The 60,948-nt window shown below is 40.9% G+C and overlaps 3 protein-coding genes and 1 long non-coding RNA gene across 6 annotated transcripts; 2 read left to right on the top strand and 2 right to left on the bottom strand.

Annotated features, from left to right (window-relative positions):
* Nucleotides 1–1,019: 1,019 nt before the first annotated feature.
* pou4f3 (POU class 4 homeobox 3) lies at nt 1,020–3,374 on the top strand. The gene is made up of 2 exons (XM_068600328.1): nt 1,020–1,139; nt 1,564–3,374. Exons 1-2 carry the CDS (start codon nt 1,020–1,022, stop codon nt 2,497–2,499), a joined length of 1,056 nt encoding a protein of 351 aa, XP_068456429.1. The 3' UTR covers nt 2,500–3,374.
* Nucleotides 3,375–12,555: 9,181 nt separating this feature from the next.
* Nucleotides 12,556–14,354, bottom strand: LOC137803001 (uncharacterized). Its single transcript, XR_011080012.1, has 3 exons — nt 13,819–14,354; nt 13,436–13,549; nt 12,556–13,273 (listed from the first exon to the last, which is right to left on the bottom strand). It is a non-coding gene; the product is annotated as an uncharacterized lncRNA (long non-coding RNA).
* A 131-nt stretch (nt 14,355–14,485) lies between these two features.
* Nucleotides 14,486–34,348, bottom strand: rad50 (RAD50 homolog, double strand break repair protein). 3 transcript variants are annotated; one of them, XM_068600967.1, is made up of 28 exons: nt 34,077–34,348; nt 33,019–33,156; nt 32,545–32,628; nt 31,851–32,002; nt 31,555–31,740; nt 31,182–31,386; nt 29,806–29,934; nt 28,557–28,722; nt 28,190–28,248; nt 27,725–27,859; nt 27,317–27,523; nt 26,892–27,074; nt 26,546–26,703; nt 26,276–26,451; nt 25,589–25,826; nt 24,197–24,386; nt 23,077–23,203; nt 22,752–22,945; nt 22,307–22,417; nt 21,749–21,841; nt 21,391–21,504; nt 21,102–21,229; nt 20,829–20,930; nt 20,496–20,618; nt 16,288–16,373; nt 16,054–16,196; nt 15,716–15,849; nt 14,486–15,333 (listed from the first exon to the last, which is right to left on the bottom strand). In XM_068600967.1, exons 2-28 carry the CDS (start codon nt 33,145–33,147, stop codon nt 15,147–15,149), a joined length of 3,939 nt encoding a protein of 1,312 aa, XP_068457068.1. In that variant the 5' UTR covers nt 33,148–33,156; nt 34,077–34,348; the 3' UTR covers nt 14,486–15,146. The 3 variants fall into 3 exon arrangements, with proteins under 3 accessions (XP_068457068.1, XP_068457070.1, XP_068457067.1); XM_068600969.1 differs by having other exon boundaries at nt 34,157–34,348; XM_068600966.1 differs by having other exon boundaries at nt 33,981–34,347.
* A 16,449-nt stretch (nt 34,349–50,797) lies between these two features.
* On the top strand, nt 50,798–57,153 carry drd1b (dopamine receptor D1b). The gene has a single exon (XM_068601341.1). The coding sequence runs from the start codon at nt 51,804–51,806 to the stop codon at nt 53,193–53,195; it is 1,392 nt and encodes a 463-aa protein (XP_068457442.1). The 5' UTR covers nt 50,798–51,803; the 3' UTR covers nt 53,196–57,153.
* The last annotated feature ends 3,795 nt before the right edge of the window (nt 57,154–60,948 follow it).

The raw sequence follows: 60,948 nt of genomic DNA, 5'->3' as shown, positions 1-60,948 counted from the left end.
TTAAATGCGTCTCCATCTGTAAAATGCTAGTTAAGTCTTTTCTCTCCTCGATCCGTATGCAATAGCTCAGACTACACGCCGCTCTTAAAGTTTGGCTCCCCAGACTGCAACAGGTCTGCGTGGTGAGAAAAGACCTCGGCTGTTTTAATCTGTGTAATGAATAAGAACATGCCAGCGTGGTAATGGATGCCTGCCACCGTGCAGCTAAATTATTCAGAGTCTGGGGAACCAGAGAGGCGGCGAGCAGGATCGGATGCACCCGCTGGTGTCATCGGTCTGCCTCTGCGCGCCTGGCTCCTCTTTCGGCCCGTCCACCTCGACTTAAAAGTTAAAGCCGCCACACGAGAAGGCTGTGAATGCGGCCTTGAGGATGGGCGTCCACATGCAGGAGAGCAGGCCGAGGCCCTCGCGGGGTCAACGTGTCAGCAATGCAGGGCTTGTTATTTAGATGCAATTTGTAAAATGTAATACCAAAACTATGGAAGAATTAGTGTGGACTCGTATGCGCATTTACATTTGATTTGACTATCTGTCTGTGATGTGGAACTATAAAGGGAACCCTGTCAGCACCACGGACAGCGCCACTGGAGCAGCCCGCACTTTTCTCAGCGGCGCTGCGCTGTCCATGGTGCTGAAACTATGAGCGCATAGAGCCGTGGTTTCCTTTGTGTCACGCTTAATCTCCTCATCAGTACAACTAATAAAACACAATGACGAAATCACCACCCCGAAAAAAAAATCAAGGTTTTATTCGAAATATCATGTTGTTTGGGTTCATTTGACGCTTGCGCATTTTTCAACATGTAAACCGAGCAGGTGGGAGGGAAGGACGGAGAGGGAGGCTGAAAGAGGAGGAGGGGGAGGAGGAGGGGAGGCAGAGGGAGCGAGGGATGCCGGGAGGCGCTGCCGATGTTAACAGCTCAGTCTGGTGAAGCAGAGCAGAGGAGCTCTGTAGCTGTCCGCTCCCCGGATTTCATGTCAGGGGCCACACTGCTCGCGAGGTGCTCGAAGGGAGGAGGATGATGACCATGAACGGGAAACAGCATTTCTCCATGCACCCGGCTCTGCACGAGCCCAAGTATCCCGGCCTGCACTCAGGCTCGGAGGGCATGCGCAGAGTCTGTCTGCCCGCCCCGCAGGTACGTTACGGGTCAGGGGGGAGAATGGCTGTGGAGTATACTGGTGGGGGGAGAGGAGGGAAAATACCACACTGGGAATGTCTGTAAAGTTGATTTGACAGGACTTTGTTCTATCCTCTCTCTCTCTCTCTCTCTCTCTCTCTCTCTCTCTCTCTCTCTCTCTCTCTCTCTCTCTCTCTCTCTCCTCTGTCCGTCTCCCCCGTCTCTCCATCCCAACCCCCCCCCCCCCCATCACCCCCTCCCTCTCATCCACATGTCTTTTCAAGCAATGCTCTTGCTTTCATATTAATTTTTATGACCTGCGCTTTGAGGAGGGTTCTTTGCTCTCTTCGGCGCTGCTTGCCTTTGGAAAATGTTTTTTAGATCCTGAGAGCTGCCTGACAGAATTCCCCACTGACTCCAGTATGCGCACTCTTGCTTGCAGCTGCAGGGCAATATATTCGGAGGCTTTGATGAGAGCCTGCTGGCACGGGCAGAGGCTCTGGCAGCTGCTGACAGCATTGTCTCTCACGGCAAGAGTCACCCGTTCAAACCAGACGTGACTTACCATACCATGAGCAGTGTCCCCTGCACCTCAGCATCCTCTTCTTCCTCCACCACCGTGCCCATCTCCCACGTCCCCTCCACCATCGCCTCCCACCACCATCACCACCACCTCGGACAGAGCCTGGAGGCCGGGGACCTCCTGGACCACCTCTCCACCAGCCTGTCCATGACCGGGATGGGCGCTCCGGAGCCTCCCGGGATGACCACGTCGGCGCACCACCACCAGCACCCTCACCACCACCTGCAGACCATGGGCCAGCTGCACCAGGCGATGGCCAACATGGCCCACCCTCACTCCCTGTCCGTGCACGGCGGCATGGCGTGCGTCAACGACGTGGAGTCGGATCCCCGGGAGCTGGAAGCCTTTGCCGAGCGGTTCAAGCAGAGGAGGATCAAGCTCGGGGTGACCCAGGCAGACGTCGGGTCGGCGCTGGCCAACCTCAAGATCCCCGGAGTGGGGTCCTTGAGCCAGAGCACCATCTGCAGGTTCGAGTCCCTCACCTTGTCCCACAACAACATGATCGCGCTCAAGCCGGTTCTCCAGGCCTGGCTGGAGGAAGCGGAGGCTGCGTACCGGGAGAAAAGCACCAAGCCGGACCTTTTCAACGGGAACGAGAGGAAAAGAAAGCGCACCTCCATCGCCGCGCCGGAGAAGCGCTCTTTGGAGGCGTACTTTGCCATCCAGCCCCGGCCTTCCTCGGAAAAAATTGCGGCCATCGCCGAAAAACTGGACCTGAAAAAGAATGTGGTCCGAGTGTGGTTTTGTAACCAGCGGCAGAAACAGAAACGAATGAAATACTCGGCGGTGCACTGAGTTTCACACATCATGAATAAAATAGCCTACTACATTTTTGATCGAGTGATTAATAATAGCCTAAGTAGCCTAACTAACAGGGATTCATCAACAGCTCTTCACGTCTCGTCTGGGATTATCTCCAAAAAATACTTTTTCCTTTTTTTCTTCTTCATTTCGTGTTACTCACTCTTCGTTATTGCACTTTTTTTTCGATTTATTTATTAATATGGGACTCATACATTATTGCGTTATAGATCTGTGAGGAGGGTGATTGTAATGTTGTTGATCATGTATCTTGCACACACTAAATATGAACTTTCAGCAAATCCACCCTGACAGTTTGTCACATTCAGGGATATAAACTCACTTTTATTTGTATTTTTTAATAATGAAATGGAGATTTAGAGGCTATCGATGTGTGGGCTGTGTATTTGTCAGTGGTGTAAAACTGATGCTGTGTGAAGATTTTAAAAGAGGAAGAGATGATGATAATGGATAATCTTTCGTATTGTTGGTCGAGTTGAACCTCCACATCACATCACTGGCTCACATCATATCTTGAACTGTGTTCTCACGTATTTTTGTATCTTAATTCAGACAAATGTGAGTTGAAGATGAGGAGTTAAAAGAAAATTCACATTTTTAAACCACGATTTTTTATTTTATTTGCAAACTAATCTGTTCTCCTCGTGAACTGTTTGATGGTACTTTACGCACAAATATGAATAATTACAGTCACGTAATTTCACGACACACTGAGTCTGTTTATCTTGAATTATTTAGAAATGACACCTTCATATGAGGCACATATATATGTGGCTTTGGCTGCTGCTATATTTTAGTATTTTGATGTGAACATGTTTTGGGGCATTAGCGGTGAGCTAGAGTTATTATGTTGCCCAGATATATACAGTATCACCTAATTTAAGTATTTATTTTCTCCTCACTCTTGATTTCACTTTTAAAAAAAATGTGTGAAGTTTAAACTTAATAAATTATTGGTTATTTCTTAAAAAGAAAAAAGAAAAAAAGAAAAAATCAATGGGGCAGCGACTTTTTGTGTGTGTTATTTAGTTGCATTAACGTAATATTGAGGGCTATAAATGCGCGTACAGAACTGTCGCGAGCCCCTGAGCCGCAGTAGAAGATACCATCTTTGTTTGTTTAATGTGAATTCGCCCGACTGCTTTATTTATGACTCCCCAAACCTCTGCTGGGATTAAAAATGTATCGCCGTACATGATACAAACGCCACAGAAAAGCAAAGGGCCTCGATGTTCAGCGTCATTTTCACGCCGCGGAGCGCTGAATGCGCTGAAGGCCCTTCTGATTAGTGCGCTGTTAATTATGGATGCCCTCGTGTCACCGGGTTATCTCCCGCACGGGGTTTGAAATTATTAAGTCATGACGATGCAATATTAATTATATATTGGTATAAAACAAAGTAATGTGGAGGCGTTGGGAGGAGAAGTCTGACTGGAAACCCTCGGGAGAGACGAGCTGGATACACAACAGGTTCACCGGGAAAAGGGACGATAAAGTTCTCTTTTTATTTATTTTTTTGTTTCGTCCTTTTTTTTTTTTTTGACGAAGTGAGTATTTCCCCTTTCATTATATACGTATATATACATTTAGATATTTGTATTTTATTCTTCAGAGGGTCGGGGGGGGGGGAAATTTCCCATTGCCATATTGCCATTATGATTAGCTGTTATTGCTATAATTATTATTATTATTATGGTCCAAAATATTCACAACTCTTACGCATAATTCCTGATATATTCTAGGTCTCTGTGTACGAGCTCATGGCCCCTTTCTCCTCATGTTAACCAAACACGCTTGTGTTAGATAATTAGAACAATAAAAAGCTTCCACCGGATCCCTCCGAGCCAACAGGACCAGCGGGTGTGTGCTTTTCCCAGTGAGACTGTTCCAGCCAGAGGATCCTCTCTGCATAGCGGAAACGTTTGTGGCTCTTATTAATATTCTCTTTGATGCCGAGATGTGATTAATCACAGTCTTTAATTAATGGCGTTAAAAATGTGTTGTTTTTTTTCCCTTCTTTTTTTTTGTTGAAATGGTGAGCAGGAAAAAACGTGCTAATGTTAATTGTTTTCATGATGATCCTCTTTCCAAACTCTGATCTATTTGGAACTATTTTGTTCACATGTTTCGCCGTTTTAAAGATCACCAAACCGTCTAAGAATGGTAACGATGAGGCGTCGCGTCTTTGTGTGTTTCTGACGTCATGCAAAGGTTAAGAAAGGAGCCTGGCCGTGTGAATAATTGATCTTCGTAATACCAGTATTGATATCATAACGTACTCGCTATGTGGTAAGTTGAGCTGAAGGCTTGTAAGCGTTAGCGGCATGTGGCGACTGAGGGCACTTGAATTATTCAGCAGCAGCTCAAAGGTGTATTGCACTTTCTCGTGCAATGATGGAGGTGTGTTGGGTCCAATTCATGCATTGTGTTGAAGAGGAAAACTCGTTTTGAATCCAGTCACATGCAAGTTGAACAGGTGAAGCAGAATGAGAGAGCTGAGAGAAAATTATGAAGAGAGATGGAGAAACCAACGAACTAAGAGAGAGAGAGAGCGAGAGAGAGAGAGGGAGAGAGAGAGAGAGAGAGAGAGAGAGAGAGAGAGAGAGAGAGAGAGAGAGAGAGAGAGAGAGAGAACATGCATCACCTGTTCAACATGCAAGTTGAACAGGTGAAGCAGAATTAGAGAGCTGAGAAAATTATGAAGAGAGATGTAGAAACCAACAAACTAAGAGAGAGAGAGAGAGAGAGAGAGAGAGAGAGAGAGAGAGAGAGAGAGAGAGAGAGAGAGAGAGAGAGAGAGAGAGAGAGAGAGGTTGCTTGAGATGTTTTCATGCAGGGAAGACCTTTTTTGACAGAATGAGGATGAAAGCTATGTTTAATTGCTGAAACACACACACACACACACACACACACACACACACACACACACACACACACACACACACACACACACACACACACACACACACACACACACACACACACACACACAGGGTGGCTGTCTTCTTCGGGAACAGAGTGAGGGAATGCACTGAGGGGAGGGGTCGGAGCCAAAGCCCAAACTCAATAATTTATTCATTGCCAGTAGCAACAAATGAGAATGTGACCGGAGCGACGGGAGACAGCTACCTCTGCGCTCTCCATTAGTCACCTTCTATTATCATCAGAAGACAAACCAGCTGGGGACCAAACTACTGCTGAAGTCTACACGCACACCTGTGTGCAGTACAAGTATGGACACACACATGTGCACACACACACACAGAGTGATATTGTGTTACTTTCGAGAAACTTGAGAACGGGGTGATGTCTTTTATACGGCAAGAAAGAAAGGTAAAAGATAAATGATGGAAAATAACTAATTCTATTCACTGAAGCATACAGATGTATTTGTATTTATTTTTCAGCTTTTTTTTTTACTTTGCACTTTGTAACTTTGCAGATTAAGATCTTAAAACCTTATCGTGAGCAAATGCAATAAACGTCATTGTATTGTATTTGCTTACGTCATTCTTGCATTGTATTTGCTTATGTCATTGCTGTTAGCAGCAAATAATCAACCTAAAGTATAACATCAGCTCTCGGCCATCTGCTACATTAAAATGTCAGTTAATGCATCAACAATGACATAACATAATAACCCTGAGTCTGAGGTCATTTTGCTTGCAAACGTCTGTACTTTTAGTTGTATAATTGTGTAGATTATGCTGATAATACCTTAGAAAAATGACGTTTAAGTACCTTTACTTTGACTTTAAAATACCGTTTTGAATGCAAACTTTTATCAATATCACTTTTGATGAGTACTGCTTTACTCTGTTATATGATACTAAATGAAATAGTTTGGATCACTTTGGCGATGAGCATGCTTCACTATACTTTCTGTGATTCCCCATCAGCCTACATCAAATGATTGAATACAAAATGAACTTTTAATGAAAATAGTGCCACAACAAAAATTTAATTGCTTACAGAGTGTAGGATTGATGTGCGTGTGTGTGTGTGTGTGTGTGTGTGTGTGTGTGTGTGTGTGTGTGTGAGACTTCTCCTCACTGCATGTTAAACTATGATAAAGTGGATATCGAAGCAAAAACTTCCCCCAATTAGTCAATATATTTGATCAAATAAACCGTATCAATGATTTAAGCGTTAATGGAACAATTGTCTGTGAAATGCAAGATCATCACTTCATCTTCACACGAGATTGTTACTCTTAAAATGCACGAAGCATCGGCTCTGCAGAGAGACGGAGAAACATAGTCGTATATGGTCTGTCTGTGTGTGTGTGTGTGTGAGGTCAAATTGTTTGCTAACTAACACACCATGCATAATTTAGAGACAACTAAGATGTACGCACGCGCACACACACACACACAGAGAGAGAGAGAGAGAGAGAGAGAGAAAGAGAGAAAGAGAGAGAGAGAGAGAGAAAGATCCTTCTTGATAGGGAATGTTAGAAACAATTGTGTGACGTGTGTTTCAGCAAACATTAATAACATTCTGTCATTTTTATCCTGTATTTTTATTTTTATTTTTGCTCTATATTTCCAAAAAAATACAACATAAGAACATGGAATTGAAAGCATAAAGGAGGACGCAGGGCACTATATTAGACACTCTCCGAAACTCTCGTATAGGTACTTGCTTAATTCATTCAGTGGGCCTGAAGAACAGTATTATATGCTACATTCATTATTTAAGTCCTCTCCATTATCAAAGTGCCCAGAGAAATAAGATTAACCCAGCCAGAAATAACTCACTGTGGCGTGATTTCTTCTTCTTCTACAAAGCACTTAGCTGGTCGGGTGCGGGCCTGCACACAAACTCAGATTAGACTAGATGAACATATAATCAGCATACAGTCTGCTGAGCATAATAATCCTCTCCAAGAAAATGTGTAAAGTAGATACGGGAGGAATGGGGTGAGACGGGAAGAGGAGAGTGAATAAAGGGTGGAAAGAATTGTTTGAGGGAGGGATAAGTTGAACAGAAAAGGGAGGGAGAAGTGATCACAGTCGGGAAGAGAATATGAAAGAAAAAGAGATAAGGAGCGACAGGAATGGCGTGAAGGGAAATCAAATAGGAAGATGGATGGACGGAGGAAAGGAAGGAAGCAGGAAGTTGAGTAAAAGAAGGAGTGAAAAGACATGTGAAGGGAAAGAGAGGAGAAAAGACAGAATAAGACTAAGTCCCTGGTTGACATATCTGTCATTCTGACTGTCTGGATTTGGTTCTTTTCATTTCAAAGTTGCTCGTGTCAAGGTGAGTGCGTCCCTGCCGGTCCGAGCAGTCCTGACACTAAACTTCTGTGACGGCAGGAGCACCCAGGGGACACGCAGCCGAGAGGAGACGGGATCCGAGGAGGCCGTTTCCACGGCTCGCTAATTAGCTCTTCACTCCTGTTTTATGTTGATTTGGAATTTGTGCGCAGGGGAAACTGAATATGAATGCAGAATATTGCAGTTTTATGCGAGGATGTAATCATGTGCCAAAAGGAGAGATGGAATCGCCCTTTGGAAATAAATGTGTTGAGAGATGAGTGGCTTCTTCTTTTTGTTTCATTTACAAATATGTAGATGAGGCCCTGGAAGCCAAGAAAAAAGAAGAAGAAAAAAGGTAGCAGTGGAAATAAATCATTTCGTATACCTCCCAATAAATACAATGTTAGGTTGAAAAATGGGATGGGCCGAGAGTTCCAAGTAAAATAAAGGTACTGTTGATTAAATAATCTTGCTGAAGTCCTCTTCAGAATATATAAAGTACAGCAGGTCGTGCAAACATACTGTACATTCTGTGTTTTGACTACTAATATACACATTTTTAGAAACACGAATAATAATCCGGCTGCTTATAACAAAATAATTTGTCAGAAGATTGGGACGCCTCCCCCCAAAAATCCCAACGTTGGATAGAAACACACCCTTTGATAGCACGGTGTACATTCTGTGCCTCTGAAAGCCTCCAGAGGGAAAATCATGTAAACAAGGAAGTGAAAAGCAGCTCAATGTTGACACGCTCCGCCACCTCGGACCCTCATACACACTGAGACTCCCTCTCTTCCTCTCTTTCTCCCTCCCCTTTTGAAGACCGACATGAAAACCAAGCTAGGCCACAATGGGGCTTCTGAAGGAGGTCCCCTAGCAGATTCAGCCACCCGCCTCAGCCCCTCCCCCTCCCAACAACTCCCACTGGCCCCAGGCCCCGAAGACAGCCCCGAGGCTAATAAGCCAGGAACACAATGAAGAAGCAGCAGAGTCAGCCGCTGCTGAGCTCATACATGTCTGATCAAGAGGAAGGGGGAAAAAAAAAAGAACGGAACATCACGGTACGTATGAAAATCTAAATACGAGTAATGAGCGTGATCAGCGTTTGCCTTTTGCAGACCGAAAGAGATTCATGTCGACGCGATGCAGGTCAGGGAGCGGCGATTTGAATCGGGACGTCGGGCGCAGTGATTATCGCTCGGTTGAGGGAATGAAACCCATCAGATCAGGTCGAAGAACAAAGATGGCGTGATACGGGGGAATAGCGGTTCAGGTTAGATTGCCTTGGGGTGATTAAAGCTCATTTGCATAGTTTCAAAGATTCCCACATGGGGTTGGGATCGGTAGCCACAATAACGGGGCAAAACCAATCTTATTTTATCCTTTAATGAGGCCACAGGGTACCACAGGGAACTCAGGTTGCTTTAAGGGACTTAAGTGCATGTCGGCAAATGTGGTCCTCGGCTTCAACAAGCAACACAAGTCTCTTTTCTTCTTCTTCTTCTGCAGCATCAAAGTATGTTCTTTCTCCTACGCATAGATTCAAGAAACGTTTATCAGCAGCGGTGGAACGCATCCAAGTCTATGGATGCACCTGCTACAGCGTTAAAATGCAACGAATACGTAGTCATAATGAAATTCTACAAAAATAATAACACAATACCGACAGGCGTCTAGTTGTACTATTCATGCTTAAACTATTTTCTACAGTAATATTTTTTTTTCTTAATACAATTGTGAATGCATAACTTTTACTTGTAACGATGTATCGCTCCTTCGTTGCTCTTCACTGGAGTAAAGCATGGCCAACAAGTAAAACGGCCACGCGGTGCGGTGGGCCCGTAAAGCTTTATCCTCTCTTTACACAACGCTAAACGGACCTGAGAGTTTATTTGTCCTTTGAAGACCTTCAAGAAAAGAAGAAGAAAAAAAAAAGCATCGGAGGAAGAGTATTTGGGAATATTCCAACCGTTCTATAAAAAGAACTGTTGAAAAGGAGAGTGATTCTCTTTACTTAGTAATGAGGGAGCCACGGTTCAGTGGCCCACAAACACACAGTGTGCCGAGCGCCACACAGCGACCCAACCACCACCGAGAGCAAGCCTCCCCATAGCTCTCACATTGCATCAAGTCACTGAGTGACGGGTACATTGTCCAAGGCAAGAGGGGGAGGGGGGGCGGGAGGGGAGGAGTGCTGGAGGATGTTTCTCCCAGAGAGCTCCTCCGTCCCGCCACAGAGCACCTACACAAAATGTATTTCTGGGACGCACCGATTGGTTGAGTGCACTCTACGAAAACAGGGTTCTTCAGAAGTTCTTCGGGGGCCGAATGGTTCACAGAGTCATTAATCTTTGAGCGATCGCTTGAACTTCTAAACGTTTCTTCCATTGCTATTTCTGCACGCACATAAATAAAATAATGCTGTTATCGTGTGTACTTCGTCCTGGTCCTATTGGAAAGTAAATAATCAAACGGTTACAACAAGTATCTTTTGACTTTTTCTATTTGTGTGTTGATTCTTTGTAATCAACTATGCAGAATCTATTTTGAGTTCAGTTTGACAGTATATTTTGTTTTGGGGTAAAAGGTGGAACATTTAATTAAATGACACACTCCATTTAAGTGCAATGCGATTTATTTTACTTTTAACCTCCAATTTTGTTGCAATGCTGTTATCTATATCCTGACAATACATGCTATTCAAAACTATCCAACAGGCATATCTTAATAATTCATGTTAAATACAGTTAAAAGGTAATAAACCAGCACATACATACATAGTGTATTGGATATAGCATTCAGACCAGACCACAGCAACTTCCATGTTGAATTTCTCTACTTGCTGTTGCTAATTTTGGATTATTGTTGTCATTTCTCTGCTGGACACAGTGCTTGAGATGTTTGGGGAAATTCAATTTTAAAACCTACTAAAAAAAAAAACTGTCGTGGCTTTTCACACTCCGTTATTATTATTATACATCTTCATAGTTCTCTCGAGGTCCTCCTTTTCTCTTCTTTTACAGAAGTCTTCCTGGTTCTGCAGGCTCTTATGCACGACGCAGAACAAATTTCCGTGTATGGAACACAATGAAGAGTATTGTGTGCAAATGTGTGTTAATCATTGTTACGACCAATAATACAATACAGAAACATATTTGATTGCCAATCAGAAAATATAGAGACTAACCCCAAAAGGGCCATAGCTTTTATTGAGGACAGTGTTTTCTGCAGTAATATTTCTGGGACATATTTTAAACTAAATATCTTATAATGCCATTGTTTTTAAGCCAAACAGCACAGACAAGGGTTTCTGCTTTAGGGGGATTTGGACTCATGACCTCAGTGGTTCTAATATCAGGGCCTGTGCATCCCAAGCACAACCACCTGGTGCTTCATAACTGTAAGTTACTCTTCCTTTACTGAACAGGCTCATGAACGACAACCAACAAAGTGTCAAAAACACAACAGCTGACATCTGCGGCTGCTTTTAGTCAGACGAGATGCGTCTTCCACAAATAGTTTCTACATCACACGATGAGTTCAATTATTACTTCACACAGCTGCTTTCTTTTTCACATAAAATGTATTTGAAAGATGACGCAGTAATAAATGGAGAAGTTCCCAAAACAAGAATACAGTTCTCACCTCGGTGATAGATGCTCGGCATTTCCCAGCCGGGCCCGATATCCTGTTTAGATTTTGCCACACGGCATCGGCCTCGAGGATGTGAAGAGGACTGGCAACAGCTCTGTTGACCAACCGCATCAATACCTTTATGATCCCAGCTCGGTGGTTGTTGACCTCCACAAGAAGCCTTTTCAAGAAGCCTTTCATGCGATTACTCAGCTTTTTTTTTCTGCAGGTCTCGGCCAAAAACACAAGGTGGATACTTGCTGTGCTCACACCTTTGCCATGTTTGTCCACTCATTCAAAAAAGATGTCACAGATGTCGTCATTCTACGGTGTAAGATAAGACGTGATTGGAAATTGCATGACTGATGAGCAACTTCACTACTCAATCAAACCATTCCAGCAACCACTTTCACAATTTGCGCTAAAGCAGTGGAGGTTCATGAGAAAGTTGATGCCCTCCGCCTCCCCCACGCCCCGATATATAGTCCTTTCTTCCGACTTCCGTCTACCGCAAGGCCAGTTAAGTGGAAAAACGGTCGCTGGATATCAGTTTCATTGCTTTTACAGTTAAATAGATATCAGGGTGTAATCACTACTCAGCAGAAAGCCACTTGCATGCATGCGGAAACGTCCTGTAAACTATTTATTTTGGTTTGCTGTCCAATGCAAGTGGTAAACGTAGTTTCCGTAGTCAATTCAGCAAAAAAAAAAAGAGGTAATATTGATCAAAGGAAATTATCAATCAGCTCAATTTATCGGAGTCGTTTGGCCGATATTTCAAATTCCGCAATGCTCGATGTAAATTGATTGCAAACATTGAGGTTTGATCCATCTTGAAATCAACAAACATCTAGTTAAATGTCACTTATATAAGGTCAATATGCTGCCTTCCTAAGTAGCTTTCAAAATGTGATTTCAAACATTTCAAGGCTTTTTTTTGTGTCAAAGGCGTGAAGCAAGTGAATTAAATAACTGAATGAGAAAAGATGACATACAGCATCCCCAAAAAACAATTCAATACATACATAATCGAGATGAAAAGAATTCTTCTGCAAGTGTTTATTAAAATATAGAACAAAGCATTTCCATACACACTCCACTCATGGGCAATAGGATTTATTTTTCTGTATACACTTATTTTAACACTATGGCATATCATAATAAATATAGAATTCATATATTTAGGAAGCTTAACTTATTAACTTAAGATTAAATACATTAAAGAATGAAATAAATATGCAGGTGTATTTGGAGATTCAGATCTGGGGAAAACCTTCATCAAGACGCTTCAGTGACCGCTGTGCTGAATAAAAACATCGCTGTGACTACATGTAACCTTGTGTAGTTTACTACAGTACGGTCTTGACCTGTCCTGGACGTGCATTGTGCCACGAAACTGTAAACGTAAATTTGCTTGAAAATAATAAATTAATCTTTGTCAATGTACTTTATATAGTTGCTCGAAAAACAAAAAAACTATCAATAATATAAAAAATGTATATAAAAAAATAAAAATCATTAACTTATTTTACCTGTTAAACTAACAAACATTATTCTATGTCTCTATAATCATATCACTGAATAATGTGCTCCTCATAAATATCAACTTCTTCTAAATTGAAAAATCACATTTTTTTTTAAATTAAGTATTTTTTAGGAAAATAATTCCAACACTCAAGGACTCAACATTGGCAGTTCGGTGGCAGGTGTGGACGGCGTTCAGGCGTTGCTTTTCATTGCATTTTGAAGTTTATATTCCGGATACATTTGACGAGAAAATTCAGAAGCTCGGTGACGTCCGTCTCGCGGCCTGAAGCCGGCAGGTCCTTCAGTAACGTGTCACAGTTTTCCTAAAAGACGAGAAATAAAATTGGTTCAGCGCACTAGCTTGTAATAATGTTTCTTACCAATGCTGCTGCATTTGCTCTATCTAAAAAGGTATGAAACAAAAGCTTCGTGACACAGATTTTACATTTCATTTTGTAAATGTGTGTCAAAAGGGAAATTCTTACCTTTGTCCCACTGATATAACTATTCAGGTTTTTCACAATCTTCCGCTCGTTTGTCCTGTTGACTGAGTGTGTATGCAGTTCCAGGATGTTGTGCACTTTGCAGAGGAACTTATTCTGTATGGAAACATAAGCACGAACACGTTGGTTTTTTAAAATATACCAGGCACACAGTTGGGTTAAATTATGAAAAATGGCCATTGTTATTTGTCTTCTTCAGTTGCTGCAGAAATCAGACAAACACAAATAAGTCAAAATACCGACGTTTCCAAATGCAAAAGTTAGACATAAAGGTATATTAGTTTTGCCTCCCCCCCCAAAAGTAAATAAATCACAGCACTTTAACTACGAGCAACAACATTTCAAAGATGCAACCATGTACTCACATTGCATCCAGCCTTAGCCAGCTCTGAGACATCTTCCACGAATAAGGACTGCAGCACATAGAAAGATTTGACAAAGTATTAGTTTAGGCAGCTTTTTTTTTTACAAATTCCTGCACTAAGAAATAGTTTAAAAAAAACAGTAAAAGAGTTGTGCTTATCAGCCAATTGTTTACCTTATAGACAGTCTGGTTGTATTTGTGAGCCAGGTCAATTATTTCGTTCAGAGTCAGGTTTTCTTTAGTCGTGATGGGACTTGGCAGAGCTGAACTGAACAGCAGTGCCACAGCGGATACCAGCAGAAAAATCATCTTCTTCGCGATGCTAGCTCGGTGGATCTCCAAGTCGATTTCAAGAAAAGTCTACGAATTGATCACTCAATTGTCAGCTTGCGCTTGTTCTGAGGTCTTGACTGAAAACCCAAGATTTATAGTTGCTTTGCCCCCACCTTTGTCACATTTTCCACGTTTTACAAAAAAAAAAAAAAAAAATGGAAATGCAGTGTCTGCATTATGCAAGATTAGATTTGTTTGATTAAGCTGTGGTTGATGAGCAACTTCACTAACACCTCCATGTTATGTTTCTAAGAACTGAATTTATAGAGTTGGCCACTTAAAAAAGTATTTTCTTATCACAGTGAAAAGAGAGACTGTCACAAATAACAAAAAAGTCCTTCACAAGCAGTTTAATGAGCTCACAAAGTGACAAACAACTTTTTAAGAAGAACTCATCCTTCTGTTGCAACTGCTGGCCAGCAGATGGAGCTACTGGACACTGTCAAAACTACAGACATCAGTGCAAGACTATGTAAATAAGTCAAGATCCAAAGCATGGAAACGACTCATGCTATTGATTAGCGTCATAACTGTCAATGTCAGTTTGATTTTAAATGTTTATAATTTGGGATATCATACAAAGAACTTTTAAGCAAGATACAGATCACCTTTTACATTCAGGAGGCACTGGATTTATGGACTTTCAGTAGGAACTCCAGCTAGAACTTTCTTGACAGAACTATGTAGCGTAGAAAACAAATGTTATCATCAACACCGAACGCTTCGAAAGAGTTTCTGGGAATGTCTTTCCAAGCTTGAGGAAGAACAAGAGAGGAAGGAGATCACTCTTTGTGTTGAAACAAAAAGGTTACACATTGTTTTACAGATATTTCCCCATCTCTTTTTTTCCCCTCCAGGTCAAGTGCAGATTAATAACTTTCCAACCAGTTCATGGATTGTTTTTAAACGGCATCAACTGAACATTGACTTTGCCCAACATAAACAAAAACAGGGACGAGTCTACACTGTCAAAAGAGTTTAGAGCCCTTTGTCTGCTCAGTGGAGATAGGTAGAGAGGGTGGTGATGCTGCACTTTGTGATCTCAGAGTTCTGGTCCTGGTTCTTACGGATCCGGTAGAAGTGCTCAATGTAGCTGGACCGCCCCAGCAGCTCCACAAAGTCCTCGTCGTGGGTGATGATCAGCAGCTGGAAGTTGCGCTGGCTTGAGCGACTCTTGATGATTCTGTGGAGGGTGAGCAAGAGGAGATGGTCATAAAGTACAAACCAGATCAAAAGGAGACATTTGGATTTTGTTGGTGCAGAGCTTCGGTTATAACGGCCTCAAGGCCAAAGCAAGGCTGGAGAGGCGGGTGAGGTTACAGCCAGCATGTTGCACAGTCACTACGTGTATTTTTGTACTTCTATTCTTGTGAGGACATTACGGAGTTAGGAACCCTTTTATTTCGACACAATGAGCGTGAGAGAATGTAGGTGAGAGAATGTAGGTCAGTCCTCACTTCCTCAATGGTTTGTTTGAAGATTAAGACTTTGTTTTGGGTGATGCAATATGTCTCACATGTTTAAAAAAAAAGGTAAAAACATTGTGTGTTTAGGTGTGTACTGACTCTACGAGGGCGTGTGCCAGTGACTCGATGTTGTCCCGGTCCAAGTTGGTGGTGGGCTCGTCCAGGGCCAGGATCCCACAGTTCAGACAGAAGGTCTCTGCCAGAGCTAGACGAATGATCAAGGATGCCAACACCTACACACACAAAACCACATGATGGAGAAAAGAAAAACAAATCAAAGAAAAAAATTCCACATGAACTCTACAGTAAATATCTGACTTTTTGTACTTCACTGACTTACAGAATCATTCAATAGAAAATATTCTATTATTGTATAACTCACATGCAAGAGTTTTAAGTCATAGGTGTGCTATTAAAGAAAACCCATTTTCTGGTACCTTCTGTCCGGCACTGCAGCGTCCTCTCATTTCCAAAGTCGTGTCTCCTTTAACCATAACAACCTTGTAGTTGTAAACCCTCCGCTTGGCTCCAGCGGACGAGTTCTCGTCCACATCGGACCTGATCTCCACGTACTCAATGTCTGGAGAGGGGGCAAGAGGAAAGGATGAAACACCGAGAGGGAGGAGAACTATGTGCATACAAATACAGCGATAAATCAGAGTGGGACGCACCTTGTCCCCTGTAGGTGCTGCGCCATAGATCTCTGACAATCTTGTTGATCTCAGCCATCTTCATGCTGTGGAATCTCATGATGGTTCTGAGGAAAACAAAAAGAAAACAAAGCTAAAGAACCGAAAAGTGGACGAGATCCTATGTTTACGTCCCAACCAGCATCTACAAGACTTCTGTTGAGACAATCAGGTGACAAACAAAACGCCATTTATAAGTATAAAATAATTGAATGATATAAAAAAAAATGTGAATAAGTCACACCGCATGGGGTCAAAATGGCTGTCAAGTCTTGAAATCTGCGATTACTTTGAGCACAACTGCTTTAAATATAACAACTTGTGTCATTTAATATGTTCAGGACGAGAGTGTACGGCAGATTAAACCCAGATGACCTGAACAACTGCTATTTTCTGATCATTTGGTGACAAAATGATAGCTCAGCAATTTTTCTTTTTACAAAATGAATATCATATTGATGCAGGAGAAACGTATATGTTGATATAAAAGATATGAAGGCCGGCAACCGGACGCTGTAATCCGGCATACCAGGAATTCTTTCGTCTATGATTTACCAAATTGATAAAAAACTAATGTGGTTTGAAAACAACAGAGTGATAAGAGTTTCACAAACAGCGCTTCTTCTGCGGCGCATGTTTGGTGGAAACATTGAAAAAGAGGAGGAAGTATGTATTTACACTCATATGCAACAAAAGAATTCATTAAAACACGACTTGGTCACGGTGATAAAGAATAAAGTGATTTTATATTTGAGATATTTCACATTGTTGACAGGGACAATTAAAAGTATTCCTTGGACTTGTAATGTTTTATTGTTTAAGAATATTTCATTTGAGTTAGATAACACGGTCAGTCATCCTCTCATTCACACTGGCAATTAAAATGTCTGTTTAGAAACTGTCCCATGTGTATTCAAGTAGCCAGCAGTTGTTTCCACATCCGTATGAAGTCAACATCTGACTCTAAAATCAAATAAATCAAATAAAATGTAAAGTTTTCAAATTTAACTGGATGAATTATGAATACTCTAATCATAAAACACAAATTCTTCTCTCATTTCAATTACAATAAGGGCAGGATTTAAAATAAAATAATTTAAAAAAAAAACATTACTGAAAGGTTTTGAAAAATGTTAATCTTAAAATAAAGTACTAATTTTACAAAAATAAATGTAACTTAATTGTCTTTGCGTTGTAGCTTTAAATTCAGTTGTCAATTCTTGTTCCAGCTCCATCCTCTGTTGACATTACTGTTGGACAGTAGATGAATGCGTGAGGATGTTGATCATATTGGCTCTTAGATTCTGTTCCTTCATTTCGGATGCCAGTCGATACTTTTTCTCAAAAGAGTTGAGCTTTGTCTCGCAGCAAAGCTTCACAATGTGCTTTTAATAATCGTCTGAACACATGAGACATATGAGTTTTGAACAACCTTCGGGAAGAATGAACAGAGAAGACTCTGGTTAAAGACTCTGGTCTCGCTGTCTACATTTCTCTTTTTGGAGAACACCATGTGAAATAACTTCTCACTTGCATACTGTTCAGACTGTTCGGTCTCTCGTCCAGTCTCTCACTCAACCCACGATGCTTATCCGAATATGCATATTTGATTGACCCGGTAGCATCACATGATGTGATTTTGTGACCAACGGCCTGGTAACCTTCTTGAAAATGGAATACATAATTAGCTGTACATATTTATTCTTGTTTTTAATTAAATAATCAGAAAGCTAGTGGCTACTAATGCTTGTAGTAGTTTGAGTTTGAACAGGAAACAACAGGTTCTAGGTACATGAGAGTCTCAGCATTGTCTTCACTGTCTTCCATTATGCACAAGTGAGTGACAGATACGAGTTTCAAAAAGATTTTTTTTTCCTCTGCCAAATCAAAACATCTCACCATGACTTTCTGTGTATTAAGACAGAAACTGTGACCTGGATTTATAAGTCTGCTGGAAAGCTACGAGGGCCTGCTTTCAATCTTGATAACAGTCACTGCATCAGAGCAGACTCTAAAGCCTAAACCCACACACATGGGTAAAGGCTGTTGCTTTCTTCTCAGATGTTATCTGGGACTGTGAGCTCACACTCAGTGCTGCTGCTAGCCATATCGGTGCCCTAAACATAACTCCTTCATGGTTCATTAACACCAAACGAACACACTCTGTACATTTGAAAATGCAAACTTTTCTTCAGTAAACACATATGTTACATTGAATAATAATATGGACAAACAAGAATAGTCAATTTTCTTAAATAAAAGAAAGATTTAGAGGACGAAAAGTCACGACAGCTAAAACACACGTTCATGTAAAGTGCAAAATCCTCTTTGACCAAATTATCAAAATAAAACAAAGACATAGTTTTTGAGAGAGCCATAACGCTATTCTGTATGGATCAAGCATTTCCACCAGTTTTGGGAGGCTCTATAGAGGCACACGATTACACCTAACTGTTATATGTTTCTCTTTTCACAGATACAAATAAAAAAGGCTTTTCCTTTTTTCTGACCCTGACTCCCGTTGTTGCCACTAAGAAGGGCACCATGGCGAGCTTGGGAAGTTGAATGTGTATTTGTTTTTTGGGGGGGGGCACCATCGTAACCTTTTTTGAGCAATTAAATATATCTCTTGTTCTGCCTGTTTTGTGATATACACATGCCTAAAAAGTGACTAATATTTCTATTAAAAAAAATATCGGCATTATAATTATAACTATAACTATAACTATGAGGATATTTTTGTTGCATATTTTTTGGTGCCCCCCTCCGGGCCTGGTGCCCTTCGCACAGCGCGTAGTGTGCCTTATGAGAGCGGCGGCGCTGCTCACACGCACTTCCATGTTGAGGCTTACTTATGTCTTTCATTCTCAGTCACGACCTCCGTCAGACTTATCCACATATCCAATTTATTTATTAGAATTTTGATTTAATGCAGAAAGTCTATAAGAACTCATCAGTGTCCAACAGACATTTTAGTGCTTCATTTGCAGTCAAACGGGTGCTGATACAGTTCATTTTAAAAATTGTGTGTTGTCATGCTTTGATGCCCTCTTTTATCACAGGATGGAACGCCGCAAAGCTGATACCACATTCAAAAATATGCCAATGATAGGAATGCAGTCTTATTCTAGGAAACTACTTGATAGTTAGTGATAAGCGCTTTGCTCGTAAGCATTAGGGTCATTGGTCAATTTCGAGAGGCATTTTCACACTTAATCATTTATTTATGCATCAGTTGTATTTTATATGCAAAATCAGTTGTGTTGGGACACTGCATATAAGAGCCGACATCATTCTTAAATATTAGTAATAGTCAAATGTTTAACTGTGGAGCTTTCCAGTGTAGACATTTCTAAAGCCCCCAGTGCTACGTTCTGGAAAAAATACAAGAGAACTGACATCACCGCTCAAACTAAATTTCCCCACCATGAGGCCACGGACTATCTTGTTAACAATCTGAAGGCTTTGTGGTGGCTTTGATAAAGATAACACAAACTGATTTCTCATAACTGGAACACTACAAGAGATAGAACCAGCAAAGACTGTGCGAACGCGTCACCCAATCTTACAAACACTACTACCTAATAAGCATAAACATATTACAATTATATGTACACATATACATACACACTTCTTCAGCAGTGTTCTTCTTATTTATACACTCAAGGGGATTTTTTTATTGCCGTTATTGATACTAGATAAAAGACTACACAATACTCAAATACAACACAGTTGTGTTGTTTATGGTTCTTCTAAACACATCCACCATAGTATGCTACATTTTTAATAAATTCTCCAGCTTTTTAACATATGTTGACATTCGTCGCTGCAGTCTCATGCTGAAATGATTCATTTGGATCAGTTTCAGTTTGCGTCATTGTATACGTACATATACAGGTTCACAGGCTGAGTCAACATCTGACATTTAGCCAACATCATCCTACACGTGGGGAATCACAATAACCACAAGATACTACTGTGATATTAATGTAAGGTTTATACCTTTCAAGTATCGAAAGCAATTTATCTCTTTGTTTGTTCAGATGACAAAATAATGTATTATAATACACAACATTAAAAACACACTAAAAACACTATCAATCTATGCGATTAGTTAAACTTGAATTGAGAAATACATTGTGGTTAACACCGATTTTAAGTGTATGTGTCCATGTTTGGGCAACACTTACTGATCAAGGGCCTTGTAGTAGAGCTCCAGGTCTTTCATGACCAGTTCTGTTGTCCTCATGGTAATCATCATGTTTTTGTAGAGCTCATCAGCTTTGCTGTACTGATCTTTCCGTAGCTCTTTTCTGTAAGCAATCAGTTCAAATAGCAAGTTGAATTCATGACTCCATAATATTAATTTAAAGCTGGAACCATCAGTAAAGAAGCCAAATGGTTGGACAGAAACCAGCAAAAACAATTCCCAGTTTCTGATTCTTAGTTAGTAATGACAATATTAATGGGAAAACACTTATTTCCTCATCACTATAGGTGAGATTGGCATTTGAACATTTTACCTTTGATCCAGTATCTCCTCCTCGAACCCCTTTTGACGGCCTAGTGCATGACTGCGGTTCTTCTTCAACTCTTCCAACTTGCGTTCTGCATCACGTCGTTCTCTAGACAAACACAGAAAGGTCAAACCATTGTGGGTTACCCTCTAACGTTGTCTGACAGCAAGTAACCTTAACAAATGTGTTACCTGCATAGCAAAATAGATTGGGGATGTCTTGAACAGGTAGCAAATGTATTAATCTTTCAGATGATTAATAGCGGTGTAGTGCTCTTACTGGCGTAGCTGCGACACTTGCATGTCACCCATGTCTTTCAATAGATCCTCGCGTTTAGCCACAACGCCCTTCAGCTCCTCAACACGCTTCCTCAAGGTCAAGTTGTCCTGCAACCAGCGCTCCTGGACCTAAATAATAAAGACAAGTTACCTTTTCAGACTACTTCTCTTCTCTGTGCAGTCATTTAATAGGGAAAGTTGTGCCAAAAAAAAGTCAGACTCTGCTGATGCTTTGAATTTACAAAGTAGAAGAAAAGAGACAGAAAGACGAAAATGAAGACAAACCGTACCTTTTGAGTGTCTATGTCTTGACGGACATTTCCCATCTCCTTGTTGATCTTGTCTTTAGACTTCTCGGCCTCATGGAGCTGAGTGTTGGTTTCCTGAAGCTCAGCCTCTTTTTGCTTCAGCAAAATCAGACAATGTCAATCAACTTCATTAGTACTTTTACAAAAAGCTTCTATGGCTAACATCGCAAGAAAAAAAGTTGTTAAAAGAAAAGGAAAGTAAAACCGGTGTTTCAGAGTGAATCAAGACGCCGTAAATGTACCCTCATGATAAACGTGTACGGAAACGTCCATCACAAAATAAACAATAGAGGTATCAGACACACGTATGCATCACGTATGCTAGCAGCAGACATGTTACCTCTTTGTATTCATTTTTGCCGTCATTAACGTATTTGGCGATGTCTCTTTCCAAGGTGGTGATCGACTTCACTCTCTCTTTCATGGTATTGATCTGTAAGAAACAAAGTGTTAGAATAGAGACTATATTAAGATTATCAGATGTAGCAGAAGAAGCTAAAAACTGCTTTTGTTCCATCCTTACTCATTTTTTAATGGTAACTAACTTCAATCATTATCAGGAAATGTGACTTGTTTGACGATGTGTTAGATGACATTTTATTTTTTTTACAATGGAGACCAAACATCTAATATTTGCATAACTATCAAGGCATTTTACAATAATGCTAACTCACCTTTTAATATTATTTTTTACCATTAACTATATATAGAGGTGTTAAATGTAAGGGAAGACAAACAATATGCTGAAAAAGTCCACCTTTCGCTGTCCCTAGTAAAATCGAAATAGGAGTACAACAAAGAGGAAACGACATGAAGAGACCTTGACCAGTCTCATGTCAGTGAATTAACAGTTTGACACAGTACATTAAATAAGACACAAAAGTGAGAGAGGGTCCACCTTCTCCTGCCCCTCTTCCTGCCTCTGCCTCTTGCGCTCCACCAGCTCCAGCTTCTCCTGTTGCAGCTTCTCCAGAGCAGCAGACAAAGGGGACAGCTGCTCTTTGGCTTCCTGGTTGGACACAAAATGAGAGGAATAGTGACAATGAGGAAAAAAATGAATTAGGCAAACATGTCGAATATAAATTAAAAGAACACCACAGGATTTTTTTTACAGTACATGCACAGTCCATGCACATGACAGAAGAACTCATAATGCAAACTGACAGACAGGCTGCGTAAGTGTGCGTGCACATACATCAATCACCTTTTAAGTAAAAGGAGTGCCGTTGTATTTCATTTATGGTGTGCATCTTATTTATTTTTCATTTGTGATTGACCTCACGCAGGCCAGACATCAACATCTTCCAACAGGTAACCCCCCCCAAAAATAAAATAAAATGTACCCTGATGTCCCTGGTTAAGGATTGTATTTCAGTGGTGAACTCGACACACTGCTCCTCAAGCTGCTGCTTTTTCTGCATATCACTGCTCAGCTGGAGCTTCTCTGCTCTGGTCTCATTCACAGTACTTTTCAGCGTCTGAATCTGATCCTGCTGGTCCTGGATCAGCTTACGTTTAAGCTCCATCTTGCTGGAGGCTGCAAGTACAAAATAAAGTTAAAAACGGACAAAAGCAACATAATTTTACTTAACTCTTTACCATTTGACTCGTAAAGTCAACAATCTGCAGCTGAGACCAACAAGGCATCTTTGAATGATGTCATCTTACTGGTGTCCTGCTTGTGCTGAGTCTCCTGTTTCTCCTGACTGACTTGCTGGATGGTTCTGGTCAGGTCCACTCCTTGGAGTTTGGCTGCCTGCTGGGCGATTTTCCTCTCCAACTCTTTCAGGTCCATCTGGAAAGTAACACATATTAAGTAGGGTGAAGAAAGACAAGGGAAAAGGTGTGTGTGTATCAATTATAGGAATTAGCTATTAGCAAGGAGGAAATACGAGCAATTCATTAAAACATTTGATAACAAACTTAACATAGATCTACAGTTTTTGACTGATTGGCGAGCGGGCGAGCGGCCTTGTCCACTGCAGGCAACTTTATTGATGTATTACGGAGGTTGATAATAGGAATATAATCAATTAAAAATAATCAATAATCTAAATGTTGAGCTGTGAATGTATTATAAAGAAGTTTGAACTTCTTGTATTGCTGCTCAAGATGGATAATAATGCAATATTGAATCTTTATTGAATTTATGTCTTTTTTTCTTACAATAGACTCTAAAAGAACCAATAAGAGTGTAAATAGTTAACCAAACCGATAAGCAGTATTGATAAAATCCTAATGATACCCATTTATTCTGAATGGAGTTTGAACGCACCACAATGCAACTCAATAGACTTTCCCGTACAGCTCTCCTCCTGCTGATCACAACACAGATGTTTTGTTTCATTATCAGACCAGCCACTAGAGAGCATCACTACCAAAGTCCAAATTGCATATTTTAGCCTGAACCTAAGCCATGTTGACTGTGATGGTTAAACAGTGTAATTAATCGCTGGTTCACATTTCTCTCTAGTCATTTTCTATATCCAAAATGCTCCCACAATTCCAATATAAAAGGCACTTTTTAGTGGACATAAGGCTGGACTCTTGGTTACCTCTGAAATGTTTACAGCAACTCTTCCGCTGAGCGGCAAAACCGCGACTAATTTAACAACAATTACAGCCAATTTGGTTAATCACGATGTCCACATTTGCAAAGTGAATAGTTTATATACTTGGCAAACATGTATCAACACAAAAATCTCCACCCCTAATCCGTAGGAAGCGTGTTGAGGATGGAATGGGACAGAGGTGCTCAGAAAGAGTGAGACAGACAGAAAGATGGTACCAGGTATCTGTCCATGAGCGAGATGTCCTGCAGGCAGGCCTTGGCGGTTTCCTCCTCTGACATCAGGGTGCAACGCAGAGTCTCCTGCTCCTCCACGTCGCCCTTCAGCCTCTCGATTTCTCTGTTTACAGTCTGTAAGCGGTTCCTCAACTCAGGCAACTCCTTTTCCTGAAACTGTACAATGGATTGCCTGGAAAGCATGAAAGAGAATATAAATACACGTTGAGCAGATGATAAACATGATTATTACATTTATTTATTTATTCTTTGACTCCTCACCATTATTCAGGGAACAGTTAACTCTTTAACCTATACAAAATAATCATATTATATATTTAACGTGAGTTCATATGATAAAATTAGCTGTTTAACTTACAACAGTACACAATAAACCAAAAAAAAAGATTATTTCGCAGTCATTTTTTTAATCTTAGTTGGAGTGTTCTTCTTAGGTCATGAAAAGACAGTGGAGAGAAATGGAGGTGAAATATTACTTATGAGAATATGGCTCCATCTAGTGGTGGTACATGTCTTTAAGCCTCCTGCGCTATGTTCTCTGGCATGCCACACAGGTGATTTTTAGTTAATCTCATTTATTAGACCTCTTTCCTGATAAATCCTCATCAAAGCTCCGACTCAACCTTGAACCGGAGCAGAAATCAAATCAGTCAGAATAACTGAAACACTTAGGTGGATGTTCAGAGGCTTTTAAATAAACGGATGGGAAGCGAAAAAGGACAAGAAGTTTCATACTCGTCAACTAAAAACACAGCACTCTAGGGGGTATGTGAGATTTAAAAAAAAAAATAGAAAATTACCATCCATTCAAAAATCCTTTAAGAAGGGATTTTTGTTTCACCTTTAAAATGGTCTTGATTGAGGATAATTAACATACCCTAGTGCATGACACTTAAATGGGGAACGGCATCCACTGATGAAGATGATACTAGAGCTGATGAAGTACAATGTAATTATGCCCTTTACTGGCACATAAAGTTAAAATATAAGTTAGTTTGAAAATGCTGTAATCATTCATTTATCAATGTAATAGTAATACAAAAGTAGTGTAATCAGCAATGTGTTACTCTGCACAGACAGTATATTATTGTAACTAGTAACTTGTTACTTTAAAATAACTCGTCATAATACAGTCACAGAGAAGGGAAATACTTGGTGTTTCTAAAATAAAAAAGGTATATATATTTTCCAACTGTTTAACAAACAAAGTACATTCATTGTGTTGCTCTACAAAAATCATACAGACGTTTTTAGTTGCAGCGCTATTTAAAGTCCATTTCTTTCTTTTTTTTAATATATTTCCCAGAGAATCATAGAATGCAGCACACTTGTATCACAAAATCTCTGTCTTGCCAGAGCCATCTGTCCCCATACCTGACAGGTCTGAGAGCCATCATCTCATCTCTCTTTTGCTCCTTCCTCTTCAGGTCCTGCTCTGTGTTTTTCAGCTTGTCTGGCACCAGGCGTAGTTTGGACTGCATGTCGCTGATAACTTCGTGCAAATCAGACTCCGAGGGGAATGTCCGCTGGCACACAGGGCAGCAGGGCTCTCTATCCTCTGTCAGCTGGCTGATGAACTGGGTGTACACAGCTGTGGCTCCAGCAAGCATGGCTATAAAGACATAGGTAGAGGAAGAAAGAAAACATATACTTCCTTCACTACCGAATGGCAAGCATTGTGAGATTATTGTTCTGCATAGTGCATAATTCATATACAGAAAATTCGGACACTAACAACAAGAAAAAAGTGGTAAAAAAGTAGTTTTTAGGAAGTGAACAGAAAGAGCCACACATTTGAAGCCTGTGACACGGTGAAGATTTTTATTCAATTCAGCCTTGTTGAGGTTAAGAGCATAGGAGAGCACCACTGACCCTCTCCAATCAAGGCAGCAACAATATGCAGATTCTACAGTTATGTGGGACTGAGACCATCGTTATGTCCCATCACGATGCATTTTTTTGTTTTTGTGAAAATTAAAATGATTTCTCATCTCTCTATATGAGATCTATTTGTGTCTACGCCACGAAGCTTCTTATCAATGTTCCTGTTGATGCACTCACCTCTCTGTTTGGAGCTCTTATCCAGATCTTCTTGTAGCTTTCCCAGATCCTGCTCCAGATCTTGACTGCCACAGACATTGAAGAACTTCTCTTCATCGCTGGCTAACTGCTGCTCCTTCTTCCGTATCTCAGCAGCAATATGGCTTTTATTCTGCTCACTCGAAGCCAGGTCCTTACTGGGAATGATGAAAAGCATGACATAATAAGAGTGATTTTATTCACATTTTTGTATATTATGTGCACGCTATAATGTAAATAAATCTTACTAACTTTAGTTTGGAAAGTCTGTCCCTGGTACTGTTGACCTCCTTAGACTTGGCATAAATCCAGTCCTCCAGTTCTCTCTTGTTGGGAAAGTGTCCGAGCAATGTCACCAGCTCCTCGCTGTGGCGAGACTTGATCTTACGAACCTGCTCATCCTTCTCCATCTGGAGGAATCAATTAAGAGGAAAAATTAGACAGGATCCAACAGAGAGAGGAAAGGGGACCGGAGCAGGTAAGGACGAAGGAGTGAAAGATGAAGAGGAAAAGCAGAGAGAGGAGATGAGCACACAGGCTTAGAGTACCACCCACATGGGGTCACTAAGCTTTACCTTCCAATGAATTTAGGTTTTACCTTGTCCTTCTTCAGCATGTCCATCTGCGTGCGGGCGGTGGTGTTTGTGTTGAGCATCCCCATCTCTTGGTCAAGCGCTCTCTGTGTGCGGTCAAGTTCTGCCTTTTCTCTCTGGAGCTCCACCACCTCTGCCTTCAGCTCCTCCACGTTGGCGCTCTGAACTGCACTTTGTAGCTCACGCTCCTGAAGATGAAAATACACACACAAAGTTTTGAGACTTCATAAAAATAATTCACGTCACCAGTTCACGCTCATGTAGTTATCCACATAGCTGATTCTTCATACTGTATTAGAAAAGAGGGTCAGTGGAGAGTGTTCAAGAAAACAATATACGGTACTTAATCATGAAATGCAGGCACAGTTTAATACACACTTACCAGCTATGGAGATTTAAACCTCATCATAGCTTTTGTGTGTCTACTCACCACTTTAGCTAGTTCATTCTCCAGTTCTTGTAGATGGCTAGACGAACCCTCCAGCCTCTGCAGCTCCTCCCTGATTTTCCTCATTTCTTGCTGCTTCTTTCCCTGAAGGTCTCTCTTCAACTCCACAGTTCTCTCCAGGCCAGTCTTCTTATCCCTCATTTCATCAATGGACTGCTGCTTCTGCTGCTCCTTGTCCTGCAGGTCCGCCTGGGTGTACAGAATAATAATAAGAGGAATCAGGCATCATATTAATTCTAATTAATATTAATAAAATATTTCTTAAAGGTAAAATTTGCCTTAAATATATACATATATATATGGGAAACAACACAGCTGTTAAATGGCATTTAATGACATGGGTGTAAAAATAATAGTAGATATATGTAGTGCGATCAAGTTATTTCTTACCATAACCTGACTGACGGTCACTTTTTCCTGCTCAAGTCTCTGTGTTGCGTGACGATTAAAGCTCTCAAGCTGAAGCGTAGTGAAGGGTGGTCGGTCGTAACCCTCCATGTCCAGATAGGACGACAAAGAGCGAACCTGAGAGAGATATGCAAGTACTTACATCAAACCAGTTTAAAATTGTATATTCTTTATTTTGTAAAAAAAAAATAGTGTTAGTGTGAGTTAGTGTACAAAAACACAACTGATAGTGTTGGCGTTGTGTGGTGGAGTTCACCTGCTCTTTATATTACATTACTATGGTCAATTTTTGTCCAAAGCGACTTACAATATGTGCATTTGACCTCCATTGAAACAAGAGCACAATGTCATAAAAACTGTGAGTGTACCCTTACCAAATGAACAACCAAAAGAGTGTGCTCACTTCTGCAGTACAAGTGGATTGAGGTCGATTTTCTTCCCTCTCACCTGAGTGTCGCGATTCTTGATGCTTTGAGTCTGGCGGTCAGCCTCCAGCTGTAGACGACCTGGAAAAAGAGGAGGATTTCAGCAGCCAATTTAGTCTTCAGGAGATATCTCTATTTATCGACCTGTCTGTCCACCCTTCATTGTAAATATCTTGTGAGAACAGCAGAGTATTTCAAGTCCCCTTTGGGCTTGCTTTTAGGATATATTCTGACATTCTGCCGGTACACTCAAAGATGTTTGCCAGCAAATAACGCTGCACCAATAAGATATTTCGAATAGGGGGTGTGCTTAACTATTCGGCAAAATGCTATTTTGGACAAAGTTTACCCCAGGACTTAGACTGCTTTATGTGTGCATGTGTGTGTACCTTGTTCTACCAGGAGATCAGCCTTGACTCTGTGGAGTCTCTGACACTCCCGTCCTGCTCTCTCCAGCTCCTTCTGGCACTCAGTCAGCCTCCGCTCCTTCTCTTTCACCGTCCTCTGGTGGTTTTGGTAAACTTCCTGCAGCTGCTCGTTTGAACCCTGGAACACCTGCCGCACACACCGTTAACTGGCTTAGAGCGGTTCTGAGATCAGTCAGGACGGCTTAGAAAACTATCAGGGACAAAGGTTCAACTCCACTACGGCCCTCTATGATGAAAACTAAGCGCAATAATGGATCTTTGAAAACAATCTCGACAAAAGATGCAGCGTACATCTGCTACCTGAATAAAGTAAGAGAGTCACATCATTACTACATGACATTAGTGCAAGCACAGTAAACAAGCAAGACTTGAAGCGCCTCGGTAGCCGAAAGGTCGATTCCAGCCAGGGACTTTGGCTGCTTGTCAACTATGCCAAACAAAAACAAACAACATTGACAGATGTTTTACCTCCAAGGGAAAAACAAATGACTTTGGGCCACTTTGCAACAGAAAGCAAGTGGCAACTGTGGCCAAAATCACATCACACTGACAATTCACCAAAAAAAACACGCGGCAACAAATACACAAAAGGACGCTCGGTTTGTGATGCTTTCTTTCAAACAAACACAATCGCTCTTCAAATGCAGACATATACGAGTGAGAAGCAACAAACAGATGGGAGGAAGAGATTCTTGGCTCCCGTAAGGCCGATGAGTAGTAATCCCCAACAGCAGTAAAAGACATTCATGTCGATGCAGAACAGTGATGAACTGGCTTGATTACAGAATCAACAACAACCTCATTCACCATCTGCAGTCTTTCTGTTAGTTTCCCATTTAGGTGAATGACACTTACAGAGTGGAGTCTGGAGTATTATTTAACAGGTGTTCTCAGACAGAGACACAAATCGAGGGACTTACTGCGTTTTCCCCCATTGAAGCTTAGCATCTTCGTTTATGCATTTATTTTTCTTTTTGTCTTTCCAGCCTTAATTACCTTTCAAGCATCTTGTGAAGTTTCCAAAAACATGTTAGTAAATGTGTGTGTGTGTGTGTGTGTGTGTGTGTGTGCACAATTAGAATTGTCTGTGGAGGGTGCGCACTGCTTTTAGTGCTGGTTACTAGTCAAATTATACCTTCATATTATACATCATAACAATAAATAATGTGGGGTTGTTTTCATGTGTGTATATTACCTACTGCCATGTTACCTGTTCCATGGTTTCTTCCAGCTCTTTGTTATCCACCTCCATCTGTTTCTTCCTGCTGTCTAAAGCTTTGATGTCGTTGTCCAGCTTCATCACTTTCCCCAGTTTTGTGTCAATATCAGTCATTCGATTCTGGGGAGAAAAAAAAAACATTAAAAGTTTAATTAATAACTTGAATTACAATTGCCCTTCAGATGTGCCTACACCTGTAGACATGCAGTAATCCATCTGGGCTTAGTGTGTGTTTCATCTAAATCATGTGATTTTAGCTGTTGGGCTTAATCTCACCTTCTTAACCTCATAAGCACAAAGCCCCCCGCGCCTATTCTCGGACAACAACGATTCCTTAATTATCTCTGCAACCACATGGTTGTTTAACTTCATTTAAATTGCTACAGTACTGTAACCCCTGTGAGATGAGACCTATGGTTTGAAAAGTAATTAAAGTAACCATTAAATTTAAATACTTACATAACCTCCGGAAATAGCCGCGGCGACCGTAAGGTTTTACTAAACCATTAATAAGTATCCCTTACAAACGTTGGATTTCACTAACAGACACATCCTCGTAACCATACGGGCTTGTGGGAGTCGAACAAAATCCTTATAAAACTGTAAATTCCGGAGTTCTTTTCTTTCTTTTTACGGCGGACTCTTCTGAGTCCTGAAGGCTTCCTGGTCCGCCCACATTTCTAAAACCGCGTCATACAGCAAGTACAAAAGCTAATGAGCATTTCAATCCCATTATGCCCCAACTTGACAATGTTTTGCCATGAAATAAGTAATTTTTCCATTTTTTAACTGAATGACAGTTTTTTTAACTAAATATCCTTTCTAAAATGCCAATGCTTTGTTTTATTGTGATTTTTGTTGCAGATTCCGATTCTTTAGGTCATAATCTTTTCAAAAAGGTGCCTTACTAGTATGTGGGCTGTTGTTGAGGCCTTGAACCATACAGTTTCAAAAACTCAGGGAACGCTTGAGGAGGCATTTTGGGGAAATCTTGCTCATATCTTGCTGGATGTTCATATTTATGGTAAAGATATGGTATAGCTGATTTGTTTGAGCGTCTAAAATAACTGTCGATCTCTTTCAGAGTAATACCATATCTAGTGCTAAAACTACTTGACGAATTGATTAGTTATTTTGTCATTTATTTGCCATTGTAAAAGCTCTCACAATTATTGTTAAATTAAATAAAATACATTCACTAATTACAGTTGTAAACTGAAAACGTTTCTCTCCATCTATCATTAACTTGACTAGTGATGGCGATCTGACATTATTTTTGACATTCAATAGTCTATTAATCCGTTTAAAATAGTGAAAATTATTAGATCACAACAAGTAGTATCCTGACACACAGACACACAACCAACCTCCAGTGGCTCAATCTGTCTCTCTGTCAGCTGGATGCTGTCTCTAGAGGCCAACAGCTGAGCCTCCTTGGTGGCCACAGTTTCTCGGATCTGCTGAGCTTTCTCCTTATCCAGCTTCAGGTGGTTCAACTCTGATCGACAAAGTGTGACTGTTTGATTCTGTTTGAGACGCAACTGACGCATCGTCTCCAGAGCTTTGATATACCTGAGGGGTACAAAGAAATAGTAATACTGAGTTTCCCCTCTAATACCATCTGAAGGGCATATTATGTGGGTCCATATTTTTGCTTTGCTTCGAAATACTTACGATTGTGTTGCGTTACACTAAAACAAATGTGTACAAAAGAAACATGCAAGAATGAGTGGTCTTTACTTGGTTGCATCGAAGATGGAGTCAAACTTTTCTTTGAGCGATTTGCCCTCGCAAAGTGGCCAGTTGGACTCTTCTTGGTGACAAAATATGACATTATTCAGCACAGGCTTCGACACCCCCAGAGAAGAAATCATCTCCCGATCCAGCTCACCACACTTTGCTGACAAGCTCACCTTTTCACCGTCCCTGGGTAAATGATGAAGGAGGTCACATGTCAAGAAAAAAGGTCAAGTACAAGAAATATCAGTATAGAACTTGTTCCCATAAAAAAGTGAGTAAAGACACTTGTGACTTACTTTATTCTGGTAATGACCTGGTCCAAGCTTTTAAAAGTGTAGTTCTTTGCCTTCTGAGTGCAGGACATGGAGCGATGGATAGACACTTTCTCGCCGTTGACGTCAGTAAATAAGAGTCGAATCTGTGCTCGCACGTCTGTCTCATGGGCGTCCTGGAATTCACACAGCAAGAATTTACTTTAACAAAGATAGCCTAAGTGATCCTTAGCTGACAGGGACTTGTATTAGGCCAGGATCCTGTTCTCCTCATAGTTTGAATGTCGAAGTGTCCTTAGGCAAGACACTGAACCTCCAGTTGCTCCCCGAGCGCTTCACAGCAGCCCACAGCTCCTTAATTACCAAGGATGGGTTAGAGTGCAGAGAAATGTAAATTTCCCCACTGTAGGGCTAAGGATATTAAATAAATAAATAGTCACGGCAATAAAAAACACATACATGAGCTTGTTGTAATGATAAAGCCATCACTAATTGGCCTGATCAGTCCAATAAGTCGTATTCAGTTTTTGAAGTCAACCATTACTTCATTTGAGGTATTGTCTTTGATTTTGTTACATAAACTTTAATTGTCAGTGTTAACGCATAAGAGTTTTCAATAGAGAGAAAAACGTTACCATATTCAAAGTAAGAATGGCGCACTGTGGAAACTGTATTGCCCCTGCATAATGAGCAGTGAGGTACAATTGAGCAAGCTCACCTTTGGATCATGAACAAATGCACCGCCTTTTGATCCAGGGGGAAGTTCACCTGTGGTTGCATACCTAAGGCACTCAATAATAGTCTGGAAAAAGAAAAGAAAAATGCTCATGCCATAGAAAACTTGAGTTGCAATTATATATTTTTTTAAATACTATTTGTTCCATAGTTTGCTGTGGCAACATAGTTTGCTGTGGCAAACTATGGAAGTTTGCTGTGGCTTTATGCAATATATATATATATATATATATATATATATATATATATATATATATATATATATATATATATATATAAAAATATATATATATATATATATATATATATATATATGTGTGTATATATTTGTTTTTAAATTATAAAAATCACCAGACCAGTTAGTCTAATCACAATGCATACTGTCAACTTTCTTGTTCCTTCTTTCAGGTCATGCTTCAAAGTCAACCTTTGCTCTCTTCAGAGCATGTTCTCGTACCGTTTTCCCTGCTCCGTTGGGTCCTACCAGCACGGTCAGCGGACTGAAGAATGAAATGACTTGTTTGTCTTTATCCTCAATCCCAAAGCTCCTCACCCCAAGGATGCTCATTTTATCTATCTTTGACATGTTTGCTTTCTGAAAAGAGAGAGAGAGAGAGAGAGAGAGAGAGAGAGAGAGAGAGAGAGAGAGAGAAAGAGAGACAGAGACAGAGAGAGAGAGAGAGAGAGAGAGAGAGAGAGAGAGAACAAGGCAAAGCATTTCAGCAGCAGATGGAGAATTTACTTTTAAAATGCAAGTCGCTGCACATACAAACAGGATTATAATGGTGACCAGTGATATCAGTTAATCTTCTGATGGTGACATTTGGTTTTCAAGTTGCTGTCAGTTTACTGAATTCTTTAGGTAGCTTTCCAGAATTGGCCTTGAATATGATACACTTCATCAAAAGGTACCGTGCTAAAAAAGTGTACAGAACGTTCATGGTGTCATCAAAAATGCATGTTTGAGCTTCTGTGTTTACAATCATAGAGTGGTCTATGGGGACCGAGAGATTTGCAATTAATTATTTATTTTTCAACCTTGAAAAACTATGAGAAGCACAGGATTTGTATGTTAGAGTGTCACAGTGTGGTCAAACTCAATAACAAGTCAAACTCATGGGAGTTAGTGACAACATGGACAGCATAATTGTGAACCGGGTTGAATCATCGTACACAACCGGTGTTACGGTGTAACAAGCGACCGTGATAACTAGCGACTTCTTCCTAGTTTCAACAGCTGTCGTAACTACGACAACAACGGAACGTATTCGACTGGAAGTCGCCAGTTAACAGGGGCACTTGTTAAACCGTTACACCGGAGACACGTTAGCTTACGTTGCTCATAGCTGCCTGTTAACTTCTCGAGAGGAGCTAATTTGGCTCAATATGCTGGGTGTATTGTATAGTTAGCAAACTCACTGTTTAACAAAGGGCTACTCGAGCGCAGTAAAACGAGAAAGATGTTCGTTGGTAGCAGTCGACTCCAGCCGTGTGTTTGCCCTGGATTCAACCAACCTCACGGTGTTGTTGTGGTTCACACGTTGTGGTACAGTTTTCGCGCTAAAGGGAAAGTGACGTGGGCGGGGACTTCTTACTTCCGGGTCTGGGATCGTGAATACAGAATACAGACATCTGAAATGCACGCTATCTTGAGAGTCACATCATCAGGCTCGGTCGTAACAGCTGCGCCTTCCCTGGAATCCAGACGAGAGCGAGCAGCCGCTGAAGGCGTCCATTAAAAACTGCGATCAAGTCAGACAGTTTTCAGCTGCCTTCAGATTATACACAGGAAGTCAAAGAAAAAATGACTTCCTGTTAGTTCTTCAGACTACTTGTATTAAGTTTACAAATGACGTTTTGATTTATTTATATATGATTATAAATATATATTTATGGAGATATGTGTGTGTAGCTGCATTCTGTGTTCTTTTTATTTCTGCCAGTGAAATACATTACTGGTTTTTATATGTCTTGTATAAATACGACGTTGTATTATCAACCACACAAAATATATTTTTGCATTAAACATGAGACTAATAGTCAACAGTCGAGCGTTATGTATTACAACTAGACATAAAACAAGGTGTTTGCTGTCAGATCTAATGACGTCCGATCAAGTCAGACACAAATCTAACCGGCATGCATTGCGCGCTGATCACAGTTGACGATTCTGCGCAGAACTGGCTCGTCCCTTAAATCTCTGTTCGCTCCAATTTACCTTTTTTTCTTCTTCTTCTTTGATCTAAACATTCTTACCTTTGATGTGTGTGAAATATTATAATTTCATGGGAAAGTCATTTCAACCCTTGTGTGATGTTTCGGTCAGAGAGAAAATGTTCATTTTTTATCAAAAGAAAAAGGACACAATTAATATTTGATCTCGTATATACACTGTGTGTGGAGTTTGCACTAATCCAAGCATCATGTGAGACATTTTTTGATTTCTTTTTGTTGTTGTTCAAAACAGATATCCATGTGTAAATTGTTGTTTTGTGTTCCCAGGCAAGGTTGCTACACCTGTCTGTTTTCACATTGTACTCTCTGTCTTGATTGAAGTCATCTTTATTTGCCCATACTACATTCCAGCTGCAATTGATTTTGGAGGAGAGAAGGTTTCAATGTAGCGGAAGAAGTTTCAAAATGTGAGGATCACGATTAGGAAAAGTCTGAGTCTGAAAGTGACTTTGAAGAAGAGGCTGAGATTGAGTATCGCCAAAATGAAGACCAGCACCAGAACCAACCCGTCAGCAGACAGGACCAGAACAAGCCCATCATCAGCTAGCAAGTGAAAATGTTGATAATCTGACCTCAAGGTTCTATGCTGTCAGTGTTCTACGCTCTGAGCTCAGTGTTCTACGATATGACCTCAGTGTTATACGATATGACCTCAGGGTTCTCTGACCTCAGGGTTCTCGGATCTCCCGGTTCTATGCTATGACCTCAAGGTTCTATGTATACATAATATAAAAATAAAAATAAACAAGTATCACATTAATTCATAAATGTGATCTTACAAAGGTAAAAGGCAAATATAAACGTATTAACCATATGTTGTTTGTTAGTGGGATGAAGTAAACATCTGTTGAGTATTTTAACATAAAATTGTGTGATTGTATTTAATTAAAAACCCCAAAATGCAGCAGGTCCACCAGGCACAAACTCTGGCTGAATAACAACAATATGAACACCACACAAGCGTTAAATGGTATTATGATTTTCATAATAATCCTATAAAAAGAAATTAAAAATCCATAAGGATAATAATTTAATGTTTCTAAGAAATTACAATTTAAGACAACTATGTTCCTGACGATCTCTCATCTTCGAACATTATTCCACAAGAGGACAGTGTTTCCCTGTGGAAAAGCCATGGCTTCCAAATCCCACAGATCACACCATGGTCTGCTCTCTCCTCTCCGCATATTGCTCGCTACGCATTTGTTAAGAGTATTGCTTTGACAGTTCTAGGCTGTTGGCCATTGCAGTATCTCAGAATCCAGTTAGATCCAAACTGAGATGTCTTCATTTCAAGCCCAATTGTAAAAAAAAAAAAAAAACTGTATGATACAGAATATAATTTTATGGAGAAGGAAAAAAGGTGCTCTTAACTTAAAAAGGATAATCTTCCTGAGCTCTTCTTACACATTCCATCAAAACTGAATAAAATAAGAGCATACAACTTCCAACACAGCTGAGAAACTGTGTGTATGTGTGAGAAAGGGGGAGTGTGTGTGTGTGGAGGGGAGACGGGGGGGGGGATAAATCTAATTGGGATAAAGGGACAAGGGAGTTATTTTCAGCCTATGTTTGGGGTATGAAGAACAGTTTGCAGACATCCACAGGGACCTGCAGGACTGGCGATTCACCACCTGCAGCAAACCCCTAAAGACCCGAGAACATCGTATCTCTGACTTCCTCTCTCCTCTCTGTTCAATCCCTCCTGAACGAATTCACACACGCGCACACACACACACACACACACACACACACGCACACAGACACACACACACACACTCTTCTGCTTTCGGCCCACTGATTCAGTCTGTCTGTGTTATCAGCCCACTGACTCATTGTGCCTCAGTCCATCCAGCTCATGGCCCTTTTTCTATTTTCATCCAGTCCCGTCATGAAAATGCCATGACCTTGTGTCTTGTGTTGGACCACTGGAGGTGTATGTGTATGTGAGTGTTATTATGTTTATGTGCTTGAGTGTGAAAGCATAATCCCACATGCCCATGGTCACCCTCCCCGTCTAAATGGCTAATGGAATTGGTTTACTTGGTGTTTTTTGATAATCACGGAGACAAATCGGGAACAAGCTGGTTCTCTAGTGAGCAAGTAAGAATAAAGGGGTAAAAGGAAGGAAGGAAGGCCTCGAATGAGCAAGTTGGAGAAGCTATAGAATGCAAACAATGTAGATTAATTAATGGCAGAGAAAAGCATGACATCTATAATTTGTCCCTAAGTAAATAAATGAGATGTTGTGGACTGATAGCAGTCCTCAGTGGTAGACGCAGAAGCACAACTGACACTGAACCGTCTGTTATTTGTCATTTTATAAACTCCAATTGCAGCAACAATATTGTATTAAATCCTCAGGGACAGTTTTGATGGCAAATTGGCCTCGCTATGTCCTCACACTGGAAAACGAAAACTGGGAAACAGGGCAAAAGTAAAACAACAACAATTATTGGAAGCAAATCTTATTTCTTTTTCAGAAGTGTGTCTTAAAAAACTTCCCCATTGAGTGCTCAGAGTATAGAGCCTATTTTGGCCAGTGGTCTTAAAATGGTTGTAAAATAGAGACAGATTAAGTTCTGAAAAGCAACATCTCCCCCTCCTATCCACCAATGAATAGTGACTGGACCTTTTCTTGCCACGCTTAGCTCTGCTTTCTTTGGCGTTTGCTTTTACATCCATTTCCTGCGTTATAGCCTTGTATTTACTGCTTTAGCTTCAATTGAACCTGCATTGAAGTATAATTCATTTCCCAGCAAGCTATCAGGACATTCTAGTTCTTTCAAGCGGGGTTATTCTTTTATTTTTGGCTTTGTAAATGACAATTTTATCTTTTGGACTTCACATTTATCCTCAGGGCTTGAGGGTATGAGTACTGGATTGTCTTCAGTGTCTTTCTTTCACTCCTTTTGTATTTTAAAGTAATGCTTCTTGTACATACTTTGAGCGGAGGAGACTTTAAGAAACTCCAACGTAAGCTTCTGTTGCATTGTATTCTTTTTTTTCTGTCCTCACTTCACTACCATCAGCTAATATCAACAGAATTACTCCCTTGGCTTATAGCAGGCAGTTTTCAAACCACTTTCACTGTGCTCTTCAATAACGACCCTGCTCTTTGTCTTCATGCATGGCTACACATTTATTCGCTCAGTTTGGGTCAAAAAGGCAGTCAAGGACATGACTGATGACAGTATTAAATATTATGTAAGCTAAATACTGGATATATCTCAACCGTCCCCCGAATATGCCTTCTTCAAGAGAATAGATATTGTTGGCTAGTGTGATACAAATCATTGAATGTTATCAAAGTAGAATCTGAAACCCCCTTTCACTACAACATTTTATCAATTCTGTAGCAAAACATTTAAAATGCACCCATTTCGAGCAGCAATTGACCAGATGTAGGAAGGAAATAGGCAGGATTTAAACTTCTCCTTTAAGCTCCACTAGATGCCCTCGGACTCTAACTCCTCTTCCTCGTTGCATGGTTGCCACACCCATCCACACACCTGTTGCCACTTCCCTAATCAGCTGTTAGGCCATCCCCATCCGCCTCTTCACCTGCAGCCCACTCGCTTGTCAGCCACTGTCCGGCGATCCGCTTCCTTTGCTCCATTGTCGGGTTCACCAAGGTTGCAATGCTGCTTCGTGCCTGCCTGAGGGCATCTGGTGGACGGACGAAAAATGGCAGTAGTTTGGAGGACTTGAAAGGAAGGAATGTGCCTCGAGAGGAGGGACAGAGAGACAGAGTGTCACAATAACTGAAATATTATCTCTCTCTTATTATCTCCATGTCTGCTGTCTTTATAATATGCCTTAGACTGTGGCTAACTATGCGACTGCTTATTACAATGTAAAGCTATGGAACCAGTCAATTACGAGAATGTAGAAAGAGAGTTAGTTGGATACACCCAAGTCAAATGAAGATTCGGCGGAAGATAATGAATACACACCTCCGGGTTGTGAATGGCAGTAATGAGGTCATTCAAGGGACCTCTCTGCATGTCCAGCAGCCAGTCTGTCTTTACTTTACCCTCTGTGTAATTTCCTAAATAAGATTAATGACGATTTAACCTAAAATTCACAAACTGTATAATAGGCAGCTGCAAGCAATTAACGATTGGTATTTTGCATTCAAGTGTGACTATTACCAATATTTGCCTGACAATACAATTGAATACTGTCAGCGCTATTGGCACTCCTGAATCACATGGGCCCATTATTCATTGTATTAGCTGCAGCTGTGCTTATGACACTTCCGTGAAAAAAAGGGTCTGTTTATAAGGTGTTATGTGGTCGTGCAGCAGGTTTTCAATATGACCCCGGTGCCGACGCTATTGGCTTTACTGTCACTCCTGTTTACTTTGCATGCATAAACTCTCAAGTGTTATTCCACCTTTATTGCTTGGGCGGTTGTATAAAACAGCCAGCAGTCCAATTTCTATTGCTTGGGCCTGGTCCATCTATGAGATCATTTTACCTTCTAAAGATGCACTAAAAAAGTGTGACATTTTGGGAAATGCGCTTATTTGCTTTATTGACTAAAAGTGTATGAGAAGCTCCATGTACCACGTGCGGCACTGTGGACCGGAGATTGTTATGAAGCATAAAGACAAGAAACTGGAGGAAAGCTGCAGTCTGGCTCAACCAGCACTTCTAAAGCTTGTTAAGCACTGTTGCATCTAGAGTCGGTGTCTAGTTTTATACCTATAAAGACAACTCGGGGATAGAAAGCAATAAGGTGTATTCCCCAAGAGCATTATAACTAAATTATACTTTATTATTAACAAGGCTTCTGTGAGCTGCTTCCTTCAGCCTGAATACCTAAATGATGCCACAAGAACAATAGTTACCCAAAGTTTATCCTTCCACTGGTATAGCAACAGGCATTATTAGATCTAGGTTTGACATCCTGCTTATTGATACTCTTAATAATTGTATTATTATTATTAATAATAACTTATAATTATTTATAAAAAAAATAACATTTTGTAAATGTTAAAAAAAAGTTTTTGTTTTCATTTATATACATTTTCAGACAGTAAATACTGTAAATAGGTCTTAAACAGACATTCCGTGTAAATTACATAGCACAAGCTGATCACAAACATAACATTCAACAAATCGAAGACTCAATAAACCTGCTTTTCAGCACAGACCTGACCTCTAAAGTAGGTCTAAATTTGGCCTACTTGATATTAAATGGTCGGCTAAACAAGCATCTGGGTGCATTGTTAAATTTGGGGCACTGCACAGGCACTAGCTGACGAGCTGAAAACACTTCATCACTCATCAAAGATGCTTCAGCACTTCTGCTGATGAAGGGGAAGCTGATGAGCATGAGTGGCACTCTATGCAGCTGGGTGGATAGTAAAAAAAAAAAAGTAACAGTCTGTTAGCTTCCTGCTATTCTAAGACATAACTTGTTTCTAAATAAATCAGCTTTCAAAAGGGAAAGACAACAGCCACACCAGAGACAGAAGCAAAAGCATCGCAGAGCGGTCACAGATAGCGTCCTCCACCTCTCTTCTAATAACAGAAAAGGTGGAGGTGACAGAAGTGGCTGCTGGCTAGCAGGAGAGAAGATGATATTGAATGACAGCCTCAGCACAATATCACCAACACAAGAGTGAACAGTATAGATGTATCCATGTGATAATGATACAGGCTGTTTTCATCCAGCATTACACAGTATACCTGGTAAGAATTATGTGAAAATTATTCCATTATGGTATCAACTTGTAACGAGGAAGTATAAAGATAAAAATGAGCGAAAAACAGGGTTGGAGAGAGGTGAAGTGGATGGGTGGGTCCAGCAAACACTGATCTGTCACCCAGGAGACTGCTGTTTGTTCCCCATGTAAAACGATTAGTCACATAATTTGTGCATCATTTGTGATGATCTTTTCTTAAACAAGTAGTTTTGTTGCCTTAATCTAACTACTAATCTTTTCCTAAACCTATCACTAGTTTAAATGGAAGTTTATGTTTGCGTGCAACGAACGGAAAATTACTTTTCGTAAGATATTATCGTATGAAAATACGTTGCATAGATATTAACAAAGGCCCTGCTTTATTAAACAATTAGTGTCTAGCGTGCACATGAGGCCTTTTTTACAAAAGCCCTGGCGTTACTAATAGCATTACCCATGCCTCCATCGTAAGTGTCCCAGTTAGACATTGCAGCAAACACTGAAATCGCAACATTGAAATGAAATTCGGCTGTCATTAATTACATTAGTCACGCCCATGTTTGTCCTATGTCAAAATGTGTTATGCAGGAAATTGCTACGGTCTAATGGATTGCGGCCATTGTTAATGTTGTTAGTCACACCTGAGTTAACATGTCCTCCATGAGAAAGGCCTTTTGCACAGGGATTTGGGAGGCACGACAAAGCACCTGACTGAATTATGCCAAATGTGTCATGCGGTAAATTTATGCGTGGCAAACTGTCCAAAAGATAAAGGTCAGTAATTATGATAATATACACTTTACTTGTTGAATAATAAAACCAAGCGACAGACACACATATTTTACAGGCATAAACACCAAATACACAAACAGAGACTACTGCAGAAAGAGATAGACACGCGCACAAAAAGCCAGTGGGAGAAGGGGGAAATGGGCCGGAGTTGGTAATGGGAGATAAATTAGCCTCTCTGCTGAGGCGTAGCGGTGTCAGGAGATACACCATTGATAGCACAACATTTAACAACTGGAACACGCAACAATGAGGGGGAGGAGGAAAAGGAGGGTGGAAGACCGAGGGAGGAAAAGAACCATCAATCTGCTTTAAATTACTCTGCTCTGAAGGTGAGTTTTTTTTTTTTACATTATATGAATGCATCAGTAAATAACAGTCAATATTCACCCCTCATTGGTACAGTTTCAGTTGTGTGGTGATTGAAGCCTTTTTTAAACCTTGATCAAAACTTTCATATACAAGCCAATTCAGATATGTGTGGACATGTGTGCTAGTGTTTTTTTTTTTAAGTCTGTCATTTGGTGAAACTTTCACGCAGCCATCTTGACCGTGGACTTGTGGAAGTGATTCAAAATCTCAATGGGATTATCCAGGATAAAGAAAGGTTAGTTTAAATATTTAAATCAAATATTCCCATTTTTGGGTAAATCAGAGGTTTCTTTTTTTAATTGTTCTGCATTTCAACTCCTGCAGACATGGTGCGCTTAAAAATGAACATGGGTTTATTAAGCAGATGCTTTATGACGTTGGAATCTCTCGCCATACTGTTTGTTCCTGCCATCTTCTCTCAGCTTCGGGCTCAATGCCCCATTTTGATGGAACTTGCATGATAGAAAATGAGCTGGTGCGTGAAATCAGCAGAGGTAAAGTTGCCAAGTGAGTTTACCGAAGACAACCAGCTTGAAAGGGAACAATTATTATGAACAAGAGAGGCGACTACGCTGTCTGGCTTTTGCTGTTGCGGATCAAAAGGCACTCATCTGTTCTTCGTGTTGTCATTCATTGAATGAAATTATATGTGTTGTCTTCTAGAAACTTCTTCTGTGTGGCAGAGGACACTTTGACATGCGGACTGGAGGAACCTGTGGCAGACATCTGAAAAATGTAATACTTTAAATATATAAAATTCTTTTAAAAGTTATAGTCTCAAAAAGATACAACATATATGCTAATTCAATTTTGAATTTTGCCTGGAAAAAGTAAAAATGTTAATAAAACAGAAATATAGAGTATAAACATACCTTCACTAACAGTAATAGAAACAAAACATTTTGCACCAGAGTTGTGAAGAGATTCTATGAGGAGTAGAAGATAATGTCAATTTCTATCTGCCATGCTTTCTCCTCATTAAATTACCGTTTTTCATCAGGTCTCTTGCACGTATTCATTATCTCATGGTGAGGACATTCATTTATCATGTTCCAGCACTGAGCTTGTTATTTCTATTTTAACTCTACTTATTCAAGGGATTACAATGATTATAGAAATGTGTAAAACCTGGATGTCAGCCAGCTGAAATCTAACATGATTCATGAATGCCACTCTTTGTAGCCAGCATCCCACACATACATTTCAAATTACTAATATTTTCAAAGATTTTTACCAACACGTTTGCTATTTGTTTCAATCTTTCTGAGCATGCATGTTGTTGACAGTATCTCTGAAGCTTTATTAAAGACATTGGTCCAGGACACACTGTGGCGGCTGTTTCTGAGTGACACTAGAATTGATGAAAGCCTGGCTTTCCCAGCAGTGGATGAAAACAGCTAGTTTGATGTCTTTCTGAGTGATGTTTTAGTCTTCAAAGCCCCCCCAGGTTCACCTCTTCCCCTGAAAATTCTGACCAGAAGAAAAACAACGCTACCATTGAGACTGTGATGGAGGAAAAACAAGCGAGTTTAAATATTGTCCGGCCTCATCTTCTGCCAATACAAATAAAACCGATGAGATGGTTGCTGACTGAATCTATTCTCAAATTTTATTTCGATCCTGAATAAGTCTAGGGTTAGAGTAGTTGATGTGTAATTAAGAGTGTTGATGGCAGGAGAATGACCCAAACACAAATACAGCAGGAACAACTGAGTGAATTAATGAATTGCATATACTTCTCTGAATGCAACAAGGAAACAGACAACATATTCCAAACTGACAAAGGAGAAGTGAGCTGGTGACTGACTAATGGGGAAGTGTGAACAGCTGAGCTGGAGGTTTGGTTTAGTGCAATGCTAACGAGGGGCAGGTGAAACTAATTAGGGTGGGGCAGCCAATTTAATACTGTTGAGGAAAAACACAAAGGCAGCCAGTGATCTGAACATAGAAGAGAGATCAATATCAAAAACAGAAAACACTTAACATTAGGGATGTAAATAAAACAGAGAGCAGGTCATAACAAGTCATGGAACGTCTAAATGTCTTTTACCTTTGACCATCACTTGACCAAATGTTGGCCATAACCTACATTTGAAAGTGAGATCAAAGCAGAGCTCATGCTGAATTCCGAACATACAGAATACACATGAATAGAAAGGTGTAAAAAACGTAAAAAAAACAACAAAAAAACATTCATATTTCTTTTTTTTTCTTGGCTACATTTCTCTCTGTCTTTCTGAATCTTCACATTGTCCCTTCCAACTCGTCAAATACCCAGGCTTGGTCAGTGACAATCTTGGTAACGTCTTTCACGGCATATCAATTTCCACTTGCAACATGATAGCATCATGTCTTTTCAAAATAAATGTTCATCTTCAGAGGAAGTTAGGGTGAGGCAACAAAATCACTTGAGAGCTGCGTTCCAAAACTTGTACTTTTAGAACAGACTGCAGCAAGCCCTTACAAGGTTCATAGTGATGCATGTAGTATGCTGTTTAAATTGTGACACTTATTTTGAACGTAGCACCACTTTTACAGAGTAATACAGAGTCAAAAAAACAAAGCTGACACGGGAAAATACTGCTGGTAGGCGATGCACACACTAGGTAGAAACAAAGACAATCTGTCACCGGAACAGGGAACGCAGGGCAGTAGACGTGGGGTTGAAAGAGGGAAAAACCAGGTGCAGCTGATTGAGAGCAGGTGAAAGAAATGAGCAGGAGAACAGGAGACACACGTGGGATGTTACAGTGAGAAAATGACCACTTTTACTTTTAATACAGCAACGGACACAAACGGTACTCTCCTGGATAAAAATCCTGTGTTAGTTTTCCCACCACACTCTTTATAGCACGTCAGTGGCTTTGATCAACGAATGATGAGGAATGTGGGTTTACATTGGAGTTAGTTGAAATTGCAGTGCGTTCAGATGCAGAGAGCCACTGACCAGCCGTCAGTATTTGAGAAGTTGGCGGTGAGACTGTGTAATGACAGCATACAGCTAACAGATGTGTGCTGTGGTGGAAAACAGGGCAGCTGATAGAGTGCTGCAGAAGAGTATCGCAACATGTTTGTCTCATCATTTGTTCATCCAGCCAGCAGCCCAGACTCACAAATGGAGCAATTATTATGTCTTTGATACACTTCCAGCTCCTAATGGCATACGTCACTTCCGTTTTGTTATTGTAATAAAGTATCATCCGGGAATCATCATCTTTGGAAAAGTTATTCTCTCTGAGTACCTTCCAGTTTAGCATTTTTCCACAAAATGACTACCCAATGTACCTTATTCTCCTTTCATTGATTGTTCATTGCTAATTATTTATACCCTGCCACTGCTTCTACAAACCCCTGAGAGGCACAGATGTCATACATTTTAGTGTTCCAGCCAGAGGCCACACTGCAAGGTCTTCATTAGAAAGAAACATATTAAGCGTGTCAACAAGGGAAGGCTTCAACAGACGGGTGGGGTGGGGGCTTCATTCATGATAGTTTCCTGTTTCATACCTCATTTCATGCCACTGCTACCTTGTCTCCCTCATTATTTACGCTACAACTAATAACACACACACACACACACACACACACACACACACACACACACACACACACACACACACACACACACACCACCAAAAGCAAAACATCCCTCGCTTGGAATTAAGTGAGGTTAAACTTTTTTTGCTAAATCCACACCAGAATGTAAGCTGCACTAGCTCGGATTTATGGCCCTGCCCACTAAAGCTGAGCTGTAAAGCTGTCTTGATAAAAAGCATGCAATATTTTATGAAGCGTTTGATGGGTAGCAATCCTACTGTGCGGACTGCGTGTGTGTGAATGTCAGACTGAAATGAATGAATTCCCTTTAGCAATTAAAATTCATAAAGGAGGCAATGAAATTTTCAAACAATCTCCAAACAGACGAGGGTGTCCTGCCGGGCTGTCACAGCAAGATCAAGAGAAAAAATCTGTTCCTCAGTTTTCTGATCCTTTGGTGATGTTCACCTTGCTTTTGAGACATATGACTGACTGAAGAGTTGTGTTCAAGATACAAAACATATCAAGTTAAACATAATTCGATCAGAACAAAAAGCTATTTGTAGACAATCAAGTGAAAGCAAATGAGAAAGACAAAGTTTGGATAATCAGATTCAGTGTCTTGTGACACAAACGTCTAATATCTGAACAAAGTAGTGGCAACAAGGGAGGCTCCCCTGTCTTTGATTTGCTAAAAGAAAAGACAATAACTGAGTCATTTCTTTAAGCACAATCAAATGTGATATTTAAAATAGAAGAAATGTTCTGTTTGTGTAGCACTTGAAAATGATTAGGAAGTTGAAACCATTATGAAGTGATAGTACAGTAAGTGATAGGATAGTAAGCATATTTTGCTGTCATGCTTTCTTGTCAGATTGCTTTTTTCTTTGCACAAAAGATCTTTATAACATGTGTAAAAAGCGAGGCAGCAAATATTTTTTGCAAGGCAATGTTTATAATAACCATAACAAGGACATTTGCTGTCCAAGAATAATGTCACTAACCCCACAGCAGCAAATAATATCTCTGCAATGCTGCAAACATATGATTAAATCCTGCCACAGCAAGAAATGAGGTTAAAACAGGTGAGTAGACTCCAGCAGACACTTCTGATAGTTTAAAGTAATTTATTACGAAATTCATTATTTCAAAAAGCAAACATTCTGTATAATTCTGATAGGTGTGTGTGTGTGTGTGTGTGTGTGTGTGTGTGTGTGTGTGTGTGTGTGTGTGTGTGTGTGTGTGCACGCGCACACAATAAGTTTAGAGATTGACTTTTTTGCATGACTGGTGACTCGACTTTTTATAAACCTACTTTATCATATGAAACTCCCGACAGATGGTCCAAATATCATCAACTACTCTGAATTCATTATTCTCAAATACAAAAGGAAGAGACGAGGGAGATTGAGAAGAAAGGGAGATAAGAAGTTAAGTGCTTGCCAGTATGTGTACGTGCATAACTAAGAATCCGCAGAGATTAAACGCACAAATATTACAAAGGTACCACATATTTAATGGGTCGACGGTAATGGCATTTTTAAAAAGATGTGAAACTTTTACATGTAATCTCTCTTTTTGATGATCAAACTGAACCACTTTTATGCTAAAATTAAGGATGAAAGAGAATTTTTCATCCTGCTCATTGCCTATCATCTTCTCTGTCTAAACTCTTGTTTTAATAATAGTAAAAATAGTCAAGCACTAAATGAGGGTCTAATAATGGAAAGAGATACCTTCAGAAGCAGCAAGGAGCTTTCATCACAGGAAAATATACTATTAGCTTTAATCTGTGTGTGTGTGTGTGTGTGTGTGTGTGTGTGTGTGTGTGTGTGTGTGTCAGATGCTGAATCTCAGTGGTGGGATTAGCAGTCAGCATTTCTTCTTGTTGGGTGGTGAGCGGCTCCGCAACAACAACCTGGGACCTGATGCATGGCACACTGTCAAAGAAAATTTTGGATGAGAGAAGACAGTGAGAGAGAGAGAGAGAGAGAGAGAGAGAGAGAGAGAGAGAGAGAGAGAGAGAGAGAAGAGAGAGAGAGAGAGAGAGAGAGAGAGAGAAAGAGAGAGAGCGAGAGAGAGTGTGTGTGTGTGTGTGTGTGTGTGTGTGTGTGTAGGGGTGAGAGGGGGGGACATATTTGCTGTGGATTAGTCTCGTCATGTTTATCCCTGGCCCTTTTCACACACACACACACACACACACACACACACACACACACACACACACACACACACACACACACACACACACACACAGAAAGAGAGGGAGAGAGAGAGAGAGAGAGACACCCCTGCCTTAACAATTTTCAGGTCTTGTTTTTTGATGATATTTCCATTTGGTCGTTTTACAGAATATATTCTAAAGCGGTCAACAGGCTTGAAAAACGGTGTCATTTCGGAGCAATCACTTTAATAGAAGTTATTATTGTTCACTGTAAATCAGATTTCTTGTACGACACAGAAAAATCAATGCATCTTTAAAAAGCAATTTGTTCAGACAGCAAACAGAGGAGGCGTTAATACTGCTGCTTTTTTTTGTAACTACTTTGTTGACCGAGGCTGTCGCATCTGATTGTGTTTTGGGTTGTTTTACTCTCTTGACTTTAGGTAAAGATGTCAACCATGATGATGCCTTTTCAACTTGATAATTTCAAAGACTAAATTATAAAAAAACAACACATTGATACAGCTGATTGGATATTCACATTGACTAAACATTTGCTGTGTCATCTCTGATCACTTTAAGGTATATGTCACTTTTAATTAAAACTTCTGAACAGATCTGTATCACAGGAAGCCAAGTATTCACTGTTGTTTTTAAGTAATTGCCCAACTTATTGCGAAGAAAATTAATAGGCTCCATCTAATGAGTAATGAAGGCTGCCTCTGGTAAATGTCATGAAAAAAGCTATAATTTTAATTGGTTGCTACAATAACTGCTGTAAATGTATCGCACCAGATGTGAATTTCAAATGAAGGCAGCCACCTAACATTTGGTAGACACACTCGGGAACGTCCCTTAAATATGATGGTACACAAAACCAGCTCTGTTATAATTTAAGAAATGCAAATTAGAGCTTGAATAACAATTGTTATATACTTATTGTGTGCTGCTGGATGATGCATCTTGGCTTCACACACCCCATCTGAGTGCAGCCTTTATGATACATTTGATATTAAAGTATATGCATGTAAATCATTGTTGTTGGAATCTTATTTAAGAGTCAAGTTTTTTTTAAGAAAGTTGTGGTGATAACAAATTGGACTGGGTTTAAATTAAAAGAATGGCACTTTCTCCCCCCACACCCCACAGGCCCGATGAGAAACCTCTCCGGAGAATTTCAGGATTTCTCCTCCGATTCATTGCCTGTAGAAATGACAGAGGGTCAGCTGATGGGGTCACTTGATTAACTTCCTGTCAGCAGGCGAGCTGACACACTCTCTGAGCGTCATGAAAAGTTACACAAAGTCTTGTGACGCCGGCTTCATTAGCAAACTTGCTGCATTAATTTGAATTAAAACAGCAGATGTGTGTCAGAAGACTCTTGCTGCTCATTTCAAATGCATCAGGACATTCAATGAATCATGAGAGACGTACGCCCATGTGAATGTTGATGCACAGAGCCTAATAACTAGAGGGTACGCTTTTCTTTCTAATTCTGGTATTTTTTAATATAATCCGCCACATGGGAAAGCAGAGAGAAAGCAAATACCATAAAGTCATGTTTGGGAAGATTAAAAGACAAAATGAAACACCTGACCCATATATGTACGAGGCAAAAAGTCATCCCAAAAAGACATTTCTATTCTATTGCATTTTATTCTATTTTGTTTGCTTTTTGGAGCAGACGTAAATTACCCTGCATGGCTGGTTGTGTGTGCGTGCGTGCGTGAGTGAGTGAGTGAGTGACTGTGTGTGTGTGTTTTTGTGTGTGTGACGTGGTCTTGGTTTGAACTTTGTCGGCTGCACGCACACCCTGGCTCTGTGCTACAGGGAAATGTGGGCGTTGTGTCTGCCAGGCCTCTTACACTTGGCTTGTCTACATGTATTACTCACACACACACACACACACACACACACACACACACACACACACACACACACACACACACACACACACACACACACACACACACACACACATACTTGTGTACAGATCCACAAAAACACACACACGGACATGCTCAGTCATAGGTGCACATGTACAGAGTCCGACACACATGCACACACACACAAATCCATGCGTACAGATCCGCAAACACACACACACACACACACATGTTCAGTCATAGATGCACACACACAAGTCCGACACAACATGCACAACAAGAGTCATCCATTGAGAATTTCTGCCAGGCAGCAGCTAACGGCATAATAGCATTGGCGCGCGCGCACGCACGCACGCACGCACGCACGCACACACACACACACACACACACGCACACACAGCTCAACTCTCGCTGTCTCTCTTACTTCATGGGTCTTCCTGCTGCAGTGGCTCATGGGACTCTAATCTAATTCAGAGTTGTTCAGTCATGTTTATTGAGGTGACGTTAATGCAACGGCGCTGCAGCTCACTCTCTCGGCTCCCACTCTCACTTAATCTCCCACAATCCTGTATCCAGTAGATGGCCTCATTGTGCCTCTATGTGCATGCCTGCTGGCTACAAGTTCATCTCAGGACATCAAGACACCTTCAATTTGAGCCCTTCTGTTCTTTTTGGGACTTTACAACCGTGATATTATCCCATCTTTGTTTTGGTTTGATGCCAGTAGAGGTCACGTGTGAAATACAGCGCAAGCAGATGAAGCGGACGCAATCAATGTTGTTACTATAAAACACGTAACAGTGACTTTGTGGTGTAGCCTGTTTGTGAGTGAGAAATATCAAATCTGACATCAACCGGGTAAAAAAAAAAAGTAAGCTAATGTTTTCACTCTGTAATTGTCCCATTAAAATCCTTATTTAATTAAATATAGTTCGAACAGGTTTTTGCCATAATGTGGCTCAACTCTTTAGCAAAGCAATTTAGTGCTCTAGGGTGTGAATTTGGGTGGCTTTGCCGTTCACAGCCTCCCTGGATAGATGGAGCAGTTGTGGCAAAGACCGTGGCGCACAGCAGCAGGCTGCAGCTGAGCGGAGAGAGAGGAGCGCGCATGAAAACGGGTCTTGGAGAGACCGAGTCATTCCCATCACTCTCAGCCGGCCAGTCAGACCGCAGACACTTCCCAGGGCAACTGAATTTCGCCCAACACAGGATGAACCTATAAAGAGACTCGTGGGGACTGATAAAACACCTGAGGACCGACGCAACAGGGGGAGCGTGCCTGACTTCCCACGGAGGAGTGCGCACAGAGGATGAGCTCCGTCTCCTTCACGTGGTTCCAGGATACAAGTTGGATGTACACCGAAGAGAAATGGATTTTGGCGGGACTGCATTGTTTCTGTTAGTCTGTTCAATTAACAGAGTTTATTTTTGGATTCAATTATTTTCACACGGGAGCCGAGCTGACCACATCCACAGCGCGTGAGCGCGCGCTGTCTAAAGATTTAGAACATAAGAGACATAAACTGCGACTCTGTTTTCAACACGTCAAATCAGAGGTACTTTAGGTGGGTAGCCCAAAAAACTCCTGAATGTTTTTGAAAGCTGTGCGACCGTTTTGCTGTGTCCACACAAATGGTCACGCGAACTGAAGCCAAAGAGGAAAAAAAAAAAAAAACGACCTCGCATCTGGATTACAGCGACATGTCAGCATAAAAAGAGCGGTGAGATTGATGCGCTTTCCTACATGTGATGAATTAGACATTTCGTTCGTATGTCATTGATCTCGAAATGGACTGTTGAGACTTTTGAATGCAGTTTTTTTTTAGCCACATTCTTTGGCTCGTTTTGGGAAATGCGGTGCCATGTACAGTGAGCTGCATTGAATACATAATAATAATACAACACACGATGCCTGGTAGCTGGGGGAGATCAGCTTCTATGAAAGCACCAATATAATCACACGGACACGCCTAGTAGATCATTAAACAAATCAAATAAACGCAGCGCGAAAACCATCGATAGAAGTTATTGATGAGGTGGTATATAAGGCTAATGATTGGCCAAGCCTCTGTTTACTCAACAGCTCGCCAACAATATGGTGTGGAACTTTGTGGCATCCAGAGAGAGGAGAAAAACGAACAAGGACTTTACTTTTGATTTTTATTTAATTTTTTAACTGCTGCTTTCTACTATTTCATGACGACTGTGCGTGGAACTGCAATAACTGCAAACAACAGCTGGAATATCTCTCCTCCTCTTCCATCTAGAATGTCTGCTGCAGCAGGAATTTATGAACCAGGTATTTCTGAGGGTCAAGAGATATTTTTGAAATATTTTTAGCAGTTCTCCTGCAAATATGGTGGTTGTGACAAGGAGCTTATGGATGACCCAGTCTGTGGGAGAGCTGGTGCCGAGACAATTGACCTCTCCACCAGCTACGCCGTCCGTCTAAAACTCCTCCGGAGAGGCACAGCTGCTGCAGGCTGGGGATGTGATGGGGTGACTGTTGACACCCCCCTCACCCACCCCATATCTCACTTTATTAGCAGTGTACAATTAAACAATGGATCAGAATTTCTCAATGGTACAAGATGGAAAGCAGCTGCTGCCCGAGCGAGACTCGTCTAAACGCGTGCTGACGGGATGCTTCCTCTTCCTCCTCATCTTCACCACGCTGCTAGGCAACACGCTTGTGTGCGTCGCCGTCACTAAGTTCCGACACCTGAGGTCGAAGGTCACCAACTTCTTTGTTATCTCGCTGGCCATCTCCGACCTCCTGGTAGCTATCCTGGTAATGCCGTGGAAGGCGGCGACTGAGATCGTGGGCTTCTGGCCGTTCGGCGCGTTCTGCAACGTCTGGGTGGCGTTTGACATCATGTGCTCCACCGCCTCCATCTTGAACCTGTGTGTGATTAGTGTAGACCGCTACTGGGCCATCTCGAGCCCTTTTCGGTATGAACGTAAGATGACCCCTAAAGTGGCATGTCTGATGATCAGTGTGGCGTGGACCCTGTCACTCCTCATCTCCTTCATTCCCGTTCAACTAAACTGGCACAAAGCTCAGACCACCAGCTACGCAGAGCTGAATGGGACGTACACCGGCGATCTGCCCCCCGACAACTGCGACTCCAGCCTTAACAGGACCTACGCCATCTCCTCCTCCCTTATCAGCTTCTACATTCCCGTGGCTATCATGATCGTCACCTACACCCGGATCTACCGCATCGCACAGAAACAGATACGGAGAATATCTGCCCTGGAGCGGGCAGCAGAGAGTGCCAAAAACCGCCACAGCAGCATGGGGAATAGTTCGAGCATTGAGAGCGAGAGCTCATTCAAAATGTCTTTCAAGCGAGAAACCAAAGTCTTAAAGACGCTCTCAGTCATCATGGGAGTGTTTGTGTGCTGCTGGTTGCCCTTCTTTATCCTTAACTGCATGGTTCCGTTCTGCGAGCCGAACTTGCCAGACGGGACCACGGACTTCTTCTGCATCAGCTCCACCACCTTCGATGTGTTTGTGTGGTTTGGCTGGGCAAACTCCTCGCTAAATCCTATCATCTATGCCTTCAACGCCGACTTCCGCAAGGCCTTCTCCATCCTCCTGGGCTGTCACCGGCTCTGCCCCGGGAGCAACGCCATCGAGATCGTCAGCATTAACAACAACATGGGCGCCCCCAACTCGAACCCCAACTCTCAGTATCAGCCCAAGAGTCACATCCCAAAGGAGGGCAACCATTCAGCCAACTATGTGATCCCCCACAGCATCCTGTGTCAGGAGGATGAGTTACAGAAGAAGGATGGATGCGGATTGGAAATTGAGGCGGGAATGGGAAACAACGCCCTGGAGAAACTCTCCCCAGCCATCTCTGGGAATTTAGACAGCGACACTGAGGTCACACTGGAAAAGATCAATCCCATAACACAGAATGGACAGCATAAAACCGTGCCATGTTGAGAGAAGGCAAAGATTGATCGCAGTACACCGAGGCATGGATGTACACACAAAGGGAAGAAAATCTCACACAGGGGGACAGCAAAAGTAACAAAAGAGACGATTATCTTTAAGAAAGCGCCTGACAGGGAAACACTGAGTGGGATATATAGAACCTTAAGACTGTCAACAAAAATCTACATGGAAAAACCTACAGAATGTTTTAAAGTAAAGGCACTTTATCCTGGATATAACTATCTGCAAAATACTCAGCATTTATTGATGAAATTTACACATTTGATGATAAATGTTGATAATGTGAATATTAAAGCAGAACACTAGCTTTGTGCACATGTATACATTTTTTCTTACATTTACAAAGATGTATACATCTGCATGTGTATACTGTACAGTACTGTCACAATCCTGGAAGGACTTAAACACAGTATATACAGTGGAGGAAGATGTAATAACTATTAGCAAAATGTCTTGTAGGTAGGTGCTTTGTATGTGTTTTATGGAAGAGCGAGCGATGTGGGTAAATTGATTTTCGGTACAGAATAATTAGTTGTTTGTTGCAGTTATTTCTCTTGAGTACATTTCTAATGACAATTTCATGCTAAATCAAAACACCTCAGACACCAAAGTGACAGTATTCTGATTCAATCTAAGACAGGCAGGGGACAGATGAGGAAGTTCAGAACCGTATGCCAAGTCATATATTTATGAATATTTCATTTTTACACCTCGCAGTATCTTCAAAGAAGGAAAAGTCTCTCCTATTGTCTACTTTCCTTTCCTTGTATCCTATTCTGACCATCCTGAGTCCTCGTGGGACAGATTAGACATTTCCTACATTTCTTCTCCTTACACCCGGTTTTCATTAGCGTTGTCTCCCATCTCTGTCGCTCTTCAGCAAACCCTCTCTCGGGCCCTACAGTCTCCTCTCCTTTCCATTTTCCTGCTCCCCTTTCCTCAGTCAGCAAAGTCCCTTCCTCCCTCACGCTGCCCTTATTTTTTCAGCCTTGTCAAACTCTTCTCCCCACCGTTTGCTCAGTCAGCACGGCCCTTTACACCTGCACCATACCTTCCTTTTATGTTTTTTTTCTTTGTCTGTCTGTCTCCTCTTCACCGTCTCCTCTGGCAGCCCTCCATTTCATTACTCTGCCCACTTGAAGTGGTACGGTACTTATTATTGTAATGTTTTGCAAATGCCGTCAGTCCATAATTCAAAAAGAATGTAAATCTGTAAACTACAACTTCCACACTCGGAGGCAGCAGCAGAGTTTAGTTTACTTAGCTGTAATGCAAGTGACACTTTGTGACCTTTTGCCGACTTGCAGATATCTGATTTTGTAAATCGCTCACGCTGGGAGCCGTGCTGTTCTGTGGTGGCGATTTAGAGCAATGCAGTGTGACAGACGCTGTGTTCTCAGGGGTGGCGTCCAAGACAAACCACTATGGTGAGGATTACCTTCACGATATTGAACATATTGTTATTGCCACTCCTCTCTCAGTCATTTACTTATGCGCTGATTCCACTGATGTTTTACACTAAGATAATATTTTACAATATGGAGTTTTACATTCAAGGGTCCAGTTAGTGAGACAATGTAGCATTTGCTTAACATTAGCCAGTGTAACCAGTGTGTTAATGGAAAATCCTAGAACATGGTGTCACAGTAGTAGTTAAAGGCATCAGCGACTCTGTAATGTCCATTATACAGCTAATCCATAGCTATTAGCCACCTTAAGTTACTGGTCATTCCGGACCAAAAAAGGCGGAAGCAGCAAAACCTCTCAGTGTGTCTAATGGAGCAATGCTCAATGTTATTTTCTTAGAGGAAAATTGTGCTATTTCTTCTTTTAAAAGAAACATAATTTAACGTTAGAGTAATATGTATTTTTTGACCAATTAAAAAGAAACACAACAACAAAGAACATAAGAAGAGTGTGGAAAAAGGCCTGTAGCCTATTCATTAGCTGTATACATCATTTATAATGTCAAAGATATACAGTATGTAATTCATTGTTCTTTTTTTTAAACTTTTGAATTACATTACATTGCATTTTCAGAGTTTAAGCAAAGGCAAAGTCTACACATAATTATCAGACATGATGAGCTCTCTAATGAAGCCTGTACAGTTGTTTTGTGTCCAATGTTGCTGGGAAAAAATAATGCTCAAACGCATGCTTTCTGACATTGTATGCCGAGCGTCCACCGCATGCTCAGTGTGTCCATAAAGGCGTGACATCAGAGAAAGGAAGAGCTCATCCAATAGAAAGCAATTGGTCTTGAATGAACCATTTGATTTTCCTGCTCTGGAAAATCCAATGCTATCTAGATGGCAAAATAGGGAGGGGAAAGCTTTTAGCTCAATATGTGACTTGGCTTGTGACACAAAAGCAACTCATTGTCCTCTCTGCTGCTCTGTCCTCTTTGCTGCTAGCTGCTGCTCCATCACTTTAAAACAGACATTTATGAACCGGAATTTGGATTAGCGATCCTTTCTTATGAAATTTTCAGAGTAATTAAATTATAATCCAAGTGCCACACATACTAAAACTCTCCCCTCTACTCCTATGCCTTTTTAGTAACTCTCAACCATATCAGCTCAGTGACTCTCCCTTTTCTCTCTTCATCAGTTCTTCTTGATTTACCCCCTAATTATTTCCAAACACAAGCCAGCTCAAACATGCGAGAAAACATGAACTGCACATAATCTGTCAGGCCTGGACATGGAGGGGAAACTGCCTTGGGGAAGATTTGGTTTCCTCTCTCCACCTCCACCCCACCATCCCTTTTCTCCATCTCTTTTTCTTTTCTCTTGGCTGCCTCTGTCGACTTGATGAGTGTTCCCGATGTTAACACAGATTGAATTTCTTATTAAACAGACAGGGCCTACTGTTTCCCTTCTGTGGTTTGAGGTAAATCGTTGAATCAAAGCCCCACCTGGCCGTTCTATTACATTATTATTATTATTATTATTATTATTGCTGTTGCCAAAATTTTTATTTTTGGCTGAATGTGACTGTACTGTAGCTTATGCTGTGATTTAACCAGTGTTTTATAAGCTGACATTTGGGGGGGGTGGGGGGTCTTCTTAATGACATAGAGATTAATCTGCCATTTGTTGTGACATCATTGGCATTTACAAGTTTACCAGATGTTTTTTTTTGTATATGCTGTATGTACACATTTATAGAAACATACCTCCAGCTGTGAGTTGAAATGATCTCTGCTGTATTTTGGCTCCATGTAAAACCCCCCCGAGCCCTCACCTTGTCAACTCGGTGAGTCATCTTTCCAGATGCCACTGCTTTGATTTTGGAGAAGGGTGATGTCAGGCAAGAGTCCCTCAAGCGAGATGTTTTGTTTGATCCGGAGCTATTCCTCCAGGCTGCCCTACATGTTGCTTTGGGGAGCTGTGGTGACAGTACACAGTCTCGCAATCAGTGTACTTACATGACGTATGACAACTTAAGCAAATCTGACAGTGCAGAATCCATCTTCTCCCTCGGATGGCAGACCAGGGGACGCGGCAGACGTAGAGCCAAACAACACTCCCAGGCCTTTGGGGGTGTGGTGATGATGGTTCAGCTCACTTAAACTGTCTGGATAGTGACGGAGTCCCTACCTCGACATTGATTCAGTGACAAAGCTTCATGTACAAAATTAAATTGCAGTATTTAGGGTTGGGGAGTGCAGGGATAGAGTATTGTACAATGATGTTCAAATGTAGTCGTGATGAACACAAGTGCTTTTTTATCTTCAAGAATCCTTAATGTGTGTAGCAAACTTACATGCTGTATGTTTTTCTCCAGTGTGGGATTATAATTTACAGTGAGATGCAGAAGTCAATGACTATTTATATATTTATTTATTTACATGTTTCTGGTGTTCATTCATGAACGTGATGTCAAAGATTATAACCCTCCGGATAATTTCAGTATTTAGTTTACAGTTTGTACAAAAAAAAAATGTGCCCTTCTTGTAAATTAAACATGTATGTATTTTTTTTTACATCTGTGCCCACCGAGTTGCGTTTATTTGTGGCGGGTGTGTGAAAGCGAGTGGCGTTGTATCTTTGACAGTGAGTGGCTATTGGAAGATCATGTCGCTGCAGAGGATCGATGGAGATTGATTTTGAACGGTGACGCATATTTTTTTCCAGCTCCCTGAGCGTGGTGTCCTCGCCGTGTCCCTGCCTTCGCCCCGCATTTACATAACCTGACAACCACTTGACGGTTGACACGTCCTCTTGCTCTGCTCTCTCACCCGCCTCATTGGTTAACTTAAATGTTGGCTCGAACACATGCGGGCTTAAATGCACACACAGTAACGTTTTGAAACATCCACAACAATAAAAGATAACACGTACACCTTTTTTTTTTTTCATCAGATTACATCTCTGTAACACGGGCGTTTGTAAGAGTGATTCTCAAACTGAATAGGTCTAGTGCACGTGACGTTGAATGGAAAAGAACTATTTACCTTATTTTCCTAGTCAGTCTCAACATTAGTTGTGTAATACGCAACTTATTTAAGAGTCTGAATTGGATTTAGCTTACAGCTATGAGTATCCCAGCTTTTTTATTCAGCATTTGTGGATCCTGGCATGATCAATAATTTCTTTTCAGATCACTTGGTTGAAACTTATTTTATCAGCTTTTTACCTGAAGGCAAAACACAATAAAAATTCAAATCACTCGGACTACTCAGAAGCACTTGCCAAAACAAATGACGCAATCTTAAACTGTCAGATTGTAGAGTTCCACTTCAAAGCATTGCTTTGCATTTTCCCCGGTGGATTAAGCAATGTAAAAATCAACATTTGAGTCTGGTGCTTAATCTCATTCAACACATCTTTGCCGACGCTATGTATGTATTTAGTAAGGGTCAATGTATCGTAATTGGGTGGTATGCCTCAAGAATAGTCTCACTTTTAATTTTTGTGATGATTTGTATTACTTTGGCAGTCCACGGTGCAGTGGGATGCAGTCAAGTGAAAAATGACACAAGCAAATCTGCAGCATCCCGTTGGCTGACTGCTCCGTAGCTGCCAGTGCAGCTTTAACTAACATCTGTTTAATTTTGTCTCTCAAACACACATTTGTTGGAGTAATTTCAAAATGAAATTGGATCTAGGCAGAATAGCTTGTTTAACTCCAGATTGAAAAAAAAACAAAAAAACATTTGAACTCAAACTGTTTGTATTTTAAGACAAAGAAAAACACAAAGTGTCCATCTGTATAGTCACATATAATAAGTGTTTAGTGTACATTTTTACAGATGCTTTGAACAGATATTTTCTCCCTTAAGACTCTCGCAAGTTTATCCAGTGCGCTTAATTTTAAGCCCCACCTAATTTAAAGCACGCTATCAATGGTTGCGATGCACACGGGTTACAGTCACGGCAATTGGAAGTGCATTTTAAATTAATTGTATTTGATTCAGTATGTTTGCACAAGAGAAATGGCACAGTGATTTACTCAAGTTCTCAAGTTGTCAAACCTCCTGCAAAACCAATAAACACAGCATTGGTGGCGTTTGCTCATATAATTCATGATTGATTTAGATTTGTTGCAGTTCTGCTCGATGGTTTCTTCTTTGTGTATTGATCCTCATGTGTTTTTTTCAAGTGTAAGCTCTTACGGTGACTTGTTTCCAATTTAGTTCTTGTTCAAATACACCAAATGACCATATCAGGGTGTTGTTTGAGTAGCTGCACACACAGTTGCTGAAATTGTAGTTTAAGAAAATACAGAGAAAGTTAACAACCTCGACGTATTCTCAGACAGTACAAGGATTCAAACAACTTATTTAGAGCAGTGTACTTTCACAGTGAAGTGTCACAGGTTCATTACCTTGCTGCAGTTTCTCACCTGGCTTAACCACAGACCTCTACGGCGCAATCATTTAGTTTTCCAACACCAAAATAAATCTTCCTCTGAAAACAAGAAACTTACAGGGTACAAGACATACTTTTTATAAGCTTTAATTGTCTTTATTTCGTCCAACAAATGGTTGTAATCTTTAAATTGATTGAACATGGCGAAACACGGCCGACAATCCTGTGAGCTTCCTTTTAGAAAGGGAGATAAATCATGGTGGTTGAAGGTCTAATCGGTTTCCTATTGAAATGTGCTTAAGCCCAGTGAGAGGCAGCAGCAACAGACTGGTGCCTTTATGGTATGCAAAGCTATTCATAAATGATGGGAAACCACACAATTAACCTGGATTCACTCAACAATAACGTAAAATGCTGGCACAGCACTGTGTATTGATATTTAACCTATCCGGGTCCGGCCTGAGAGAGGGAGAGGCAGGAGTGGGGTCACTGTGGAAATACAATCAAGGTTAATGACGGACTCCAGGCAGCAAAATGCAACATGGCTTTGTCTCTGTGTGTGTGTGTGTGTGTGTGTGTGTGTGTGTGTGTGTGTGTGTGTGTGTGTGTGTGTGTCTGTCTATCTGTGAGAGTGTTTGAGAGAAAGAGAGAGAGAGAGAGAGAGAGAGAGAGAGAGTGAGTGTGAGTGCATGTAATGAGCTTATGTAACTACAACAGCACTCATTCAGCTCCTTTGCTCATTCCCTTCCTTTCCAAAATTCAGAGCGGTGCACATTTGCTGCTACATTTCATACAGATGGACCAAATGATTAGAGGCTGAGATAATATTTTTTTGGACAATTGGGGGGATTATGTTCCTGACGGAGACTCTAGCCCAGCATGTTTACAGAGCCCAGCAAGTGGGAAAAGGCAAAGTGGCAATTTACACCCGGGTGTATGCAGCGTGGCAGAGAAAAGGACCCAGGTGTCCGTGTTGAGTTTGAACTTTTCATCCATCGCAACCCACTCATTAGACATGGACCTACTTTGTTGCTTTTTTCACTGCTGTTACTATTACTACTGCCACTACATCCTCCTGCCAGAAAGGGAAGAAAATTGCCAAATGAAGTGGCTCTAACAAATACAGTCAAGTTCTTGTATTTATGGGCGCTGAAATTACAGGCTGACACGTCAGTTAGGAAGGAGCACCAACGGCGTTAGCAGTAGTCTAATAGCTAGATGAAGTCAATCCTAAATGTGCTTTTTCCTTAAACTCTCTCTTTCTCATGTATCATTTTAAACAAACCCCCTGCCTTTTCTCATAGCTCATTAACAGACTTTAACTCAACACTCGCTGCAGCACGCTGAGCAACTTAAACAATGAAGGTTATGTAAAATGTTATGTCAATGAAGGTTAGGTCATAGAAAATCAATAGGTCATTTGGGTTTAACGGTTTAATTTAGGACTTTGATATGTGGGTTTTGGCTGCTGAAGACATAATAAATAATCCATGTATGTAAATCCTTCTGTCGTTGAATGTGGAATGGTGACCCACAGAACTGATCTGAAACCCTCTCCAGCATCCTTTGATAATGCCATATTTACTTCAAAGAGATGCTTTTCTTCTGCGAACACCAGAACTGAGACCTCCGTGGTGTTGAACTGGTGCTCTTGATTATGCTTACGAGTCATGATATTTGCAACTTCCTTGTACAACCTGTTACCAGTGGGACCTGGTGTTGACTTTGTCTTTTCATTTGATGTCGACAAGCGTTCATTTAAATCCATGTCCTTGCGAGCAATGTCTTTACCTCCGTCTCTGCCAGCAAATTCTCGGAGGCCTTTTTGACAGCTACTTACGACATTACTCAGTGCCTCCGCTCAACACTGAGGGGCCTTTTATCACTCCGCTTGACTTCTCTGCTCCCTTGAGGGACAAAAAAAG

The sequence above is a fragment of the Clinocottus analis genome, unplaced genomic scaffold (assembly GCF_023055335.1).
Source record: "Clinocottus analis isolate CAN_PGR_092001 unplaced genomic scaffold, fCliAna1.0.p SCAF_5, whole genome shotgun sequence".
Classification (NCBI taxonomy): domain Eukaryota; kingdom Metazoa; phylum Chordata; class Actinopteri; order Perciformes; family Cottidae; genus Clinocottus; species Clinocottus analis.
This window is presented reverse-complemented; position numbering and strand designations above follow the sequence as displayed.

Coding starts and splice junctions, on each gene's coding strand:
- rad50 (XM_068600967.1), bottom strand. CDS start 33,147: ATGTCAAAGATAGATAAAATGAGCATCCTTGGGGTGAGGAGCTTTGGG. Junction 24,387..25,588: donor ATGGCTCTCAGACCTGTCAG/GTATGGGGACAG, acceptor CATGCTTTCCAG/GCAATCCATTGTACAGTTTC. Junction 20,931..21,101: donor CAAGTGTCGCAGCTACGCCA/GTAAGAGCACTA, acceptor GTGTTTGTCTAG/AGAACGACGTGATGCAGAAC.
- drd1b (XM_068601341.1), top strand. CDS start 51,804: ATGGATCAGAATTTCTCAATGGTACAAGATGGAAAGCAGCTGCTGCCC.
- pou4f3 (XM_068600328.1), top strand. CDS start 1,020: ATGATGACCATGAACGGGAAACAGCATTTCTCCATGCACCCGGCTCTG. Junction 1,140..1,563: donor TCTGTCTGCCCGCCCCGCAG/GTACGTTACGGG, acceptor TCTTGCTTGCAG/CTGCAGGGCAATATATTCGG.